This window comes from Aotus nancymaae, unplaced genomic scaffold (genome assembly GCF_030222135.1).
Source record: "Aotus nancymaae isolate 86718 unplaced genomic scaffold, 86718_ANA_hifiasm-v0.15.2.pri h1tg000012l, whole genome shotgun sequence".
Classification (NCBI taxonomy): domain Eukaryota; kingdom Metazoa; phylum Chordata; class Mammalia; order Primates; family Aotidae; genus Aotus; species Aotus nancymaae.
Genome location: NW_026988423.1, coordinates 35,260,288 through 35,332,376, shown reverse-complemented (window position 1 = coordinate 35,332,376; position 72,089 = coordinate 35,260,288). Strand labels below are relative to the sequence as shown.

General features: G+C 41.4%; 1 protein-coding gene across 3 annotated transcripts; it reads left to right on the top strand.

Moving 5' to 3' along the window:
• Positions 1-18,710: 18,710 nt before the first annotated feature.
• On the top strand, positions 18,711-61,279 carry SNX19 (sorting nexin 19). Of its 3 annotated transcripts, XM_012449184.2 has the most exons (11): positions 18,711-20,925; positions 23,462-23,600; positions 24,538-24,638; positions 24,771-24,890; positions 26,815-26,945; positions 28,205-28,301; positions 28,785-28,965; positions 31,458-31,587; positions 53,684-53,868; positions 54,770-54,857; positions 55,915-61,279. In XM_012449184.2, the coding sequence occupies exons 1-11, from the start codon at positions 19,249-19,251 to the stop codon at positions 56,045-56,047; spliced, it is 2,982 nt and encodes a 993-aa protein (XP_012304607.2). In that variant the 5' UTR covers positions 18,711-19,248; the 3' UTR covers positions 56,048-61,279. The 3 variants fall into 3 exon arrangements, with proteins under 3 accessions (XP_012304607.2, XP_021528265.1, XP_021528268.2); XM_021672590.2 differs by lacking the exon at positions 53,684-53,868 and having other exon boundaries at positions 18,845-20,925; XM_021672593.2 differs by lacking the exons at positions 18,711-20,925; positions 23,462-23,600 and adding an exon at positions 23,609-23,767.
• The last annotated feature ends 10,810 nt before the right edge of the window (positions 61,280-72,089 follow it).

Genomic DNA, 72,089 nt, shown 5'->3' with positions numbered 1-72,089 from the left:
ATGGAAAGAAATAAGCATCACCCAAGTGACCTGTGTCTTAAACCAGATGCACTAATTGAATGAGACTTTGAGTCATTAGAGAAGAGTTTTACTCTATGTGTGGGAAGAGGACACATGAACACTTAGATGCCGTAAGGGGGAAACTGGCAGTTTTCTCACTCAGGTCTCTAAGGGAAAGCGTACAAGGATATTAATCCCAACATTATTTGGTGACAGGATATTGAAGAAAAGCTGAGTGTTAGCTTCTAGGAGAGTAATTGCTTAGATATGGTAGATGCACACAATGATTTACTGCATCAGAGAGCAGTAATAGACTGGATGTATACGTGTTAATATGAATGAAACTTAAAGACAGTGCTAAGTAAGAAATCATTTTTAAAGAATGATTACATATTAATGGCATTTATATACATTTAAAATATACCTCAAAATCTGCAATACATATTTCTAAGACTCAATAAAAATATACATATAAACCCACTAAAATGATTGCCTATGGTAAAGGAAAGAAATGAGGATAGGGGTCAAAAGTAAAAATGGAAAATTAAAATGCGAAGATTTTTTACATATGCCAAAGTTGCCTGACATGAACTGCAAAGAAGGATTTATTCAATCCTGTGAGGCCTAAAGTGCAAAAAGGGTGATTTATGCAAGAGTGGGAAGCAAACAGGTCCTCCATGACTGATAAAGGTGGAGCAAGATTATTCTATTCTGACTCCCCTAACAACCAGAAAAAAAATACACAAAATAATGCTTTCTGAGACATTGGACATTAAACAACAAAACAAAATCATCCCTGTGGTATATTAAAAAAAAAATCAAGGTGAATTCTAAAATTACCCTGCTAATGGCCTGAAGAGCGATTCCAGGTCATACTACAAGCAGAAATAGGTAGTCTCCCTGAGTGGAAGGCCAAGATGGCTATAGTTCACAGAGTACTGGAGAAGAAAAAGGTTAACAGAGTCAACGGAGTACCAATTGGTGAACGAAAGAAATTACCACACCCAGAGAGAAAAACACAATTGAAAGGTTTAATAGCTGGAGGAAAACAGGCCATTGCATGGAAAGAGTCAAGCCATCTTGGAGTAAATTCACCTCGATGAGCAATGTTTGACTGCTGCATTCCAAGGACTTCCCAAAAGATAAATAATCCCTCATGAAGAAACACTCCCTGAAGCACAGGTAACCCTTCATAAAGATGATTATCTAATCTTTCCAGTGGACACAAGTTTTGCAAGAAAGTCTGAGGCATGACCAGCTGCAGCATGTTTTACCCTAAAAGATTGCTACAAAAAAGATACTTTCTGCAGAGGTGAGTGTGGGGACTCACCAACTCTCTGCTACCTGATACGTGGCTTTTGTTTGTAAGTCCCTATTGAATGCTTCTTTCTGAGAAGCTGGATTTGTCTGCCTCTTCCTTTGACCTCTCAGCTCCCTCAGTCGTTGGGAATAGGTTTGCGTTTACCTGCCCACCACAGAACAGTGAAAATAGTGCTCAGCACTGACAGAAGGACAGGCATAGACAGAGTATCAGTGAGCTGTGTGGCAATGTCAAGGGGTTCATATATGCATCTTTTGGAGTTTCTGAAGGAGAGAATTTAGGGAACAGAAAATGAGTTAAATAATAATGGTTGAAAAATGCAAATCTGATGAAAACTCTAAAATCTCAGATCCAGGAAGCTTAATAAACCCAAGCACAAGAAACGTGAAGAAAACTACATAAAGCCACATTATAATCAAATTACTTAAAACCAAATGTAAGAAAAAATCCTAAAGCGTATTTTATACAGAGTAATGAAGCTAAGGATGATGGCAGATTTCTAGTCAGAAACAATGAAAGCCAGAAGAAAGTGAAGCAATATTTTAAAGTACTAAGAGAAAAAACTTTCAATCTAGAATTTTATAGCCAGAAAACATATCTTTCACAGGCAAAGACTTTTTCAGGCATATAAAAGATAAAATTTTTGTTTCCAACAGAACTGTGGTATAAAAAAATGTTCAGGAAGTCCTTCAGGCAGAAAGAAAATTATATCAGAAAGAAATGTGGATTCACACAAAGAAATTAAGAGCCTCTAGACATGGTAACCACATGGATAAATAGAAAATCTATTTTTATTAATTGAATCTCTTCAAAGAAAAAAATAAATAAATATATTACAGGGCTCAGAAGATATGCTGACATTAAATGTAGAGCAACAATATTACAATAGCCAAAAATAGAGACATCAATATATACTGTCATAATTCTTTTAAAGTATATATAAAGTGGTATAACATTACATGATAGGAGATGTTATTAAGTTAAAGATATATACCACAAACTCTAAAAATACACTAATAAATTATAGCAAACGAAGCAACAAATGAGACAATCTGGTATAATTGAAATTCTCACAATCCAAGAAAATGAAACAAAAAATAAAGTGTAGATGGAAAAAATGAAAAATAAATAGCAAGATGGCAGGTTTAAACTCATCATATGTGATTATAATAAATGTTAGTGGTCTAAACATCCTAATTAAAAGGCAGAGGTTTACATATTAAATTTAAAAAGCAAGAACTAAATATAGAATACTTATAAAAACCTACTTTAGATACATTTACACAAATATGTTAAAAGTGAATACATGGAACACTGCATAACATTGTAATACTAATCAAGAAAAAGAGCTAGAACACAATTTAAAAGGGATACCATTAAGCAATTTTGGAGAAGGGCACCAAAAAGAATAATGGCAGAAAATTGAAAATGAAGGACTTCTTCTCAACTCATTCTATCAGGACAGCATTGCTCTGATTTCCAAACCAAAGACATTATAAGAAAAAAATAACACACACACACACACACACACACACACATATACAATAGGTCTTCAACTTACGATGATTCAGCTTACCATTTTTTAACTATACAATGGTACCAACTTATGATGGGGTTATATTCAGATAACCCCATCATAAGTTGCAAACGTCACATTGAAAATACACTTTTGACGTAACAATATTTTCAATTTATGATGTGTTTATTGGAACATAACCCGATATCATAAGTCAAGGAGCATTTGTGTGCATGTGTGTGTGTGTGTGCGCGCGCATGCGCGTATGTGTGCACATGCATGTATGTGTATGTAGATGAAGTATACACACACACACACACATGCACATAATGAGGATATAGCTATCTCCCATAAACACAAATGCTAGAAAATTATTTAAATTTTGGGCAATTAAATCTAGTAATATTTTTTTAAAAGGACAATACATTATGACTGAAGGAGCCTTATCCCAATAATCCAAGGTGGGGTTTGTATTACAGCATTAATCAATGTAATTCACTTTATTAACAGACCATATGATTATCTCAATAGATGTAGAAAAAGTATTTAATGATGTTATGGTATTTTTATGCATCAATTCAAACACTAATCTACATGTCATTGTGAAGGTATTTTGTAGATGCTGTTAGCATCTCTAATCAATTAACTTTAAATAAAGGAGACTACCCTTGAAAATGTGGTTGCATCTCAACCATAGTCTTGAAAGACCTTAAGAACTTTGAAAAGTTTTCTGGAGAAGAAGAAATCCTGCTTCGACACTACAGCATTAACTCCTGCCTAAGGTCTGCAGACATTTCAAACTTGGCAGCCCCACAACTCTGGGACATATTTTCTTAAATAAATCTCTAGACAGATAGGCAGATAGTTTATATGTAAAAATATTTATCAACTTCCGTAGTCTAAGCTACTCAAGAGGCTGAGATAGGAGGATCACTTGAGGCCAGGAGGTGGAGGTTGCAGTGAGCTGTGATACCACCACTGCACTTCATCCCAGGCAACAGAGTGAGACTCTATCTCAAACATATATACATACATATACATATAAGTTTGAGACAGAGTATATAGATATACATATATACACATATATGTGTATACGTTTGAGATATACACATATATAGACACATATATGTGTATATCTCAAACGTATACACATATATGTGTATATATGTTTGAGAAATTTATATATATACACACATACACACACATATACATGTGTGTATATATAAATTTCTCAAACATATATACAAATATGTGTATATATATGTGTGTATATATATATGTGTGTGTATATATATGTGTGTGTATATATATGTGTGTGTATATATGTATGTGTGTATATATATACATGTCTGTGTATATACATATATGTGTGTATATATACATATATATGTATATGCGTGTGTATATGTGTATATAAATTTTGTGTATTTAAAGGTATTTTTATATATTTTTATGTATTTGTTATTATAAAATATATTAAAATATATATGTTTTCACATATTTGCTATTATAAAAGTAATATTTTACATATAATATTACTGTCCTGTTTCATATATATAATAAAACATTTATACATGTTTATATATGTTATATATATATTACAGGACAGTGATATATATATATATATAAACAGGACAGTAATATTATATATGCATGTATAAAACAGGACAGTAATATTATATATATAATATTATATATGTACATACATACATCCTCCATCTCCTGGAGGCCTTTGACCTACCCAGTTCTCTTCCCCTTTTTTGCTTGTAGTTTTCAAGAATGACTTTCAAATGTGTTGAGAATGCAACATTCTGAGCAAAAAACAAACTTGCCAGAACAGCCTGGACTGTTCCTTTCCCCCTAGAACAGGATGCCCTATAGTGATTTAGCCCAGTATTTAATGTTGCTTCCAAGGTATGAAACCCATGTGGGCCCCAGGGTATAAAACCCAGAGTAGGCTGCTTTCCAGTGGTGCAAAGTTAAGCACACCAAAAGTATTCCATCTTCTGGGCAGCTTTCCTGAGGCTTGGGAGAGTAGCATGCCATAAATTCTAAGCTTCTGTGGTCTCATGCTGCCTACCTGTGAATGATAAAGCTACTTGTACTGGGCTTGTTTTGTGAATGTTTTGTCTCACCAGATTCGTGCAAGCAGTAGAAACTGCAGGCCAGGATGCAGAGGGGCTGAAGTCGTAACCAGTGCACAGTGTCTCTGCTTTAACATAGATAATTTTGATTCTGTTTCTCTGGAGAACCCTGACTGATATATATCTTAGTGCCAACAGTGAGCAGCTCTATAGGAACGAAATGTTAATGGTGAGTTGTCTGAATTGTTTCTAGGGTTTCTGAAGTTGGTTGTCTTATCTAACGCTATTTAAAGGCACTAGTAACTCTCCCATGGAAGGAAGCACAGATCGTCCACAGCATGATGTGGCCACAGACAGATGCAAAATGCAAATTACCACCATTGGACACCTCGAATCACACACCTATAATAAAAGGCAAGAGTCTGGGTGACCATGTGTTAAAATCGCGATTACTTTTACACCGATCTAATATTTGGTCCTTAGAACATTTTAGCTAAACTAACTAGTATAATGAAGCTAGTTGTTTGCTCCTAACTATAAGGAAAAGGATGAGCTTAATCTCAGGCCTTCAAATTCCCAGCTCAAGCTCAGCATAAAGAAACTTGAAGTGTCGATGTCAGCTGTCCCCAACCTTTATGGCACCAGAAACCGGTTTTGTGGAAGACAGTCTTTTCACGGACCTTTAGGGCAGGATGGTTTGGGGATGATTCAAGCACATTACGTTAATTATTCACTTCATTTCTACTACTATTCCGTTGTAATATATAATGAAATAATTATACAACTTACCATAATGTAGAATCACTGGGAGCCCTGAGCTTATTTTCCTGAAACCATAGAGTCCCATCTGGGGATGATTAGAGACAGTAACAGATCATCAGGCATTAGTTAGATTATTAAAAGAAGTGCTCAACCTGGATTCCTCGCATGCGCAGTTCACAATAGGGTTCACAGTCCTACAAGAATCTAATGCCACCGCTGTTCTGACAGGAGGTGTAGCTCAGGCAGTAATGCAAGCGATGAGGAGTGAGGAGCGGTTATAAATACAGATAAAGCTTTGCTAGTTTGCCTACCACTCACCTTCTTCTGTACAGCCTAGGGGTTCCTAACAGGCCCATGAAGCTGGGGATATCTGACCCTTAAATTCTGCTGAGTCTTCTTTGCCAATAGAAGCAGCTGCCCTCCCACCTTTGTGTGAGGAGGTTAGCCCTGCTTTTCCTGAGGAAGCTTAACGTCCTCCCCAGGTAGTTGTCTTGTAAGACACTGCTGACTCTCCTCAGAACCATCCCGCCACCCTTCTTTGCTTCTAGGCCTTTAGCTAGATTCAAGTTCCAGCAGCCGTCAAAGGGCGCAGTGCAAGGTATGACCCATGAGGTTGTGTGCTACCCTACAAATGAAGTGGCTGTATTTTAAATTAATACAGACAGAAATCTGTGGAATATGTGTGTGAATGAATACTAAGAATGTGGGAAATGGTGAAGGGAACATAAAGTTGTAGTAGGCCAAATTTATTGATGTGGGTCCTCTGAGCAGAATCCAGATTCAAAGCTATAGCTCAAGCGGTTAGAAAAGGCTCTAAATGTTTGGTTGGTTGGCTGAAGCATAGACCAAAAGTGGGCTAACACTAAGTGAAGAACTTCTTCCTTGCTGTACAGTACAGGAAGGTATCCAAAGGCTTGGGGAGACTAGAATGTCAGAGTGCATTTATCAAATAAGACCTGCTTACCCACCCTGGGAAGGTCCAGGGGACATGTGTTTCACCACAGCTCTGAGAAATAAATTGTGAAGGTAGCCCCAGCATCCTTCAAGAGGTCTGTAGTCACTCTTCTCTGGAGGCCAGACATAAGAGTGGGAACTGCTACCTTGGAGGCAGGATACTTACATGCAATGGAGAGAACTGGATCACAGGGTGAAGGAGCCAAGTGGTGGCACTTGATCACCAAAAATTAGGTCATTGTGGCTACCATAACGGGTAGCAGAGTAAAAGCAGCAATCAGAATAGTCTAACACACAGAGACCTATGGCATCACTAGATGATTGTTGTCCTTAAAAATAAATAAAATAGATGAGCAGTCTACTAAATTAAGCAGAAGAATTCTACGTCAAGTGAAGAGAAGTCTAAATTGAATCACCAAAACAGAGTCTGGGCCCCTCAATCAATTCCCAAACTTGACCCAGTTTTACCAAGGTAACTGTGCATTGAGGAAAAGGAAATGATCAGATTTTTGGAGGATTTCTAAACACTGGCTCTAAACTGTCACCAATTCCAGGAGACCCAAAATGCCACTGTGGCCCATCAGTCAGAATAGAGGCTTATGAAGATCAGGTGATCTGTGAAGTTTTAGCTAAGGTACATCTCACTATGGGTCCATGCTATAGTTATTTCTGCAGTTTGGGAATGCATATTTAGAATCGACACAGAAACTGGCAGGATCCCTGGGAAAAAAGTAAAAACAAAAGCAATGCCACATTCTTAGAAGGATTTCAAAGATTGGTGCCACTTCAAGGGCTTGAGTTTGGGGGCTGGAAGGTGATATTCACCACATTTCCCTGCAATGCTTCTATTTGGAAAGTTGAAACAGATCTTGGAGAATGCAGTGGGTTATTATAAACTCAGTCAGGTGGTGATTCCAATTGCACCTGCTATCCCAGATATTATTTCATTTCTTGAACAAATTGACACCTGGTATACAGTTATTAAGCTAGAAAATGTTTCTCCATATCTGTTACTGAAGACCACTAGAAGGCATTTACTTTCAACTGGCAATACACCTTCACCATCTTATTTCAGGAGTATATCAACTCTCCAGCCCTAAGTCACAATTTAGTCCACAGAAATCTTGATCACTTTCCTTCCACTGAGACATTACACAGGTCCATTACATTGATGGTGTGATGAGATTATGTTGATTGGATCTAGCAAGTTAGAAGTGGCAGCTACTGTAGATTAATTGCTAAGAAACATTTGTATGTCAGAGGATGAGAAATAAATCTGACAAAAATTCAGATGCCTTCCCTATCTTGAAATTTCTAGGAATCTAGTTGTGTAACACATGTCAAGATACCCCTAAATATCCTATGTACAATGCCTAGTGACCCTCTAGATTTAGAAGAAAAAGTGTTTCTCATATGGGTGTGTTACTCCAATCCATTTATTGAATCACCCAAACAGCTACCATTTCTTAGTGGCACCTAGAACAAGAGAAGGCTCTTCAACAGGTCCAGGCTGACAGGAGAGCTGTCCTGCAAGTTAGGCCCAGTGATCCATCAGATCTAATGATGGTTGAGGAGTCTACATCAGATAAAGATGTTACTTGAAGACTTTGTATGGAGTATCACAGTGTTGACTCAGGATTTTAGAACAAAGGTGTATCACAGTGTAGACTCAAGATTTTAGAGCAAAGCCCTGTCGTCATATACACACAATTCATCTCCTTTTGAGAAACAGTTTTCGGTTTGAAACTGGTTCTTAGTAGAGACTGAATGCTTAGCCACATTCACCTGCAATCTGAGCTGCCCATCATGAGCTGAGTATTATCCAGATGAGCAACTCATAAAGCTGGTTGTACACAGTGTTACTCCCTTACCAAATGGAAGTGGTATAAAAATAATTGGGCCCAAGTAGACCCTGAAGTTGAAGGTAAAGTAAGTTACATGAAGAAGTGGCCCAAATGCCTATAGCTCCTCTCTGGCCACACTGCCTTCTCTCTCTCAGCCTGTACTTATGGCCTCATGGTAAGTACCCATAATCAGTTGTTGGAGGAAGAGAAAACTCAGACTTGGTTTACAGATGATTCTGCCTGATATATAAGCATCATGCAGAATGGACTACTGCAGTACTGGAGCCCCTTTCTGAGACGCCAGTGAGGGGAAATCTTTCCGTGGAACAGAACTCAAGCAGTGCACCTAGGTGTTCATTTTACTTGGAAGGTATATTAGTCAGAGTTTTCCAGAGAGACAGAACCAACAGGATAGATAGATAGATAGATAGATAGATAGATAGATAGATAGATAGATAGAGATATAGTTAACAGCGAAAATTAACCATCACAGAAGGAAAGTGGCCAGTCATGTGATTATATACCGAATGACGGGCTGTGTGGCCGACGGTTGGGCTAGATGGGCAGGGGCTTGGGTGGACCATGATTGGAAAGTTGGTGACAAATAGGTGTGGGAAGAGACGTGACAAATTGGGTTTCTTCAAAATTAAGAACTTTTGTTCTTCAAAAGATAATGTAAAGCAAGCCACAGGCCGGGAGAAGGTACTGGTAAAGCACTTGCATGTATAATATAAAAAGAACTTCTAAAACTCAATAATAATTTTAAAAAGTCAATAAAAATAGGCAAAAGATTGTAACAAACATTTCATCAAAAAATATATGCACAGGTATCAATAAGCACATTGTAAGATGTTCAGCATTGTTATTCATTAGAATAATTTAAATAAAAACACAATTGCATATTAGAATGTTTGAAATAAAAAAGAACATACAAAAAAATGCCTCATACCAAGTGTGTGAAAGACTGTAGAGTAACTGGAACCCTCATATACTCCTGGAGGGAATATAAAACGGTATAATTACTTTAGAAAACAGGTTATCAGCCTCTTAAAAAGCTCAACACATGCCTATCACACCACCCTATCATATCACTGGTAGGTACATGTTAAGTATCCCTTATTCATAATGCTTGAGACCAAAAGTGTTTCAGATTTTGAATTTTTTTTGGATTTTGTAATAATATTTGCATATACATAATGAGATATCTTTGGAATAGGACCCACATCTAAACACAAAATTCATTTATGTTTCATAGACACCTTATACACATAGCCTAAAATAATTTTATACAATATTTTCAGTAATTATAAACACAAAATAAAATTTTGACTGTGTTCTGACTAAGACCTGTCACGTGAGGTCACGTGGAATTTTCCACTTGTGGCATCATGTCCGTGCTTTAAAAGTTTTGAATTTTGGAGTATTTCAGATTTTGAATTTTTGAGTTAAGAATGCTTAACCTGTACTTTCCCAGCAGTAATGAAAGGACATCTCCAAAGGCTTGCACAGAAATGCTCACACCAACTTTATTTGTAATAAACAAGAACACAAAAGCAAGCCAATATTTATCAACAGTTAAAGAATAAACTCGTTATCCTACACCCATACAATGGAATACTACTCAGCTATAAAAAAATAAACTATTGATTCATACAACAGCGTGGATGCACCTCAAAATAATTATGTGTGCTGAGTGAGAGAAGTCAGCATTATATGTGATTTCATTTATGTAAAAATCTGGAAAAGAGAAGCTAGTCTAAAGTGACAGGAAGAAAATCAGTGGTTGCCTGGGAAAGGGGGCAGGGTGATGCTGGGAGAACAGGAGGAAACTTGAAGTTGATGGATGCATTAGTTATCTTTATTGTGGTGACGGTTTCATTGGCATATATTTATGTCAAAACTTATCAAAGTGTGCACTTTAAGTATTTGCAATTTATCTTATGTCAATTATATCTCAATAGGCCTGTTAAAATATTTAAATATAAGAAAATAACTGAACAGGGGAAATGCTTCTAATGTTTCCCATTCAGAATAGTATTTTGAGGTAAGAAAATGCCTCTCTATAATTGTTTGTTACTTGAAATCATGAACGAATATTGAATATTGTTAAATGTTTCTGCTACATCTAATGAGACAACGTATGGATTTTCTCTTTTAATTGTAGGGGCTGATAATTACAGACTTTTGTTTTGTTTTGTTGTTTTTGAGACAGAGTCTCACTCTGTTACCCAGGCTGGAGCACAGTGGTGTGATCTCGGCTTACTGCAGCCTCTGCCTCCTGGGTTTAAGCCATTCTCCCACCTCAGCCTCCCGAGTAGTTGGGATTATAGGCAAGCACCACCGCATCTGGTTAATTTTTATATTTTTGGTTGAGACAGGATTTCACCGTGTTGTCTGGCCCGGTCTCAAACTGCTGAGCTAAAGTAATCTGCCTGCCTCAGCCTCCCAAAGTGCTGGGATTACAGGTGTGAGCCACTGTGCCTGGCCGATTACAGAGTTTTTAATATTAAACCACCCTTGTATTATCTTGCTGTTCCTAAGTACTCTGCTGGATTTAGTCGGCTAATACTTTGTTTAAAAAATGTTTACATCTAGCTGGATGTGGTGGCTCATACATCTAATTCCAGCACTTTGGGAGGCTGAGGCAGGAGAATTGCTTGAGCCCAGGAGTTTGAGGCCAGCCTGGGCAACATGGCGAGACCCCTGACCCCCCATCTCTACAAAAAATTTCAAAATTAGCCACCGGACATGGTGGTGTGTGCCTGTAGTCCCAGCTACTAGGGAGGTCAGGGTGGGAGGATCACTTAAGCCTAGGAGGTCAGGGAGGCAGCAGTGAGCTGAGATTGCCCCACTGCAATCCAGCCAGGTGACAGAGCAAGATTCTGTCTAAAAAGAAAGAAAGAAATGTTTGCATCTAAAAGTTGATGAAAGAGGTTAACCTATACATTTTCTTTTTTTTTTTCTGTCTTGTCTAGTCTTAATTTCAAGGTTATGTTATGTTTGTTAGTTGCAAAGTATGTACTTGTTAAAATATCTGTATTTTCTTTGAGAGAAACCTTAAAATGTTACTTAATTTCTCAATCAGTGTAGATTTATTCAAACATCCCATTTCTTCTTAGATTATTTTGTAATTTATATTTTTCTAACATTTTTTCCATTTTGTGTTAGAGTTTCAATTTGCTGTCATTAACCTGTGCCTTTAACTCTCCTATATATGTAATTATGCCTCCTTTCTCCAGCTCCATATTATTTACTATTTATCTCTTTGTCATTCTCCATCAATTTTACTTATTTTTTTTCTTTTTTACTGGTCTTTAAAACAATCAACTTTTGGGCTTTTGGTCTACTTTGTATTATTGATTCTTCCTGAATCTATGTTTTCATCTAATTTCAGAAAATTACCTGCCAAAAATCTCTTTAAATTTTTATTCTTCTATATTCTCTTTATTATCTTCCTGGAACTCTTGATTATATAAATTTTAGAATTTTTATTCTAGCATCCATTCCTCTTCATTTTTCTTTTACATATTCAATTCCCTGGTTCTTTATGCTACAGTTTAATTTCTTTCAACAAATACTGCAGGCCATTAATTTTTTTCTTTGGCTATATATAATCAACTATTTAACACATACGTTAAGTATTTTATTTCAGTAGTCCTATTTTTTGTTTATAGAAGTTTCATTTGGCTATGTTTTGAATCTGTGTGGGCATCTTTGACAATCTGTTATTGCTAGGACATACTTGTGTTTCATTCCTTTTAAGCTCATACATGAATCTTCTATTTTAAGCAGAAGACAATATTCATATCCACCATCCTTGTGTTCTCAATCTGTTGTTTATTTCCTCTGATTCTCACTCATGTTAGCCTTCCTTCTCGTAATTGATGGTCTTGGATTTAGAGTTCATATTTCTCCATATTAAATTCGTGCTTATTTCGTGGTCTTACCATTAGAATATTATCTTCCAGAATGGATTTGCTTCTGTGTCTTCCAGAAGCTTGGAAATGCCATTGACCTGGAACAACTTCTTCTCTTTTAAGGATTGTGGTTCAAAGTGGAGTCACAGCCTGAGTATCACCTCCTCCTGCTGGAACAAGGCTCAGAACCTGAATTACAGATCTGCTAAGGATGTCTGTCCCTGGGGCCACACTGCTCCTTTCATCTGCTCGCTACTGACAGATCCACCTTCATCTCAGAGTTGTTTTCTGTTTTGTTTTGCTCTAGTTTTGCTTTTAGAGTGGAATGAGATAGTGTACCTTGGACTTCTCACCTATTTTGTGTCCTCATCTGAGCCCATTAACTCATCAAAAACTGTTTCCTATTCAGTGTCTGGTTGTTCTGCAGGGGGAGGGGCTATTCAAGCGTTTAGTATTGTATACAGCCAGACGAGGAAGTTAAGCCTGGATCTCCTTAACTTGTAGTTCAGTGCTGTTTCCACTTTTGAATGAAATGAAAAAAAAAAATGTATTTAGGAACTATAGAAATTATTATCTTCCTTTTTAGAAGCCTCATAATCAAAATATAACCATTCATATAACCCACAGATAGAAAAGAGGTCATACAGACTGAACCCTGTCCCTTCAAAACCCATATGTTGAAGCCATAACCCCCAGTATACTTCAGAATGTGGCTCTATTTGGAAATAGTCATGTAAAGTGGTAATTAGGATGAAATAAGGTCATGTGGGTGGGCCCTAATCGAATCTGGCTGTGTCCCTATAAGAAGAGGGAGAGTCACCAGGGATGCATGTGCACAGAGGGAAGACAGTGAAAAGGTGGCCTTCTGCTAAGCAAGAAGGGAGGCCTCAGGAGAAACCAAATCTGCCGACACCTAGAACCTAGACTTCCAGCCTCCAGGACTGTGAGAAATAAAGGTCTGTTGTTTAAGTCACCCAGTCTGTAGTAGTTTGTTCTGAGCCCTAGCAAACTAGTATGGGAGCTTACTCAGTATTTCTCGTTTCCTTTATTCCTAGTATAACCTGTTACTCTTGTCTTTGTGGGAAATTCAACCTATCCTTTAAGGCTAGCTCAAACGTCATTTCTTCTGTGCAACTTTTCCTAATTTTCTGCCTTCCGATATTTTGACAATATTTTGATTATAGCACTTTTTACATTGTGTCAATATATGTCTCTTGCACTAGATTGTGAATTCTTCAAGAAGAGAAACTATAGAAAGTCCATTTTTAAATTCCCAGTTTCTGGCTTAATCTTTGTGGGCTGAATGGATAGACAAGAGAATGACGGGTGAATGAAAGATACGATTTCTCCTTAAGATGCCATACTTTCTGCTGCCCTCTGGTGGCTATTTTTCCTCCATCACTGCACCTCAGGCAGGATGTGGAGATGCTCCTGGCAATATCTTAATTCTTCATGGATGCTTTCAGATGATTCTTTTATTTTGGTATCACCATACTTTCTTTACTCCTTGTATTAGTCTGTTCTCACATTGCTATAAAGAACTACCTGAGACTGGGAAAGGAAAAAGCTTTCACTGACTCACAGTTCAGCATGGCTGGGGACGCCTCAGGGAACTTACAATCATGGCAGAAGGCAAAGGGGAAGCAAGCATGTCTTCACAAGGCAGCAGGAGAGAGACAGTGAAGGGGGAGGTGCTACACACTTTTGAACAACCAGATCTCCTGAGAACTTTATCATGAGACAGCACTAGGGGGATGGTGCTAAACCATTAGAAACCACCCCCATGATCCAGTCAGCTCCCACCAGAGCCCACCTCCATCACTCAGGATCACAGTGCAACATGAGATTTGGGTGGAGACCCACAGCCAAACCATATCACTCCTTGTATTATGTCACCTTCCAACTTCCTAATCATTCTTCTCATTTATCAAGAACTTTTGTACCAAGATCCTGGTCCTCTCTACCCTAACATTAGTGACTTCCATGCCCATGTAGATCATCCTTCTCCAAAACATAGACTCAAAATATCTCCTTCAACCCTAGCCCTAGATTATCCATACTGTACTTCAGGAACTCATCTGGCTACACTCAGCCTTTATCATCACAAAATATTTTCATCTTTAGGTACATAGGCGCTGTAGCAGGTCACATAATGCCCCCTTCCACCAAATATGTTCACATCCGGACCCCCAGAACCTGTGGGTATGTTGTTGTACTTGGCAAACGAGACAAAGGATATGACTAAGTTAAGGATCTTGAAAAAGGAAGATTCTCCTAGATAACTGGGGAGGGCTCAAGGTAGTCACAGGGCCCTTCTTTTTTTTTTTTTTTTTTTTTTTTCCTAGCTTGCTCTGTCACCAGGCTGGAGTTCAGTGGCGCAGTCTTGGTTCACTGCAACCTTCTCCTCATGGGTTCAAGCGATTCTCTTGCCTCAGCCTCCTGAGTAGCTGGGACCACAGGTGCCTACCAACATGCCCAGCTAATTTTTGTATTTTTAGTAGAGACAGGGTTTCACCATGTTTACTAGGATGGTCTCAATCTCCTGACCTCGTGATCCTCCCTTCTCAGCCTCCCAAAGTGCTGGGATTACAGACATGAGCCACTGTGCCTGGCTAGTCACAGGGCCTTTCTAAGAAGTAGGCTGGAGGGTCAAGGTGGGAGAAAGAGATGTAACCATAGAAGTAGAGGTTGGAGCATGTGGGGCCATGAGCCAAAGAACAAAGGCAGCCTGTAGAAGCTTGAAAGGATAAAAAAAGAGATTCTATATTAGAGCCCCCAACAGGAACAAGCCCTCTCATCCATTTTAGACTCCTGACTTTCAGAACTGTAAGAGAATAAACATGTGTGCTGCAGGCTGCTAAGTTGATGGTAATTTGGAAGAGCAGCTCTAAGAACAAATACAGGCTCTGATGGACCAATCTTGAACCACAGGCCTTTTTCTTCTGGCTCTTACTCACTTGCTCCCAGTATAGCTCATCATCTCCTAACAGTTGTTTCTCTCTCTCCTGGCTTCGTTTCCCTTCCCAGATTCCTAGACACCATGATTTTCCACTGTAACCACTCTCTTCCCAGGATGTCAAGGTCCTAACCCTTTCTCCTTTCCCTTCTTCTACCCCAATACCTCCTGCTTGCTTCTCTCTCGTACTGAGGATACTTGATATGGTTTGGCTGTGTCCCCACCCACACCCCATCTTGAATTCTCACATGTTGTGGGAGTGACCCACTGGGAGGTAATTGAATCATGGGGGCAAGTCTTTCCCATGCTGTTCTCATGATAGTGAATAACTCTCACAAGATCTGATGGTCTTATAAAGAACAGTTTCCCTATACATGTTCACTTCTTTATCATTTTACCTGCTTTATCATTTTACCTGACCCTCAAGAGCTCCCTTTTTATATCCCACAGCAATAATTCCATAACACTCTCACTCACCTGCCCCATCAATGAGCTTGTTTTTAGGAAGAAGAATAACTTCTCACTCACCTGCCCCATCAATGAGCTTCTTTTTAGGAAGCCACCTGTTCTTCTCTTTTGGGAGAAAATTGAAGTGGAGTGTGGGCTGACTCCAGCAGGCCCTATGTCGTGGGCCCCTTGCTCTTACGGTACCTGCCTATTTCCCACAAGTGGGCCTCTGCCTGAAAAACCTTCCCTCTCTTTCCTTTGCTCTCGCTACCCTACATTTCCTAAAATTCATTCACTTCTTTTTCATTTCCCAACTTAAGGGAAAACTATGAACTGCCCCCTTCCACAGCTGACCACCTCCTTTGTGTTCTGATTCTATTGTATGCACTTCTATTACAACACATCGCATTACACACGTGATCATGTTTCATCACATTTATCTATTTACGTGTCTCTCCTTTAACTAGACTGAGAGTCCCTTGAGAAGAATTATTGTATCTTATTTGTTTTGTTTGCCCCAACACTCTAGCACTATGCCTTTAATGTTTTGAGAAATGAGAAAAAAGAAAGAAGGAAGGATGTCTCCAGATGGTGAGTGGTGTGGCCAAGCCTCCCCACTCCACATACACACACCAGGGCACATCAGTCCTGACTCTCACCTCCTCCCGGTGATTAATCTGTTTAGAGACCGAGGCCTGCCCAGACCCTCAGGCAGGAGCTCACACCCGTCCAAATGACAAGTGCATAGGCATGTCCATCAAACCCGCTTCAGAATCAGGAAGGCACTCTTGGCTACCTTGATGCTCCAGACCATCTGGTCAGGTGGCATAGCGCCCACTTGCAAGGTCACTTCCTTACTGTCCTGAACACTGTGGATTATGCTGCCAAGTAAACTTTCTCTTTTAACTGCCACAGGAAGTCTTCAGGACTAACTATCGTTAGTCCTTTCATCATTCACATTTCTGTTTTAGCTCCCAACTAGGTGGCAGGGACATTTCTCCAGAGCATTGTTGCCATTTTCTAAGTGCTCCTGGGCACATTAGAATTGTCTGGGAAGGTAGGGAGGGGCAGAATCCACTTCTCAGGTTCCTTTTCTGTGGGAAGGCAGGCAGCATGAAAACATGGACTCACGTTCTGCCATCTCAGGGGAGTGCCCAGTCTGCTTAGTGGACACTGAACCTAAATCAAACCATTTGCTTTAGAAGTGATTAATCATAAACTACGGGTCACATCTAAATGATATGTTCTTTTTTTTTTTTTTTTTTTTTGAGACGGAGTTTCGCTCTTGTTACCCAGGCTGGAGTGCAATGGCGCGATCTCGGCTCACCGCAACCTCCGCCTCCTGGGTTCAGGCAATTCTCCTGCCTCAGCCTCCTGAGTAGCTGGGATTACAGGCACGCGCCACCATGCCCAGCTAATTTTTTGTATTTTTAGTAGAGACGGGGTTTCACCGTGTTGACAAGGATGGTTTCGATCTCTTGACCTCGTGATCCACCCGCCTCGACCTCCCAAAGTGCTGGGATTACAGGCGTGAGCCACCGCGCCCGGCCAATGATATCTTCTTTTGTATTCAAAGGAAGTCTCTGTCTTAACAGTAGGAATGCATGGGCGGGAACGCTGCAATGCACTTCTTGTTGGCACAGTTTTGGGTTGGGATTTGTTTGAAGATTCCTTTAAACATCTAGGGAGTAGTCCATGTTGATGAAAGACTGCTTACAGCACAGAGAAGGTGGATGAAGGGCAACCATGAACAGCTCTGTGCAAATGATGCACACCCTCAGCCAAAGTGGAAAGGAGAGCCACACTGCAGGCACAGCTCCTAAGGCCCAAGGTGGATATGGATGCTGGCTTCACACAAAACTGACACCAACACTTTTTACACCTGGTCAGTGCTTCTGATATTTTGTCTTCCTATAGGTTCCTGTGTAGACAACTGAAGTCAAACTTGCTAAAACCAAAAACAATCCAACATAAAGCATATTCCAAAGCAAATATATTACAGGATTATCTGAAAGGACGCCCCTACCTCTGCCTTCCCTTCCTATGTTTTTGGGGAGGATAAGGCGAGAAGAGATGGAGGTGACTAGAAACCCTCATCCTTGAAGACTCAGCATAAAGGCACCATCTCTGTGAGCCTCTCCTTAACCGTTGCAACCCACCGTGATCTTCCCTTCCCCTGAATTCCTATAAGATTTTGTCTTTTACTGTATCACGCGCTGACTGGCATTATTAGAGAGCCAATGGCGTTCAAGGCGCTGGCCTCCCCAGTTAGCATGAGGCCCTGGACGACAAGGTCTGCTTCTATTCGTCCACCCTGCCTCTCACATTGAAGATAGCAGATGCCCAAAATATTTGATTGTTTCCGTAAAGCCACCAGCAAATTTGATTTTGTGGTACAGTATGTAAAATTTAAAACATAAATCTATCTCTGTATTGTTTTATGTCTTATATTTTGCAATTCCTGACAACAAATGAGGTAGGCTGTGTACTGGGGACGCGCCATACGGGCTCCAGGGGAAAAGGGGTGAATGTTAAGACGTATCAGGCCGATGAAACTACTCCTCCATGGGATTGAAATAAACCGGATTATTGACAGCGTGCCTAAGCAGTAAGAAACAGGCTTCATTTAATAACCAGAGCTGGGATGCGTTTTAAGGCGTCTGGAAGTATGGGTCTTTGTGGTGATTGCCGCAGGCGGCTCTGTTTCCCAGCACTTCGGGAAGCTGCGCCCGCCCTTGGCGAGCACGCGCCCTATGCGCGCTCAGGCTCAGGCTCAGGCTCGGAGACTACCGCGCGCAGGTGCCGTCAGGGCCGCTCCTCGCCAGCAGAGGGCGCCAGGCAGCACAGCTCCTCGGGGCGCGCGCGGCCGTTCTCCCAGCATGCCTCGCTCCCGTCGACGTCGACCCGGAAGCTGTCGCCGGCGGCCGGTCGACTGGCAGCCTTAACACGGGCTGGGTTGTGGAGCGCTGTCACCCAGGTTTGCGGCGGCGGCGGGCCGAGGCCAGCGGAGAGGACCCCGATGAGCCCATTTCAGGTCGGGGCTGAGTGTGGGCGCGCGGTTCCCGGTGGCGTGTGACCCAGTCCCGGCCCGCCGCCGCCCTCTGCATGTGTAAGTGTTCGTGGGCCTCAGGGCGCTACACCGCCCGCCCCGAACCCGCGAAGAGGCTTTCCGCGTGGGGCAGTATGAAGGCCGCAAAGTTTTCCTCCAAAGCCACACCTCGGCTGGAAGGGGCGAGTTCGAGGGCTCTGTTAGTGGTAGACGTGGGTAGACGCGGAGCTGCCGCTGTCGCTTTGCAGTGCCTGTAGGACTTGGAGGGCTCGGAGCCCCCCCGTTCCCAGAGCAGCACCCAGATCGCCCCGTATCTGAGACACAGTTCATGCCCCCCTTCCAAACTCTGAAGTAAAATCTTGGCTGTCATCTGGGGAAGCCACCTTGTCCGTTCAACCATGAAAACAGAAACGATGCCAGCGTTCCAGGAGACTCCGGCTGGAACCAGCTGTCACCTCAGTAACCTGTTGAGTGGCCGGAAGCTGATGGCTATAGGGGTCTTGCTTGGCTGGCTCCTGGTCATACACCTTCTGGTCAACGTGTGGCTGCTGTGCCTTCTGTCTGCATTGCTAGTGGTACTGGGAGGATGGCTGGGCTCCAGCGCCACTGGAGCAACTTCAGGTCGACTGCACCTGGAACGCTTCATTCCAGTGGCCGCCTGTCCTCCATGCCCCGAGGCAGAAAGGCAGTTGGAGCAGGAGATCAACCGCACCATCCAGATGATTATTCGAGATTTTGTGTTATCCTGGTACCGTTCCGTGAGCCAGGAGCCAGCCTTTGAGGAGGAAATGGAGGCAGCTATGAAAGGGTTGGTCCAGGAGCTTCGGAGGAGGATGAGCATGATGGACACTCATGCTCTTGCCCAGAGTGTTCTGACTCTCTGCGGTTGTCACCTGCAGAGCTACATTCAGGCAAAGGAGGCCACTGCAGGGAAGAATGGTCCAGTTGAGCCTTCCGACCTCTGGGAGGCTTACTGCCGGGCTACTACCCCACATCCTGCTGTGCACAACCCCAGTGCTGAAGTCACCTATACACGTGGCGTTGTCAATTTGTTGCTTCAAGGGCTGGTGCCCAAGCCCCACTTGGAGACCCGTACCGGACGCCATATAGTGGTTGAACTCATCACGTGCAATGTAATCTTACCACTGATCAGCAGGCTGTCAGATCCTGACTGGATTCACCTTGTACTTGTGGGTATCTTTTCTAAGGCTAGAGATCCAGCACTCTGCCCAGCCAGCACCCCCAAACAGCCTTCAGTACCCACCTCTTTGCCACTGATCACTGAGGTAGAACAGCTTTCAGAAGGGAGAGCCCCTTCTCCAATAGCAGCCCCAGTGTTCGTAAGTTACACTGAACCAGAGGGTCCTGCAGGCACCTCCCCAGAGGTTGAAGAAGGTCATGAAGCTGTAGAGGGAGACTTGGGTGGAATGTCTGAAGAAAGAAAAGTAGGAAACAACTCATCTCATTTCCTACAGCCGAATATTCGAGGCCCCCTGTTCTTATGTGAAGACTCAGAGCTGGAGTCTCCGCTGTCTGAACTGAGCAAAGAAACCATCATGCTCATGACTCCAGGCAACTTTCTCTCTGACAGGATTCAGGATGCCCTGTGTGCCCTAGAGGGTTCACAGGCTCTGGAACCCAAAGATGGTGAGGGGTCTGAAGGAGCAGAGACTGAGGAGGGTCCTGTGACAGAAACAGAGACAGGCCTGCGAGTCTCCACACTGAACTCCTGCCCAGAGATCCAGATTGACACAGCAGACAAAGAGATAGAACAAGGAGATGTTACCACCTCTGTTACAGCTTTGCTGGAGGGGCCAGAAAAAACCTGCTTCTCACGGCCCTCATGCTTAGAGAAGGATCTCACCAGTGACATGGGCTCCCTTGATCCCAGTCTGCCACCAGTTCTGCTTTCCTCCTCTCCACCTGGTCCTCTCAGCTCAGCCACCTTCAGCTTTGAGCCTTTAAGCAGTCCAGATGGCCCAGTTGTCATCCAGAACCTTCGTATCACTGGCACTATTACAGCCAGAGAGCACAGTGGCACCGGATTCCACCCATACACACTCTATACTGTGAAGGTAACAGGATTAAAGCTGTGGGTGCTCATCTGGGCTAGGAGTGGGTTTGAAAAGCAGTCAGTGAAGCAGATATTCTTGGGGAAGGGATGCTCTTAGTTTGAAGTGTTTCTTTCAGTAGGCATCTATCTGTGAATGGTCTGAAGCTAATGTGTAAGGCAGAGTAGCATTTATTCTGTACTCACACAAACAATCCTGGAACCTCAGGGCTGCTAGAATGCTGAGGGTTATATTTTCAGTGGTTCCCAAACTTGGCTGTACCTCAAATCACCTGAACTGCTCTTTATATGTACAGATTCTGACAGACTGATGGATTCCATCTGAGAATTTCTAAGGAGGATTCCCTGGATTCTCTGTCTCTCTTTTTTTTTTTTTCCAAATAGAACTCTCCAGATAATATGGAGACAGCCTGTCCTAAGGCCATTTTGGGGGAATTGCCTCTCTAGCCAACCCTCTTCATATTGTCTCTGTCAAGTTGTGCTTAAACACCTCCAAGAGTCAAAAACTTGCTGTCTTCTGAGACAGATACGCAAATAACCTACCTTCCTAAAACAAATTACAAAATATACTAGTATTTTGAAAAAGAAAGAAATTATCAGGGAAGAAGTTTAGAAAGAATAATCTTGGGCAAGATCCTGCCCATCTGGATTTTACTTGCCTTCTTGAATTTCTCTCATTTGAGTCCAAAAGCTACCACCAGACACAGCCTGCTTGCTGCACTCCTCCCCATGAACTCTCAGTCCAGGTAAGAAGGAAAAGGCCTTCCTTGATCTGCTCAGCACGGCTACATCATGACATAGCATTTTAGAAAGTAACATGACATTTTCAAGTAAGACAGAATGGAAGTAATTAGAAATGTATATATGTGAACACACACACACACAGACACACACACACGTTCCTTATGGGCAAGTTGTAGAAGTGCAGATGTCTGGTCATAAAATAACTGAGAGTAGCCTCAAAGGACAGGTATCACTTTGTTAACATTTTGCCTGCCTTTTTGTTCGAATTCTGGATGTCACTAGGCCATGCACCTTTCTCACATTTAAGTGTGGGTTTTGGTTATTTCATCTTTTTTTAATGACTGTTCCAACACTGATATTAAACAGCAGGGTTTTTTTCTCCTCATTAGCAGAAAAAGTAAGTTGATGGATGGAATTTTTAAGTTCACAGTCTTTCTCCCATTATTTATCCTTTTTTTTGCTGCTAGATTTTGACATCTGCTGCTACTTGAATATCGATAGTTCAATATTCAATAGAAAAGAGTAAAGTAAAAAATGAGAACAAAATAATATAGCCAATTATGAGTAGTTTGAAATTGGGTTTGGATTTTTATATGGACATATAACTGATTTTAAGTTGTATATTATTATTATACTTTCTGATGGTAAATAATTTTCAGTTTATATGATAGAAGGAACCATAACAGTATTGAAAATTGGCCCTCAAGGAGCAGCATATTCCACAGAAACTCTCATCGTTCCCAAATGCTCCCTCCCTTTGTTCTTAATTTCTTACATTTACTATGTGACCATTGAGAGCCCCACCCTGAATTCCACCTGTTTCTCTTACCTGGTCTTTCCTTCTCAGTGCTGTTCTGAGGGACTACTTTGCTCACATCAGCTCATAATGAACACCCTATCTGTCTCCAAAAAATTGTAAAGCACCGGCCACAAGTCCCACCAACAAGGAGGTAGTATTTTCCATCCCTTTCCCACAGCATACCTCAACGAAAAAATAATAACCTATTCCTAATGCGAAGGCGCACATATATACTTCTCCCACAGCATTTCATTGTCTCTTAACTACTCTGTCAAAAAGTGTGCCTCCTTGCTGAGTTACAGTTTCCATGCTATCCGTGGTGTTCACTCTTTGGGGAACATGAGGTATAAGTCATCTTTTCCACATACCAGCCCTCTGAGCTTATGAAGACAGTGGACTTTGACTCCTTATAGCATCCATTTTTCATGTGACTTCTAATGATACAGATGATAGGTACTTAGGGAAAAAATTCAGTTTCGCTCTAAGAATAACAATTAGGAAAATTAATCTGCCTGAAACAAAACAAATACCCTTTAGTTTATTCCAGATAAATGATGTTTATCTGCTTTTTGGATTATTTGGTCTTCCTTTAACTAATATAAATAATCATGGGAGCATAATGGCAAAATGGTTTTCCCCTTATAATGTTTAGCCCCGTAATTTAGAGGTGATATAGGAAGTATCATTTTTATGGATATTATGCCTTCTATTCAAATATGCATCTGAAAAATAGTTACGCGGCCATTTTTGTAAGTAAAGAAAGTATCTGGGAGAGGGAGCTTTCAGATGAAAGTGGTAGTATGGAGCAGTGGAACTCGTTTCTGACTTTTTGAACAATTAGATATAGGAGGTTCTGGAACAGAATAGGAACATCTCCCTCCCTTTGTTCTAAGTTTCTTACTCTTTCTATGTGGCCATTGAACAATTAGTTAATAAAGCCAGAATAGAAGATTGCTGAAACCCGGCTGATTCAGTCAGTCAATTTGTTCATTGACAGTACGAGACAGCCCTTGACGGTGAAAACAGCAGCAGCCTGCAGCAGCTGGCCTACCACACTGTGAATCGCCGCTATCGGGAGTTCTTGAATCTGCAGACCCGTCTGGAGGAGAAACCAGATCTACGCAAGTTCATCAAAAGTCATGAGTTTTCCCTGCTTGCTTCCCACATCTAGCCACCTTGTGGCCTGTTGGTTTATGGGAGGGTTCAGGGAGGAGAATGCAGTTTCAAGGTTCTCTGCTCCATGGGTTTGCTTCAGGAGTTTTGAGGTTTAGTGTTGGACAGCAGCAATCACATTCTTTCAGAGGTAGTCCTTTACTGCCAAATGCTTTGTTCTGCAGCCCCAGCTAGTTTAAGATTAAAAAAGGTGTTCACATTTCCACCTGTACCTGTTAGTGTGAGGAGTTAAATTAACTTTTCCAGATTCATAGATTGGTGGTTCTTAATATAAAATATTACCCAGAAGTTATTGCCACCTTCTTTCATTTAACAACCAGATCTTTTGTGTGCTGTTTGACAACTCTCAGGCATGGGGAATTTTTTTTTTAATGTAATAAAGTTTCACTCTAAGAATGAGCTAGTAAGTGGTTACTTTGTTTTTTTAAAAATGGTGATGATTGCCAAAATAAACAATTTAATAAGTTTGGGCATAAATTATACATTTTCTTTCTTAATAGCTAACACTGAGCCAACCTTGAAAATCCATGCCAGGTTCTCTTCTAAGCACTTTACACATGTTAGCTCTTTTAATGCCCCCCTCAGCCTATGAGATAGGTACTCCCATTATCCTCATCTTATAGAAGAGAAACAAAGTCAGAAAGATAACACAAATTGCCGAAGATTACTGTTAAACTAGGGAGTTGAGTCCAGATTTAAACTTGAGTCATTGGACTTTAGAGCCCTCACTTGTAACCACTGGAGTGTTGTATGGGTCATATGGATTATATGTATATTTGGAACTCCTGAAATTTTTTTTAATCCAAGGAAATATATTCAATAGTGCTGTTTTCTTTACATGTGTTATATGTGATCGCTCTCTGAATGTTAAATGAGTTAATATTTTGGGCTTTTTTGCAGATGTGAAGGGTCCTAAAAAGCTCTTTCCAGATCTTCCATTTGGAAACATGGACAGTGACAGAGTAGAAGCCCGTAAGAGCCTCCTAGAATCATTCCTAAAGGTTAGCATTCTTCTCTTGGCCTTGTTCTCGTTTTAACCTGGGTGTCTAACCCCAGAACACCGAAGCCAAGGTGGAGAGATCTGGGGACTGGAATTTCTCTTTAAAATTTTTTTGTGTGTTTTACCTTTGCAGCAACTCTGTGCCATTCCGGAGATCGCTAACAGTGAGGAGGTGCAGGAGTTCCTTGCTCTGAACACAGATGCTCGCATTGCCTTTGTCAAGAAACCATTTATGGTGTCTAGAATAGACAAGGTACCAGCAGGGCCACTGTGCTCAGCTTTAGTTTTGATCTATAAATGTGAAGCATTCATCAGAATGGAGGCAGTGCTTGAAAAATAGGAGCGATAGGGTGTGGGAAGGGGCAGCACAGAGACGTGAATAGAACATGGTCTCGAACTGTCAAGACCTGTTGCCAAATATTGGTCGAATCATCAGCTTGCTGAATCACAGGGAACAGCTGCTGGGAAACAGTACCCCAGCACTCTTAAGTGTACGTGTATCTCCTGGGGGTATTACATTATTATGCTGTTGGAAGCATGTAAAGATAGATCTGTCTTCACAGATAGCTGGCAGGAGGGTGGTCTTTTGGAGGATAAAGATCATTTTCAGTGTTGGGTCACCCAGGAAGAGAGCCCTAAGACAAGACTCTAAGCTGGATTTAGAGTGGTATCATGGTTCTCCTTTATAGTATGGAGAGACTTGTACCTTCTTCGAGAGGTTGTCTCAGCACCTATGGAGATGGTGGAAGAAAGACATTTGTGTAATATGTAGGAGCTTGTACGCAGTGATTACCAACTGATATGAGCGTCTCTGGGGCAGAAGTCTGAGACTTATGTTTATCAAAAGTGGCATGTGTTTTATAGGGCTGGGAAACACTGACTCATTGGTGGAAGAGGAGCCTCCCTCTTCTCCTCTAGGCTCGGAGCAACAAATAAAATGGAATTTCATGTAGTAGGTGTTAGGGGATATCCACTGCTATGGAAAAAACTACAAACTAAAAAGGGATCAACTGGGTAAATGCCCAGAGTTCCATGCAGATCATTCATCCATTTCCACATCTACTTACTGGATGCCTGTTTTGAGCCAGGCACTCTACTAGTTGCTGTCCCTACAACAGTGAATGAGACAGATGAGGACCTCCCCACCCTCACAGGCCACAGTTCTGTGATCCTGGAGAACAAGTTGTATTTTCTAAGCTGCATTCTCTAAGTTCATGCATCCTCAGTGTTCTTCCCCTGGTTTGTTCTCCCCCAGCCTTCACTGTAGTCTGTTGACCACTCACTTCAGTCTTGACTTGGCTATGCTAGCTTACTCCTTGTGGAGGAATACCACAAGAATGAGTTAAAGAAGGCATGGTGCTGCTCTGAGCCAGCAGTGGTAATTAGCAAGAAGCACCAGAGGAAAAGTAAATGTTTCATTCTGTTACTTTGATAGTTTAAGGTTTTGTTTGCACATTGTCCTTTTTAGCAAATACTTGTATGTCATTTTCCCATTCTTATTCTTAATCTTCAGTGAGGATTGTTTTATTTGGTCTTGATGAGTAGAGAAGTTTATATCAACTCCGGATACCTTGGTTTTGACCTGAGTGATTTTTATTAATCTTTCTGTACCTAAAGAAGAGAAATTGTTGGAATTGATTAGAAAAAGTGATTGTTTGCTCTGTGTAAGTTACTCTAAGCATGTTAATATTACCTGTGCCCCTAAACTGTATTTTTTATTTTTGATCATCTTCTTCACTTTTCCTTTCTCTTTATAGTCCTACCTAACCTATGTACTTCCACTAATGCACATCTTGATGAAGGTATTATCAATTTGGAAACCTTTTTATATAAAATCACTTTTTTATATAAAAAGAAAATTGAAAAATATATCACCAGCCAACAGAACTCTTAGGTTTTTATATATCTCACTATTCATTTTGGCTTCTTTTCCCACGGCATCGTTTGTTTTACTCCTCAAGGAAAAAGATATTTATGGTCGTGGGAAAAAAAAAGATAGTTGTCACTCAGTCATTAGCTGGTATTCAACCTTCCTACTGGATAAGGCTTTGCTAGACAGCCTGGCCACTCTCCTCATCCTGTTGCGTAAAGCGCTAGGCGGGGGCCACTGCTCGTTTGGCGATTTCCGTCTGTGGATGTGGATGGCCTTACTGACCCTGCACCTCTGACTCCTGCAGATGGTGGTGAGTGCCATTGTGGACACCTTGAAGACAGCGTTTCCTCGCTCTGAACCACAGAGTCCCACAGAGGAGCTGAGTGAGGCCGAGACGGAAAGCAAGTCCCAGACAGAAGGCAAGAAGGCTAGCAAGTGAGAAGCCCTCAGTCACCCAGGGACCTTTCCACAGTGCTCAGATTGATCCCAATCCTTAGCCAAAGCTCACCCTATTCTCAAGCCCTAGAAGAGAGGAGGTGGGTCAGACATACCAGTTTTTAGGCAAGGCTAGACCCCAGGCTCCTCAGTGTCCCACCCGGAGGAGCCTACAGTGCTGCAGAGACAGCACTGCTGAATGTTTGCTTTTGCCATGGGAACCCCGGGCCCAACTGACCAGGGATGTTTGACTTTAGCATATTGGTACTCTCTTTTCTCTTTTCCTGGAAAATAGAGATGTTTCTTTCCTAGTAAGAATTAAGTCTTATAACTGATCTCTGTTTGCCATCATTTCTGGAAATCTTGGCTCAGAAGTTGCATATATTAGCAATAAACAGGAAAGGGCTAGAATGGAAACCTGCAGGGCCTATTTTAGTAACTGGTTGACTACCATTACTCTCTCTTGCACTAGGGCCCAGCTGTTCCCTGGCAGCATTCAAAGCCAACATGTGGCCAGCAAAGGCACCACATGTACCCTTAATGGAAATTTCATATATCTGGGTCCTTATAAAGAAAGAGCATCTGTGTGTGTGTGTGTGTGTGTGTGTGTGTGTGTGTGTGTGTGTTTTGTGTGTCTGAGTGTCTGACTCTCTGTCTCTGTGCTTACATTTCATGGGCCAGCAATAACAGACTCACAGCACCTAACCTTTTCTTAACGGGGCCCTTATTTTGAAGGATGACCATGATACCTGTGCTTATGAGCCTCTGTCCCTTGAAACGTTGATGTTATCACTTGCATCTCCTTCTCTGGTTTAATTTGGAACGCAAGGGGAATTAATGGATGTCCAAAAAGAATACACCATGAATAGCAATAATAAAAACTTGGTCTATGCCACCCGTCTGTTTAATCTTCAGCACATTTTTAATGAGTGCCTAGTATGTGCTAACTAATCTTCTATTCTATGGGAATATAACCATGATATAGACTGATGTCAGTTTTACTTGGCAGAAGCCATTTCACAAGTGCACTGTAGACATAGCTTAGTATATGAGTTGCCCTATCTATTAAGAATCGCCAGAATATACATTGTTTGGGGGATTATAGGGCCAAGTCTTTCCTGGCAGCTCTGACCACAGTAAGCTCCCCAGAATAAGTATGGATATTCTTGTTGTGATGTGTTATCAGTACTTACCAGACCTTTTTGTGGGGCTCAAGACCATGAGTTACATTCTGTTTCTGCTGTTTGTTTCTGTACCAGGTCCAGGCTGAGGTTCTCATCCAGTAAAATTTCTCCAGCACTAACTGTGACCGAAGCACAAGACAAGATTCTCTATTGTCTCCAGGAAGGCAATGTGGTAAGAACCAAAACCCAGAGAATGTGAGGCAGAAAGATCTGAGATGTTGGTCCTGCAGTTATAGGCAGTTGAATTATTCTCTAAAGCCAGAAATGTCCTGCTAAATGACTTAATTAACATTTGAATCTCCAACTTTAATACTGAAAGTATTTTCTCTGAGTGGTTTGGAATTCCTACCAGTTTGGGTTGGCAAGTTGGCTTATCAACCACAGTGGGTTTGGGATAATGGATGACAAGATCAGAGAGAAGACTAGTTCCTGGAAAAAAATGGTTGAACCAAAAATGTATTCAGAAGTAATAGGCCTAGGGCAGGCCTGTTTCAGTTGCAACTTAGGTTAAAATCTTTCCTAAAGTAGTTATAGCATCAGTTGGGTTCTGTACCTAAGGTACTTACTCAGGGGAGAGGCAGGGAAACCTAGAGGGCCACATTTGCTCCCCTACTGTCAATATTCCATATGTGATATGCCACTGGCTATTTCTTAGGAGTCTGAGACCCTATCCATGTCTGGGATGGAATCTTTTATTGAAAAACAGACAAAGTTACTGGAAATGCAGCCAACAGAAGCCCCAGAAAAAGATCCTGAACAACTTCCCAAAGGACATGTGGACAGTTGCTTGTCAGATGCAGCTGTGCCAGCCCAAGACCCCAGCAACAGCGATCCAGGTGAGTGGCAAGGTCTCTGCTCCCATGGAGAAGGGAGCCAGGCAGCATCCACTTGGGGCTTGGGATAGTTGGAGTTGGTAACTTTAATTTCTGTTCTGTCCAGCTGAGCATGCCTTGTGTTGAACTCCAGTGCTGGAGGTGGTATGTTTGGGCACAGAGATGAGTAGGACACAGTTGCCAGAGCAGAGCCAAGCTGCGGAGCAGGGCACAAACGGAGTTCTAATCCAGCAGGACGAGATCATGCTGATAATATCGACAGCTTATTGAATTTATTTTTGACATGCTGTGGCGTATCAGACTCTTGCATTTCTTTAGAAACTTTCTTTCCTTAGTGTCCAGGTTTCCTGGTTTTCTTCATGCCTTTCTTGCAGCTTCTTAGTCCACTCTGTTGGCTCCGTGAACCGCCCGTCAGAGCTTGATTTTCGGCTCTCTGTTCTTATTCTACACACTCTTCCAAGGTGACCCCAGCTGTGCTGTTGGCTTCAGCTCTAATTCATGTGTGGTGATGCCTTAAATATTGAATATTGTATATCTTCACTTGGATATACCATAGTGCAACTGAAATGTAACATGTTCAAAATGGAAATTGTCTTTTTTTCCCCAATCTAGTCTTTCTTCTTTATTTACTGCCATGGCAGATGATACCAACTAGTTAACCAACGTAAAGTAGGGAGGGAGAAGAGGTGAAAGCTCTACTTCTTCCTTATAAGCATTGGCGGTAGAACAGTTTTACCTTCCAGGAGAGGAAGAGCAGATGTGTACTCTGCAGAAGAAAAATTCAAAGCCTTAGATATTAATTAGTATGTTTACTGAACTAGAACTTAAAATATGTGTATCAGTTCCATCAAGATAAGCATCTCCATTGAGAATAAAAGAACACAGAATCTTGGATTCAAAAATGGAGATAAAGCTGGTATCACTATTCTTTCGCAGGTGCCCATGAACAAATCACCTGACACCTCTTCTGTGGGCCTCAATTTAAGTCTGTGAAAAATGGGGTTGACAGCCCCATCCCTTCACACATATCTCACTGGTTAAGTAAATGAAGTGATGACGGTGAAAGCATCAGAGAACTCTAAGAGACTATAAAGATGGTTATGGAGGGGAGCGGGAACGCTGCGATGACAGTATCATTCTAGGCAAAGTCCACCCAGTAAATGTTGAACAGCGTATCTCTAGAGGCAGGGTTTGGGCCTGAAACCCTTCTTCTATCTCTGAGAGACTCAAAATGCTCATATAATTAAAAATATATATATACCATTTTTTTAAGAGGACAAGAGGACTAACTTGGTGGTACCTTGTTTGCTTTCTTATTTTTTACTGCTATAACTAATTGTGACCACATGGTGGCAGCTCCAGGCAAATGCTAAACCTGACAGACTCATACAGTTGAGGACTAAGGCTCAGGATGATGCTGTCTCCCAAAGACTGCAATATCCCATCTTTGAGGAGATGGTTAGAAAGCAAACAACATATCAGTTCCCAATGCCTCCTTGCAATAAAAACAGAAAATAAAATATATATTAGATGAGGTTAAAAGGGAAGTTTGACTCCCTTCTAGTAGACCTGTCCAAATCAGAAGTCATTCATGTTCAAGGAGAGCTTGGGCAAGCTGACCCAGAGAATACCCATTGGTCCTATACTAACAAAGTCATTGTTGATATTACTTATAATATCAATCACAGCAGTAGCACCAGTTATCTCAGATCCATTCTGTAACATTACATACTTGGAGGCAAATCAGAAGTGACGTCAGAAGCCCAGCACAGTTTAAACAGCACATGCTTCCTTCCTTAAAATACATTTGTTCAGGAAACCTTAGTTTAGCCTAGGTATAAGCTCATTTGTGGCCCTTCTACTCTTTGAAACAGGGAAGAATTTAATAATTGTTATGGCATTTTACCAGAGATGTGTTCTTCCTAGAACCACATGTTATCTCAAAATCAGACTGAAGCCTCCTGAATCCTAACCCCACGGTTCTGTGTAACGGAGGTTTTTCAGGAAAGTGAAGGCCAAATTTTTTCCCACTTCTATGCATGGTATTTCCATAATGCTTTGTGGGGGCGAGTGGAATGCAAGGTTGGAAAGAGAGGAGGCCTTGCCAGTTACACTTAGTCACTGGTTGTGAGCTCTTATTTGGAACAGAAAGTATTCAGCATCGTGCGGAAATACAGAAGAAATAGAAACTAAGTAGTCAAAATAATTTTATTTATATATATATATATATATATATAAAATATTCTAAATCATAGAAACATTTATTAGGTGACAGTATCAGGAACATAAATAAAAATTGTAAAGAAATGCTGAGCCTATCACTGAACCTGCTAGATATGAGTTAAACATCTCTGCATTTGATTATGGAGGGATTGCAGAAATACCAGATGATTGGCGTGAAGGTAGAAAGACACAGGTGTCACCCAATACATTGAAAGATGTTTCTCAAGTATGGGTCTCTTCTGAGTTACTCTTGATGCCATTTTTTTCCTCAGGAACAGAGACAGAGTTAGCTGACACAGCCCTGGATCTGCTCCTCTTGCTACTAACAGAACAGTGGAAATGGCTGTGTAGCGAAAACATGCAAAAGTTTCTTCATCTGATCTTTGGGACCCTAGTTCAAAGGTAAGATTGCAAATTCTCCCTCACATCAGAATCTCAAATTGCAGAGGAAGTGGATGCGGTGCTGAATTCTGCACTAGAAAGAGTAAACATTGTGTCCAGGGAATCTGCAGCTGTAACTGAATATAAATTCTTTGTTACAGGGGTTATAGAGATGAAAAATGCCTTGAGAGTATCAGAAAGCTTTTATATTAACTACCTTCTTGTCGACAATTTGAAAGTATCTGGTTCTGTAAGACTTCTGGCATAATGCACTGAGATGCAGACACTGCCTGTGATCATAAAATACCTAGCTGAGCTCTTCCTCCTCTCCATTCTCCACCCAGTTATATCCTCCAGCTGTACTGCCCCTTTCACTTGGTATGGTGGACATTTGTCTCAGCTGACCTTATGTCATCACTGTGATGATAAACAATGTGAAGGAAAAGGAGAAAACAGATCAGTACTCTTAAAATAAAGATTGTTTTCTCTGACAGGGACATAAATATTCATAGCTGAAGTACTTACTGGCACAGGATGGTAAAGAATAGAGGGAAATTTGGATTTGCAAGTTGGCTTTTCTAATCCAGGCTTTGTAATCCTCACACCATTTGATCTCCTGAAAGATTTGTATACAGGTGGAGTTTTTAGCTGCTGACTTTCTAACTATGGAACTGATGTAAGCTTTGCTAACCTGAAGCAGACCAGAAACACTCTCTCTGTGCCAGGCAGACACATGTAGTGCTTGGGGTTTGGCTGCTCTTGTTTTGAACTCCCTCTTATGAGACATCCTGGCACATCCCAAAGTAAGAAGCAGCCAGATGCTGACCTTCTCTTAGCATGTGGCCTGTGCTAACTGGTTGCTCAAAAAATACAGTCTTTTGAAAAATAATTATGTATCTATTCATTACCAAGTAGAAAAGTTATTAACAACAAGCAATTAAATCTCCCTTTTCTAAGTTACATAGGATCAAGGAGGTATAATAAACTTGAATCACAAAGAGACCAAGTGAAGGAAGATGATACACATCTATATTTGCTAAGTGCTGTCTATGCCAGCGCCCAATCTCCATTTACATGTATTTTTTTATTGTGATCAAGTGAGGTAGGTAGCCCCATTTTACAGAATAAGAAAATAGAGCTTGGCAAAGTCAACTAACATGCCCAAGGTCATCATTAGTAGCACACTTAGAATTTTAAGCCAACTTTGTACAACTTCAAAGCCAACGTGCTTCTTCATGTATCTTGTAGCCTTAAGACTGAATTCACTTGGAGAAGTGAATCCTACATATAAACTGCTGAATGGTCTTTGTAGCTTTAGGCTTTTCTCCTTGTTCCTACTCAATATTCAGTTGTGCCACTAGAGTGCTTTTTTCTGAAAAGCAAATCTGAACATATATTCTCCACTTAAAATCTTTCAGTGGCCTCCTATTGCCTATAAAAGTGGTTTTTCCAGTATGTGTCCTAGAGTTCTAGGGTTCTGCAGAAGTGCTTCTGAAGCCAACTTAGAAGCTAAGGAAAAACTGAGTGGACCATGACCCAACCGAAGAGGTTCCACTTAGATCAGTTTAATGTACTGGGGATCTAGGTAAGGCTTTGTTTGAAAAAGGGCTCTATTCTGTTTAAAATATACATTTATTTCTTTATATTAAAATTCCACCTCCTTTCTTACCTGGCATGATCTAGTCTCAGTCTTATTTTCCATTTTCCTCCATGTAAAGTAGCCATCATTGCGTGAATATTCTGTGGTCTTTTACCCCAAGGCCTTTGCTCATCTTCCTGTGTCTGCTTTCAAATGGTCCTTCTCTACTTACTCTTCTGTGCTACTTCCCTGTGTCTTTGTTTCCCTCTTCTTGTCTGCTTGGCCTACTGCAAAACAGTTTTTATATACTGGGCATAAAATGTCATTTATTCTGTGAAACCTATAGCATCTACTCTCTTTCCCCCAGAATTAAAGAGTCCTCTAACCCTCAAAATTTTGATAATAACACTTACCACAGTGTGTTATATAAATGATCTGCTTTTCCTTAACTAGTTGTTGTCAACCGGGGCACACTTTGTCCCCCAGGGGACATTTGGCATTATCTGGAGATATTTTTGGTTATCACAACTGGGAAGGGGATGTGGGATGCCTACTGGCATCTAGTGGGTGTAGGCCAGGGATGCTGTTAAACATCCTGCAGCTACACAGGACAGTCCCCCGTGCCAAACAACATGAATTATCCTCCCAAAATATCAGTATTACCGAGCTTGAGAAACCCTGTGTAGACTACTAGTTCTTTAAGGACCAGAACTAGCTTTGTGTCTCCAGCAGCTTATACAGGGCCTGGACATAGTAGCTACTCATTAAATATTTACTAAAGAAATAAACATTTCCCTTCCCAGTACCTTTACACTTGAAAGTATAGTCTCTTCAGTTTTATTCTGTCACTTCTGGATGTCACTAATTAGGCCTTCATTTTTCTTCTTCTTTTGGGCTTCCCTTTGCTGATCTTCTAATTGGTTTTTAAAAAAATATGAGAAGATCCAAAAACTAGCTGGTATGTGATCATTAATGACCTCTTCCCCTTGAAGTCATTTACATGACAAATTGGCTTCAGAACACAAGAAATTACTCAGTATGAGCATAAAAGTATAGACGAGTTAGGATAAATTCAAAAAAGATTGAGATCCGTATATAAAAGGGGTAGGAAAAAGTTTACCTGAAGTTTGAATAACTGAATATTCAAGGGCTTGGGCTAGACCAGATAAAGGAGAGATACCTATATTCTGAGAGTTAGAGAATGATCACAGAAGGAGTATTTCATGCATTCAGGGTCCTGGGAGAGCTAAGACAGAAAAGTTAAATACAAAGGAAGCAAGCTCCAGGTGCATGGTAGACATGGAGAAGACAGGGGTCATTTTAGAGGTCAAAGCAGAGGCTGTGAGATTTCTTTATTTTTTATTTTTCACATATTGAGCATAAAATGTCAATATATGAAATATCAATGAGATAGGATCTTGTTCTGTCGCCCAGGCTGGAGTGTAGTGGTGCTGCAATCATAGCTCACTGTAACCTCCTGGGCTCAAGCCATCCTCCCACCTCAGCCTCCCGGGTAGCTAGGACTACAGGCTTGGCTAATTTTTTAAATTTTTTGGTTAAGTTGGGGTCTCACTGTGTTGCCCAGGCATTTTCCTCACCTTTCCATTCCTATCCCTGACATTCCCTGACTACATCCAACTCCAGTTGGCTGGGTAAAGTCTGGTGAATGAAGACTAGCAAACCCAAATGTAGCTCATGCCATGAGGGGGCTTACAGTTGAATTTCTCTTGACGTTCTCTTCTTTTCACATTCTGAGTTTTTGTTGTTTTTTGTTTTGTTTTGTTCTATTTTGTGAAAAGGCATCACTATTATGATGGGAAAGTGGGAAAATTGTGAAAATATTTGGTGAATTTGAATGAAGCCACTGTGAATATTGTGTAAGAATAGAATTTTGTGGCTAGTTACTTTTGAAAAACTTGTAACTGTGTCTGTTATCTTTGTTCATCCTACATATTTCCAGGTGAGTATATTTTATACATGTTCGGTTATCTCATATCCCTTCCTGTCAGCAAGTTCTTACTTATATCTAATCCAACTTTATCCGTAGCCCATTTTGTTTTGTATTAAAACTACATCTGGTTTAGCAGTCTCCTCAGCGCAAGCTTCCACAGACTAGAATTAAATGAAGAATCTCATACTTCTCTGTTTAAGGCCGTTCATGTATCCCTACAAATCATTTTTCCCATCTTTTTAATGACATTTTTGGCCTTTTTCTCAAGTACCTTATAGCTGGTTTCAGTGTTCCTGAAGCCTCCTTAAGGTAGGAAGCTAGAAGTCGTGGTATCTAAATAAAGAACCAGTTCTTCCCCCAGGGGTTCCAGAGATCTGGCACCTGTGGCCCATGGTCTCATACCTGCAAGCCCCCTGTGCATGAGAGACATGGAACTCATTTTAGCTTTCAGAGTGTAAACACTGATAATCTCCTCAGCATGAGCATATTTACTGTCCAGCAAATGTTCATTGAGCGTTTACTTAGTGCAAATACTGTACTGAACACTACCATGCACATGCTGTTAAAAAGCCTGAATTGTTTTTACACCAAGCTAATATCATTTAATTCCTCCAAAGGTCCTGTGAAAGCGGTATTACGACCCTCATTTTAAAGATGAGGAAACTAAGGCTTATAAAGAATGTGGGTTATCTAATCAAAATCATAGGGTTAATAAATATCACAAGCCGAAGTTGAACCCAGGTTTTTCTGATTTATAGCTGTGATGATTGTCTAAATTTCAGGATCAGATCTTTGCCCTGAAATTCAGCTGGATAAAAACCAACCCAAAAATCTTTGTCTCCAAGTACTGGAGATTATCAAGCAATTTGTAGAATCCAAACTTCATCTTCATATCTACACACTTGTGTCTAACTAAGGGCACTGCTGCAGTCTAGAGGCGGCCCATGTTACTGTCCCCGCGACAGTTGCAGTTTTTAATGTTAAAAAGTGGTTTGTGCATTGTTACACTTCAGCTTTGTTTGCTTTGGTAAGCCAATATGCTGGAAACTTGACATCTCCAGAGCTGAAGCACCTCTCCACCGTCCCCGCTGCGTCACCCGCAAGAGGCGTGATGTGAGGTCCCGCTGTCTCCCATCCCCATGACTGCTGCCTAGGAGGCTACGTGTTTGCCCTCCCTGAAACCACAGGTAGCTGAGCCATATGCATTTGCAGGGTCCTTGGGTTCTCTTCCTTTAAGTTCTGTGCTTAAAAGAGCAGGGTAGTTAGTGTTGGTGCCGCAACTGGTACTGCCACTTCTCTAGTTGTCTGGAACACACTGCAGTTTGAGCATCAGGGATGCTGTAGTCACCAGATTTGAGTGCTTCTCTTCCTTAAAATGTCCTCATTTTCCAACCTCCAGTATTATTATCTCCAAGCAGGCAAGTTTATTTCTTCTGCTTCCAAATTTGTGTGTCCTCCTTGCACCTTTAAAAGACCTATATACATTACCGCCTTGGACGCCATAGACTTCTGTCAAATTATAAACACACTCTATCCTGCAAAGGGGAAAAAAAAAAAAACGGAGTAAGTTTGACCTCATAACCCCTCCTTCTGAGCCAAAGTTGGAAGAGCTCTGATCTGAGCCAGGCTTATAAATCTCCCTTGATTGTTGATGATGTGGAAAGAAGTGGGGAGGGGAGCTGAAGAGAAGTTAGATGCCCAAAAAAGGCATTGTTAAGTCAAAGGGAAGTCTTGCATGCATGTGCACTTAACCTCATGTGTCAGCTTCTGTGCTGGGAACATCCAATTATGTAACAAGAAGCACTCCTTATTTGGAATGAGAGACCAAGGGAGGGGAAGGGGAGAGCGGATAGTAGTCTGAGCCAAGGAGCAAATCTGGCTTGTGCAAACTCTGCTCATGTCCGAAAACAGAAGAAACTTGAAAATATCTCTGCATACATCAGAATCAGATTTAGCAAATTGGGCAAGTACTCAGAGCTAGACCGGGTTGGAGGGAAAGAGGAGACATACACTGCACTCCATTGATGGTAGGAGGTTTGGGGCAGGAAGATCCAGCCAAGGTAAGGGGTAGGATTGGTATGGAGCTCTGATGGAGAGTGAAGGAATGAGAAGAAGCTGGACCAGCGCCCAGCCTGGACACCCAGAGCAATGCCACGACAAAAATAGGAGCCAGGCCAGCAACAGAATGCGTGAATGCCACGTCTACAGCACTGCCCTCCCCGTGCCCCTGATGATGGCATCAGACCTGTGTGAAAAGGGCAGCAGACACATTCCTGGCATCTGCGTCAGGATTTCTCAGTTAAAGAGGGGGTGTGTGGAGGGGAGAGAGAGAGAGAGAGAGAGTGTATCAGAGAGAGAGAGTGTGTGTGTATGTATGTATGAGTGCTGGGTGTATGTAGGAATGGAATGGCTTGGCGGAAAGCAGGGGGAAAAAGGTTCTGGCAGAGGAGAGTATAAAGCATGTAAAGTTAGGAAGTATACAGAGAGGAAGAAGAAAAGAAAGGATGTACAGTTTAAGGAGTCCAACAAGCAGGGGACCTAGGAGAAAATTGAAGGCAAGTTCTGGACCTTACACCAGACCTTGGAATCATTTTCTTAGAAAAGATGTCTCCCTGTAAACCATCTCCTAGGAAAGGTGAGGAGAGTTGTGGCAGAGTCTAAGGGCTCTGGAGAGTGCTGTGCTGCAAGGCATGATGTTCATCTCCCCTCAGGACAGTTGGAAAAGGTTGACCATGAACCCTCTTGCTTCCGCTATTCTGTTAGAACACCCGGGAATCAAAAGTGCTGAGTAGAACTCTACTTCAAGGGCCTGCTTCTTGGTGGACATGTCTAAGTAGCAGGTAGATAAGAAGTCTTTGTGACATTGGTTATTTCTTAAGAGAACCTCCAGGTCTGCCACCAGAAGGACACAAATAATTGCAGTGGGAAAGGAACCGATATTTATTGTTAATGATAACCAAGGAAGCAGCTATGTACTCTGTAATAATGATCAATTCCATGAGATAGACATATATTTCTACGTTTTATAAGTGACAAAAGTTATTTTCAGGTAAAATAGCATTCCCCAATCATGAAAGTACTAACAACCACACCTTAAGATTCCACTTGAGTCATCCTGGCCTCGAGGTCATACATTTCCCACTGCCCTGCACTGCCTCCCCTCCATGAAAGCTTTCCTGCAAAGCAATGGCCACTAGAATTGGGTTCACCTGAAAGTTCCCTTGCCTTATTCCCATCTAGCCTCTCTTGTTTTCCATCTGGCTGGTCTTAGGGACACATGCGTCTGATGGTAGCATATAAATTATTTTTGTCTGTTTATTCTAATTTTATTTTTAAAGCACTTCTGAGCCGAGGATTGTCTCTTAGTTATCTCTGTTTACATCCTATTCACAATCAGGAAAACATTATCAAAGTTAAGACTCAAGAGTTTCTCAGGAAGCATAGATTACGGTTTTTTCCTTTGCTGTGTAACTTTTTCTTCCAGTTCAGCTCTGGTGCCTGGCTGTGTCTTATACCCGATCTCTTCCTATGCACAGCTTCTCTAGAAATATGCTTTGCAAGACCCCCAGATGCAAAAGTAACCCAAGTCTATGTCTTCAGAATTCTCCGTGATTTTCTGGCTCTCTAATCATTGACTTGGGCTGTTTTTAAGAGTTGCTGAGATTAATTTTTCTCATCGATGGCTTTACTCAGATTGTATTGTGGCTCCTTGGGAAGGAGTGCTGCTTGTCCCGTGCCTCTTCCATTAGGCCATGCCAAAGGGAAGCTCTTGACTGCTAAAGACTGGGCCAGGATGGGCTCTAGCAGTTTCCCCTGTCATGTGAGTGGTCTACCTGTCTTATTTCTTGGGTATCACTTATTTTACACTCATCTTAGGATGGGTGTAGACATCATGCTTTTCCTGTCACGTGGTGACAGTCTCTCCTGGAATATATCTTTGATTATAGCAGGTGAGTGGTAGCTGACAGCCATGTGCCTTTGCATTCTGTTTGCATTTCTGTGTGTGTGCGCTCTTGAAGTCTGATATACTCAAATAGAAGTGCAGAATTGCTCATTGTAAAAGTTAACAAAAAACAGAATATCATGAGGTATTTAAACCTCAGAGCCTTTTTTTTCAAGTCAGGTTGTTGGTGTCTCTTGCCCATCTATGACTGCAAACAGGAACCTAAGAGCTTGACATTTTGATAACAGCTTCAGATTGTATGTCAGCCTCCTGAGGGCAGGGACTATGTCTTATTAACCATTATACCTTCGGCACCCAGCCGCATAATACATAGAAAGCACTTAATAAATTTGTGTCAAATAAATGAACGTAGAAGATCACACATCATTCTGCTGGAGTCAGTCCCTCTGCTTAACACTAGTAAGAATCTTAGGGTTTCCTCAGTAGTACAGGGGGACCAGCAGCAGAATGAAAACTGAATCTTTCATTGCCTCCACACAAGGCGTACCCAGGTCTTCAATTAATTGGGGAATTCTGATTCCCAGAACCATGGTAGGGCCTAAGCAAAGAGGTCTTTAGGGGGCCCTTCAGGGCATCTCCCATTCTAATGGCTCTCTCCAAAGAGTGCAGTGCCCCGCCCCAACCTGGGCCTCCCAGTGTGAAGCCCCACAGAGCCTACCCTCTCTGGAAGCATCTCCTGGTATCGTGCTTTCTCCACCTCTTTCCTTCTACGTGGAAAGCCAGAACATGGGCTTTGAAGTCAGGTCTGAATTCAAATCTTGCTTTGAGGCTATGTGACTTAGAACAAACCACTGAACTTCCTTGCCTGTTACTCTTCAAATGGAAGTCATAGCCTAGCATATGAAGTTTTGGGGGCATAAGAGATAATTTAGAGGTAAATGTTAGGGAGGCTTTATAGAGGAAAATATAACAAAGCTAGATCTTGTAAGATAGTTGTCATTTAGGCTAAATATTCTAGGCACTAAAACATTTTTAAAACAGGAGAAGGGACATTATTTATACTTTCAAATAAAAAGTAATTTGGAATACTTTTAGCCAGCTTCTTTCTGATTGTGTATTGCTTTTGTTTCAAATAGGTGACAAAAAGCCTACCGAACTCCTGGTACATGGCATGAGTACAGTAATTCTCCATATGGGCACCAGGTGGCGCTGCAGGTTAAACAATACCATCACATTCCTTTGAAGAAGACCTGTTGATTTTGCAGTTATAGGTTCCCCTGCCCTAGTGTTGATACAGTAATATTGAAGCCATTTGCTGACTTGCTCCAAGATTTAGAGGCCACTTATCTGTCTACTCCTTAGTGCCAGTGACTTTTAGATAAGCCCTGTTTCTTTCATCTTTCACCCTTCTTCCTTCTGCTCTAATGCATCTTCAGCATAAGCTTGCTTCTCGGCGCAGTGTGGATGACGCGAAGTTGCCCCTTTGAATGGATCCCACCTGTTAAAAATTCAGCACTGGAACTGATTCATTCAGAATAGAGTGAGCAGAACAGAGTCTGTGGTGATGAGGCCAGCTGGACTTCTGAATTGAAAGAATGTTGTCAATATTCTCTATAAATTAGTTGGACCTAAATTCAGGGTCTTTTGTGATCCCCAAATCCTACACATTCTATAGTCACTAAGGTGGAGATTGTCAGTGCTGAATAACCCTGATGTTAGGAATCTTATCAACCTGTTACATAATCAAGAACGTTTCCTATTACTTTCAGCCGTGGATGGAGACTGTTTGGCTCTCTCCTAACTTGGTTTTGGAGAAGCAACCACATGTTAATGCTCACTTTTGATCTTTACCTCTGTCCTGGCTGGCTTCTCCAAGTGCCCTTTGGAGAAGTAGAGCTATTTGTTACTGGAGCAGGGAGAGAGTTGGGTGAATTGGTGGGAAATCTACTTTAGCTGTAATATAATGCTGGCCTTGAAAGATTTCTCAGGGGGAATTCAGCCTTCCTGGGAGGGAGGCTGGTGTGCAAATGTAGCATCAAGATAAGTTCCTCAACACCCACCTCCTGTCTTCCCCAGGGTTCCTTTGTGTTGTTGTTTTTCTGCTTTTATTTATTATTCCTCTGTGTTTTCTACCCACAGTCAGTGCTCCCAAAGTTCCTATTCTGTGGAGATTCTGGAGTTTCCACTGCAGTGTCCCTACATCCTTCATATCAGGATAGATAGAACCTTCTACTTGGAAAGGTTTTACAATTCAGCCTGTAGAGAGGAAATTGGAAATACTTTTGGGTAGCTCTTCTACACCAAGGTGATGGTGCTAATGATCGGCGTTTTTCCTTCTCTACACCCCTTTCAGTATGTTTTCTCTTTGTTTATCTTGGGCATCTGCTTCTCATATGCATTCTTGATTCTCCTCAAGGCTGGTCTTTTCCAGCTTCCTCTAGCCATTTTCACAGCATAATTTGAAGTCCTACCATGTCTGCTGATTTAAATAAATCCCTGATAATTTTCTTCCAAATCATGGCTGAGTACACTCTAAATCTGTTATCTGTAATATTTGTAGAAATTTGGAGGTCAACCCCTCCTGCGAGCACATAATTACATATCACTTCTGCCTCCTCCAACTCTTCCCATCCTCCTTTCCTGTGGTGGGGGTTCTATGTGCAGAGCAGAGCAAGGAGATCGCCCTGTGAGGTAAAGTCCCCATGAACAATAGGGGCTCTGGTTGTCAAGACGACCACTAAATTACTGCCTTCTCCCCTCTTTTGTGTCTTGCCTTTCTTCCTGGTGCTTCAGCACTAAGGGTTTTGCTCCCTGTTTCTGCCCTTTCCCCTCCACGGACTCAATTTTCTTCTGAATGGGTGGCCATTTTAATTACCTTCCCCTCCTCACCCCCTCTCTCTGCCCTTGCCCTTGCTGCTGAGAAAGGCAGGGTCAGGATAACTACCTGGGGACTGAGAATGAGCCAGCCATGCTGTTCACACGGGGACAAGGAAAGAAGAGACAGAGACATTTTAGATCCTGTAGTCTCTGCAGTGAAAGTTTTATTGTTTAGTATATAGAGGTCTGGTTTTAGGGAGGATTCAGAAATAGAGTTTTCCTATTACCTCAAACCCCTGGGGCCTCTCCCCAATTTTCTTAACCCCTCAGTACCAAATGCTTTACTGGTTCAGTATTTACTTCTCTGAGCCTTCCAGGAGAGTAAGCTTTACAGTGAGAAAACTGAGGCATGAAATGCAAAGCTTCCTCCCAATCGTGCCATCATTAGTTCTCTGGACCGGTTGAATTTTTAAAGAGGGTCTGAAGGAGTCTTTTTCTCTTTTACATGTGTAAACACACTAGCACTTTTAGAAATACTTTTTATTTTTCATATTTCATCTTGATAACTTTGTGAAGAAGGCAAAGCAAGAATTAGCCCATTTTATAATGAAGGAAGCCAGAGCTCAGAGAGTTTGTTCAACTTTTATATGGGTAAGCCAGGCTCAAACCTGTCTGTAGCTTTTTAGTGTTATTTTTAAAGTCTATCAGTACTGATTTTTTCAGAACTGGATTGTAGTATATCAGTAGAAACATAGTATGGGACCAAAACAAGTTGACTTCAAAGTCTGCAGAGGCACATTAGATTTGTGTGTAAAAGACTTCCAGATTGGTTGGGCACAGTGGTTCCTGCCTGTAATCCCAGCACTTTGAGAGTCCAAGACGGGTGGATCATTTGAGGTCAGGAGTTCGAGACCAGCCTGGTCAACATGGTGAAACCCTGTCTCTACTAAAAATACAAAAAAATTAGCCAGACATGATGGCACATGCCCTTAGTCTCAGCAACTTGGGAGGTTGAGGCAGGAGAATCACTTGAACCCGGGAGGCGGAGGTTTCAGTGAGCTGAGATCCCACTATTGCACTCCAGCCTGAGTGACAGAGCAACACTCTGTCCAAAAAAAAAAGAAAAAAGAAAACTTTCAGATTGAAATCCTAAACATGTCACAATACTCAAATATAGAAGAAATTTTTAGAGATTTCCCTTTGCAATCAGTCTTATTTATCCTAAGAATACAGAGTCCCCAAGTGTCTTTTTCTCGTTCTGCATTCGTTAGAAAGGTATCCTGACCTTTGCTTTTGGTCTTTCCTCCCCCATTCTGCTTCCTTCCTTCTTCTTTTCTTCTTACTAGTTTCAAATAATGGATGGGAATCAATTCAATGCTGCTCCATCCATCAGAGGCACTTCCCAAAATACAAGTATGACTCATGGTCCTCATAACCCCCCTTTGTTTTTGTTTGACTTTCAATCTCTTCTATCCTCTGGGCCTATTTACCAGGAAAACTGACCAAAGGTAGGCTGCTGGCAGCTGTCTCTCTCCTCCAGGATTTATAGTGTGAGATAAGAAGCATGGCTGACCCATTCCCTTGCCTTCCAGCTCTCTTCCCTTCTAGAGGAATGTGTAGCCAGATGTGAATGCCCATTTCATGGATTATTCTTAGTTGTAGATCCACTGACTTATTACCTAGCATACCCCTTACAACATCAGCTCTGTTGCTGGTGTATTGGCCCACAGTTTTATTATTAGCCTAAACAAAAGATTATTAGGAAAGCAAATCTGCCAGATGTATATATAAATACATATGGAATGTCAAATACAAAGGATATTTATATTGTTCATGTTTTTTTTAAATCTGTCAGTGCCTTCCTCCATAAGCATGAATAATTAAGAGCTCAGTGTTTTTACTGTTTTAAATACTGGGATGTATGCTTTCTGCAGAGCCTATTTTGAACTGTGTGCCATGCTTTAAGACCAATGTTGGTCCCATATACAGCATGAATTCCCTTATTAACCAATATTTATTGATTGCCTTCTCTGTGGTAGGCACTATGTTAGGTGATCAAAATACTTAAAAAAGACCCAAAACCCCTACCATAGAGAGTTTAATATCCAGTTGGAGGAGCAAACTTATAAATAGGAGTTGTAGTATAAAATCAGTGCTTTGAAAAGAACTCTATATGTGATTCAGAGAAGGGATGTATCAATTATGAGAGGTCCAGGGAAGGCTTATAGGAGATGACATCAGAGATGAGATTTAAAGAATGAAGGGAGTTGCCAGGAGACAGTGAGAGAGAGAGAGAGAGCATTCAAGGCAGAGCAGTAAAATAATATCGTGTATTTGTGGTACTCAAAGAAGTTGAGTATAATTGATTAGGAATATATGATATGCAAGAATAAGGCTGATGATAACACTGAAGAGTTTAATGAGAGTCTGTTCATTCAGAGTCCTGTGAGTCATTCCAAGAACAAAACATTTGTCACTCATTTGATAGGAAACAATTTACAAAACATAAACAGATGATGACATAAGCAAATTTGCAATTGAGAAAAATAATTTAAATAGTGCTGTGGAGGATTAATTAATTGAAGGGGCCAAAGTTAGAACTAGGAAGACAAATTAGAAAGGGATGTCATTGATAGAGATAAAAGGTGATGAGGCATTCAACTAAGATCATTGCAATAGAGATGGTAAAGGGGTAATAGATTCATGAGATACTGAGGAGGTAGGATCACCTATATTTAGTGACTGTTTACATGATTACGTGGTATTGGATTAGGGTTGAGAAAAAGAGAAATCAAGAATGATTCACACATAATTTTCAACTTGCAGATTGAGAAGCATAACTAAAAGGATGGGGTAATATCTTTCTGAACAGCATATTGGGTTGTGGTTAAAATTCTGTTGCTTACTAAATTAATAGATTATATTATCTGCTCTGATTTTTATAAAAATAAATGATGACACTTGAAGAAGCCTATACTGTATCTCTAATAATTTTGAGATATTTTTAAATAGAAAACTTAAGGCCTAGATCGTATTTTCAACTTTTTTTCTATCTGTAAGTTTCTTAGAAGAAAAAGAAAAACATTAAATCATAGCTAACTGTGTAGCTGGTACCAAGGCAAGGTTTTTGAATTTTCTGTGCCATAACATATGATTATTCACATGGTGAACTTCTGACTACAGACAGAGTACACCTCAAAAATTGTAGAAAGAATGGCAATAGACCATCAACCCAGTAAAGAGTAAGATGCTGACCAAAAAATCAGATAAAGTTAAAACTGGATATCGTGAAAAACAGCTGCCACAGAAAGGAAAGCAGAAATGGAAGGTACTGGAATTCACAGGAGCATGACAGAATGAGATAAAAACTGTTTTACATGCTGTAATAACAAATTAACTTAAATGTTTAATACCAGAAGGTATCACTGAAAGTTGCAACAGGATTGATTCATTTAGTAAAACCTGGATTGTTTATTTGTGAATAACACTATTAAATGCTAAGGGAAATGTCAAAATAAATTACATAAGATTTCTGCCTTCAAAACCTTACAGTCTTTTTTTTTTTTTTTTGGCATTTACAAGAAGCTCAATCAATGCTTTAAGTAAATGAATGAACAAATTATACACTTATTTCCAATGAGGAAGAAAAAGAATCAGCATCAAATGTAAATGAAACCAGGGTAGTTAACTGAGATCAGATTCCAGGAGAACATTTTTAAAAAATAGAAAGAGGGGACACATACTGAATAATACAAAAATAGCAGTAATAGAACTAATAAGAACAGGGTCCAGTAGGCTTCTGAGGTTGTAGGTAAATATTAAGGGAAAAGACTTATGTGAAAAACACATACATCACATGTTACTAACGAGAAAAAATATATAAAGGTCATCGTTTGGGACAGATGCTATGTTATTAACTGATTACATGGTAAAAGCATTTATTCATTCACTTAGCAATGAATGAATGGGTCTATTATTTGCTAGGCTGTTTTCTATTTTCTTTGTCAAGGAAAATGGCCTAGCAAGAAGAATTGAACAGAAATGATTAAAGTAGAATTGACAACCAAAATAGAAATGAAAATAATAATAATAATAATAATAATAATAATAGAGCAATTTAACCTATTTTAAAGGTTTGTACATTTAAACCTGTACATAGCCTAGATGAATTATATCCCGTGAAACTTAACAAATTTATGTTTAACATTAAGGTCATTAAGAAACATTGCCATTTATACATATAGGTTAGAGATGCACAAATATCTTGCCATTTTAAAAAACGGTTAAAGGTTCTTGACTCCAACATTTACTTCTGGAAATTTCTGAAGCAGATGATGAAATAGATGTTCGTGAACATTTGGGAAAGGAAATGGGGAACCCTATAAACCATTATGGGTTCAGTAGGACTGTGCCCTACCTGGTTAGTGTGCAGTTGTAGTTACATTGTATATGGATTTCAACAAGCTTTGCCGTAATATCCGTATGGACAGGATGGAATATGCTTCCTGCACTATAGTACTTTTAAGTAACTTATGGCTAGTCGAGTGTCTTTAGCCCAAGAGTAAATAACATCATAAACTGATGCCATCCTGGAGGGAAATTTCTAGTGACAGAGCATTGCTCTTGATCTTATCCTGATCAGTTTTTTCATCAGAAAATTTGCAAGAAATTCTAATCTTAGACGAGTAACTAATACTCTAGATGATGAAAATTAAGATTCAAAAACATTTAGAAAACTTAGAATGGTAATCTAAAGCCAACAAGACGGAATTTGATAGCAATAAATATTATAAACTATAATTTAGATTTTTTTTAATTGCATAAATACAGAAGGGCAAAACTATACTTAACAGAGGGGCACACAATTTTTGTTTTAATATACACTTGTGGACTTAGGGTTTTAGCTGACTGAAAACTCAATATGAGTCAGTGCTTTTGATGTGTGTGCCAAAAAGCTAACACAATCTTAGGCTATGTAAGAAGTATAGAGTCTAAATCAAGGAAAGCATCAATCCCCTGTATTCTTTGCTGGTCAGATCACATCTCAGAGCTGTTTGGTTCTGGGCACTTCATTTTAAAAGAAAAACAAAGCAGCACACCCAGAGGATGGAGCTAGGATGAGAAGTGGTTCATTTCTCTCCTTCGTTCATCAGATATTTATTGCATGTCTTTGAGGTTGGCAAAATCAAATATGTATAGAGCTTGTAGAAAAGACATAAGGGAGAAATAATAGCTGAATTTAAAAATGCAAACTCTTGTCTTTTGGAAGAGATTTACCTAATATCTGGTAACTCCAGAGAGTAGAACTAGAACCAATGACTAGAATTTATCAACACAAGGAGGCAGATTTGGGTTGCCAAGGTTTAAGAAACATCTTCAACAAAATTAAATTATGCTTTTAAGGAATTAAGCCACTTCTCTGAGGTCACATTGCTAATTCTGTAGCGGAACTAAGATAAAAGCTCAAGTTTCTGGATTCACAGGGCACAACCCTTGTCTATGCCATTATATTACAGAGGAGAGTTCTGCTTTGGGAGGAGACTAGATAAGATCACCTCCAAGTTTCCTTCTAACTCTCAAGTTGTATGTTCTTATAAGCCACTTACTGTAAAGTATTTTTTTTTTTTTTTGGTGCTCAGTGTTTTCATATATAGAGTTAACAAGATTGGAAAAGATAACCACTAAGGTTGAACAGATGATTTTTTGAAGTTCCTTCCTTAAGAATCCTTCCATTTTTTAATACATACTAATTTTATATCTGTGATGTGTACATTAGTAATCAAAAACAAAAACTATTTGTGGCTAGATATAAACATGGAACTCAGATTCTTACATTGTGGTATTTAGGACAGTGTCAGGTCTTCCCTTGAAGTACGTGATTCAAAGATGTGGATCCATGATTTAAAACGTAAAAGCAAAAATCAGAGAAGAAAAAATTGTGCAAACTCCGAGCCATTTTAGATTTCACAGTAGTCATTGGGAGAAAGAAGCAGTAGTTCCTTGCCCTCAGAGTTCATTTCCTCCTCATTCTTCTCCAGCACCGGGCAGGAAAGGATGGTGACCTAGATACACAGTCAGAGGGCAGCAATGTTGAACTTTCTCAGACACAGCTGAGTAACTTGGGTCTGGATAGTTATAGGACAGAAACCTAGAGCTGAGAGCTGACAGGGGGAGCTGTCTATAAACACAAGAAGGGGCCATGGCAGGAAGACAGAGGCCTGGGAGCGGCATCAGAGAGAAAAGAAGTGTAACTTTTATCAGGTGTGAAATTGGCCAGAACAGTTTGTTTAATGGAGAATGTCCTGAATCTACACCATCACCTCCAAGACCTCCTTTCTCTCCCACCCGATAGATTGCTGCTACTGATTGGATGAGCCAATACTCATGTGCTAGGACTGGCGGTACAGAACACAGTGTTCATGGTGTAGGCCCCTGCAAACATTTTACAGGGTGCTTGGGTGGATGGAGATGGGAAGCATTTCCAGGAAGCTAAAAATGTGGCTTGGGCTACTACTCCTGATTCTTGACATTATATAAGTGTTTTTCAAACTTTTTCTTAAACTTCAACCTACAGTAAAAAAATGCACTGTACATTGCAGCCCACTATGAACACACTCATAGGCATGGGCACATACATACATATGCATGCACACATATCTGATATACACATATGTATGTACATACATATGAAACAAGTGTCTCCAAACAGATGCACTTTCACGTTATCACAAACAACAAAGCAGATTATATGATCTCTAATATAATGATGGCCAGCCCACAGTTTGAAAAGCATTGTGCTACAACCACCAGGTTTAAAATGACTATGAAAGTGGCCTGATACAATTGTATCCAAAAGTCCCTAAGTCTAAAGCAGTGATTCTCAACTGGAGCAATTTTGTCCTCAGGGGACATGTGGCAATGTCTGGAGACATGTTTGGTTGGCACAACTAGCATCTAATTTGAGGGGAGAAGGGCAGGGATGTTGTGATATTTTATAATGCACAGGAAAGCCCCATGACAAAGATTTCACAGTCCAAAATATCAGTAGTACCAAGGTTGAAAACCCTGCTCTAAGGGTAATAAAAGAAATCAATACTTCTAACTTATTGAAGGTGTATTTAGAATGATAGAAGCTTTAACTCGATCTTCTTTTACTGTCTCTTTGCCTTTGAACTGTATTTGTTATCTTAAGATGAAGTTGAAGCATAATTGCCCTTGGATTGTCTGTAGAGATAAATAGATAGCCAATAGACAAATAGGCTGGAAGGAATGGCCCTGTTATTTTCTTTTGTTTAGACTGCACCAGGCATTTTTGTTTAGAATATTGTTATGGCTCTTTTGAATATTTTTTGTTTTATGATTTTAGTATCTTACTCCCTTTCTCCTCTTCATTAAGCCATACTGATTTAAGACCCTTTCTCACTCAGCCATAGCTGCTGCCTTAGAAAAAAAGTGAAGGGGATTTGGCTAATTGGATTAGACATGGTCTCTAAAGCCTTCTCCTCTTACTCATGAGATTTGATTCTGCTGTTTTCATGGGAAATGACCTTCTGCTAACCTTGAAGTGCCATCTTAAGCCCTAGTATTAAACTGTCTCCTTTTTAGTCATTGCTTTATTCCTCTATCTGCAGCTATTTCAGACCAGGTTCCCTTGAACATGGAGTAGATGTGCAGTCCCCGCGTAGTGACAAGCCCTGATCTCGACATCCTCTCTTCTCCCCTGTCTGGCATAAGTGAAGTTATTGAGTGTCTTGGAGTCAAAATGTTGTGGGGTGGGTTTTTTGGTATTTTATTGGCTATTTCTAGCCCCCCTAGTAAGGCTCTGAATCATTCAGAGATGGCTTGACAGAAGAGACCTTGTTTGGGTTTTTTTTTTTCCTTCTCTTCTTTGGGATGAAGGCAATAGAAAGAGATATCTCTAAATCAAATATCAGACCTGGAATAGTAGTGGAAAATAAAACCAGTGCTATCTAAGACTATTCTCTACCATATTTATTTTAGCATATTTACCTCATCCATCTTGTATTACATAAACAATAGCATTTGTATTTAGTACATGATTCATTATAAGTAATTTCTAATGAATAGTGAGAGGAACATGTGTGTGTTTTGACCGTGAAGCTTTAGATTTCTGTCAGCCTAATAGTAAATGGTACCAGCAAATTCCAGAAACTGATGCTGGAAAAGCTCCTGTGATGTATTGGATTTCAGACACATAAATTCCATTCCTTCCACTTAAAGAGAGCTCTGTAGAGATACACATCTCTTTTTAACCTTCCCACTCTTATGTTAAGAATAGAAAGATGCAGTGTAGAATAGTGAGATGAAGAGAGTTAGTGGAGAGAGGTTGAGCGGTCTGTTCCTTTTAACAATCCTACACCTAATCTCTTTGTCTTCCATGCTCTAGCCAGATCCCAAATAAACCAAGCATGATTAAGAGAGTTAATAAAGTTAGATAAAGAAATGATGGTGTGTATGGAACTTCACCTTAGAGAAGGATGATAGAACCCAAGGAAGGGAAGGTAGGGATGGAAGGGAGAGGAGAGATTTTTGAATGAAGAGATCTCCACCTTCTTCATTGCTGTCAAGAACCTGCGGTGGTTGGTTCCATCCAGGTGTTAGGCAAGGCAGAGTATACCAAATTTCTGAATATAGCCATTTACAACTTAAGAAAGGCATTGTAGGTGATAACAAAGTATGTCTTAGGAATTGAATGACAGCTTAAACATTTTAGAGATTGTATCGTGTGAGGGGCAGTGGCAGTAGTGGTGATGATTTTCTTGGTTTGGGCTTTGTCGTGTTTTTCTACCTGATTAGCATACTCATCATTTTTAATGAGACACCATCGCTCAGAAGTTCTGTGAACAGGAAGGATTTGTCTTCTATACAGGCTGCCTGGGGCTAGGAAGTAAGACCATGCTGAGCCCAAACGACTAGGATAAAGCCTGTGTTTGCTGACAGGGGGAAGGGTAGGCAGAACGTGGGCAAGAGGAGAATCCAGGAAACAGAGCAAATGTTTAAATAATGTGTGGTGCAAGTGTGTGGTTTGTGTCTTCAGAGTGTGGAGAAGAATAAGGAAAGCTGAAACTCTGCAGCTCCCAGGTACTAGAAGCCACTTTCCAAACTCTGTCCCTCCCTTCTAGGTATGAAGGGAATTTATTTCTGCCAGTTTGTAGAAGTTCTGTTTCTTACATCCCTGGGCCTGACTTCTTCCAGGGCCTTTTCTTGGCCAGTTCTGTGCCTCATGTGTACAGACCTTGACAGTGTCTTTGTCTCATCAGCAGTTGATACTTACTTGAAGGTGTCAGTCCTTTTCGTCAGTGAGTTATGCTTTTTAGCTCCCACAAATTTGACTCATAGACTCATCCTCATCATCAGGTGCTTGTTTTTACTTTTTCATACTTTTATTTCTGTCCCCAGCCTTTCTGTTTAGAGTTAGAGTTTGAAAAGTTGCCTTATAGATTCATGTAGGTTTACAAATTTATATTTTGTCATATGCTAAATTCATTTTGCACCCAACACGCGTGCATGACACACTAAATCACCATGCAAGAGAATAAGGAGGGAATTCTTGTCATAATGCAATGTGAAGTCCTGTCCCCATCAGGTAAATTAATGTTCATTCAAAAGATTCAAACTCTTGCTTTGTAAGACATGCCCAGAAGATGGCTGAGGTACCCAGGTTTGCTGGCGTGTAACATGTTCAGTCTAAGAAGGATTGTATGGCTGAATATTTTAGTTTGCAAGACTTTGCTCCTCTCCGAGACACTTAGATGAGACCCTAAGACACGTCATTCTCCTCAGCAAAAATTGCAGAAGTATACATGGTTTGAGGTGAACAAAGGAGATCTTGGCTCACTTAATCCCCTGCAGAGAAGCCGATCAGGTCATTGCAGCCACCTCCCTCTGGTGACCTTCTTATATAAACAGGAACAGGAATTCTTGCTGCTGGATCCCTTTCATCAGGCGTCTTAGGCTCGCTGAATGAAAAGCCCTATAAAAAGGAGATGCGGTCCTAATAATAACAAATACGATCGTGATGGCTATTTTGGACAAGAACAGCTTTGTGCCACTCTTGATCTCCATCGATAGCTATCATTCTTGCCCTGCTATTACCTTACACACTTCCTATTCTTAGAATCATTTGTGAGCCCTGGGCTTGGGGGATTGCAGCCCCCATGGCTGGAATGCCCAGCTTGAGTGGAATGCAGACTGTCTGGCAGAGTGGAGGTTAAATAAAGTTTGCCTTGGCAGCCCCCTCTGCTCTTGGATGGGTGACAAGTGACTCGAGTATAGGAGCGATGGCATGAGCTGCCATGTGGTGTAGCACCAAACAGAGTCTTCCATGCATGAATAGAAGTGATTGATTGTCCATCCCTGACCAACAAAGCTATGACAATCTGAAATGAGGTGGGTGAAGGGGAGACCTCAACAGCCTTGAACCTCAGCTTCTACCATATCAGTTTGAAAAAAATGCAGGAACAAAAAAAGAATAATGTTGAACCACCTTCTAGGTTTCCAGCTGAATTCCAGATTTGCCACATGCCAAAATTCATTTTGCACCCAACACATGTGCGTGAGACACTAAATCACCATGCAAGAGAACAAGGAGGACATTTTTGTCATAATGCAATGTGAGGTCCTTTGGAAGATATACCAAAGTATATCTTCCCCCTCAGAGTAATTGACTCATTTTTGAAAGTAAGACAAAGGGAAATTTTTTCATTGAAATAAGAACAGTTATCAGTTAGTCAACCATTTCTTGAGCACCAAGTACTGTGGGAAATTTTTTTAAAATACAAGACATAGAACTCTTACAGGTTATAATTTAGTTGAAGAGGTAAAGCTGTAAACACCTCAAAAAAGATTCATATTCCAAAGTAAAATATTGGCTCCAGAACTACCTGCCAAAGGAGGTCTATGGAGAAGGAGAGCACTTCCAGCTGTGATGGTCAAGGATTTCATGGAGGAGATGGAATTGAAACAGGTCTTGCCAGAAGGGCAAACTCGAGACTTGCTCTACAGGCAAGGTGAGAAGAGGGCCTTGTTAGTGAGAGAACTATTACGAACAAAGGGCAGATGTAGGAAATCTCCAAGACAATCATGAGGACTTGAAGACCAGAGGATATGGCTGGGAAGGTAGAGAGGGGAAATCGTGTAAAGATCGCCAAAGCCTTAGCTGTGAAGGCTGTGTGTGCATGTTACCAAGAAGGTTATAATGCTTCCCGCCCGAGGAGAGCTAGAAAGGTGTAGGTGCGGCCTTGCTCAGAGACCGAGGCCCTTTTAGTGTTCTCTTCTGTAAAACTGCTTGTACAGTATGTGGCACATAGTGAACACGCAGTCAATAACACGATTCTTATTGTTACTCATCTTCAAATTCTGTTACCTCAAGTTGTTGAATTGGCTTGGTTTCCATTGTAAGAGTCAGTGGTTACGTTGTCCTTTTCTGATTGCTCATGTAATTTATGGTATCTTAGTCTGTTTGGGCTGCTGTAACAAAATACCATAAACCGAATGGCTTATAAACAACAGAAATGCATTTCTCACAGTTCTAAAGGCCGGGAGGTTCAAGATCAAGGTACCAGCAGAATTGGTCTCTGGTCAGGGCCCTTTTCCTGGTTCATAGAAAGCTGTCTTCTTTCTGTGTCCTCATGTGGCAAAAGGGGCAAGAAGTCTCTCTCAGGTTTGTTTTATAAGGGCATTTACCTTTTGCCCCCATGACCTAATCACCTCCCCAAACTCCCCACCTCCTAATACCATCACTTTGAGGGTTAGGATTTTGACATACGAATCTACAATCAGTCCCCTGCCTTGCTATGTCCTTTCCTTCAGCTTTTTCTAAGCTTCTGTCTCTCTTCTACCACAGGTGGCTAGAGGTGCAGGTGGCTGATTTAACAAGTCCACAGCGCTGGGTGCAGTACCTTCGGCTTCTTCAGGAGTCCATCTGGCCCGGTGGAGTTTTGCCTAAGTTTCCACAGCCTGTAAGGACCCAGGAGCAGAAACTGGCTGCTGAGAAACAGGCTTTGCAGAGCCTGATGGGAGTCCTCCCAGGTAATTGGACCAATGAGATCAGTTATACCAGTCACAGTTCCCTTCCATTCTGCTTCACCACCATTACCCCTGTACCTTTTTCTTGTTTGTAAAAGGGCCCCGAATGTGGCTAGATTCAAATATCTGTTGACCCATCATTTCTTAGGCTAATAGGAAAACAAACAGGGCTGCAATTCTTTTATCCCTCACTCAGCTGATGCCAAGGGAATGGATAGGAACTCTATGGCTACACCCTAAATACCAGGTGACAATCCTGCAGATATTTAGGTTAAAAACTTTTGGGCAGGTTTGGGGAAGCTCCGCCTGCAGGGACAGGTCTCAGAGCCATATCCAGGAAATGAAGACTTCAGATTCTCTGCCAATTCATAGCATTTTGGGACCAAGGAAGAAAATCACATGTCCCACAGAAGCTCGAACTAAATAAATTGCAGCCATTGAGTATGGCACATGGCCTTTAGCAATAAGTAAAAACAAAACCTGAAAAGGTTGTTTTTCCTTGCATTGTGTTTTTAGAGGACCAGGAAGGCAGTTTGTTGCCTATGGCTGTGATAACCAGGAAACAGTTATGCACTTAGCTCTGGACAATCAGTTTTATTTACCCTTATCATTATAACTCTGTGATCGCCAACCTAAACTGTTACATTGGAAGGAGTACCTGCATTTTAGTGGCAGGTTATAATGGGTGTTGAAGCCCATTCTTATTTAGATACCTAACTTAAGAAACATATTTTTCTCTGGTTTTTCCTATTTTGTGAGGATTTTAGTTTGGCTGTGTGGTTTAGATGTATGCCCTAAATACCTAACTTATGTAAAAATGGCAGAGATCCTGGGGAGAGACTGTCCTTAGAATCTAAACCTTCAATGGTAACACACAAATTCCGTCTGGTCTTTTCCTCCTCAGATCTTGTAGTAGAAATTCTTGGGGCAAACAAATGCCAGCTGAGCTGGGGTCTAGTCTTGGAGTCACTACAACAACCCCTCATCAACAGGTAGGTGGAAAAACATAATTCCAACATCAGCATAGCTAAAGCTGTCTCTGGTCTCAGAGGTATCCAAGGTTTCTGAGTGAAAAGCCCATATTCCGAAGAATAGGACTGTAGTCTTTACTTGCTCTCAGCCCCAACTACAGAGTTTGATGTCCAGATCCACACACTAAGTAAAATCCACACCATCAGGCTTATGAGCAGGTCGTCACGTGCTAGGAAGTCACTCTTGGACCAACCACCATTGGTGTTTGGAAGAACTGTATGCAGGCCCCACATGAGCTGCTGAAAATGCGCTCTTATTGTGCAGACTTGTTCAGTGTACTTGCTCAGTACTCTTTCCAACATCTGCCAGCCCCTGTGAACGCTCTGAGAGTGCACCCTGGCCTGTGTATCACAGACCATGTAAGATGTTCAACGTAAGCCCATGGCCTCCATGTCACACCAGGAGTTGTGATTCATGTCACACCAGGAGTTGTCTCTGCTTCATATGAAGCAGACAAGATAGTAAGATTGGAATCTCATAAAGGGACCAGAAATGCTGGGTGAAGAGTCCTAGAATAATCCAGAAGAGGTAGGTTCCACCCCTTGGGCGGAACTCTGTTACTCTTCTGGAAGTATTGAATCATCTTGCATTCAAACCCTATCCCAAAGTAGACTGTTTGTTAACTTCCTCAAGGATCCTGGCTTTACCTCACTGCCTGCAAGGCAGCCTATAAATTTAAGGTAATTAATTATGAAAAGCAACAGTAGTCAGGAATTCTGAAAGTATCTAGTAACGTGACGTCTCAAGGATTTGTTATCACAGTTCTTCAGAGCAGTGCTAATGTAACTGTATAAAGAGAAATGGAATTTCATAAAACCTAGTCTCAAGTACTGTTCTTGTCTTTATTAGGATCAGAGGCTTTATTAGTTCAAAAAACATTAATTTCATGGCAGAGGCTTCATCAGACTATTGAAGTTTGGGGCATTGGTGACGGGGGAGGAGAAAATAAATGTCATAAACAGGATCTTGTGTTTCCTGACTGAGCCAGACCCTAAGTTTTTTGTCTGTTTGTTTCAGGCATTTGATTTACTGCCTTGGGGACATCATCCTGGAATTCTTGGATCTCAGTGCCTCTGTTGAGGAGTCTGCTACTACCACCTCTGCTTCAGATACCCCAGGCAACCCTAAAAGGATGGGTGTCTTCTCTTAGCTGGTTATTCATGTATTATTCCCAGGTCAGGGAAGTAGAGTTACTCAGACACCCAGAGACCAGTCAGGAAACCCATGCCCTCTGGAAGTAGGCTACAGCTGAGGAGGCCTAGGCTGTCAGTGGCTTAATTCTCTCCCACTTCTGTTCCATTTGTAGCAGGTGACATGTGTCCCAGTTGCATGCCTATTTATTTCCATGTCCCTTTTGTGGTGTTGGGATTGTTGCTGGTGAGTAGATCCTGTTTCCTTTGGGGAAAGAGCCGTGAGGTAGAGGAATGAGCCCATTTTGCTTCTGCTTTTGCCATCCTCCCCGAGATTGTTTGCCAAAACCCTGGCCTTGTGCACACATGTACCTAATCCACCAGCACACAAGCTCTGGATAGAACAGGAAAAAAACTGTGGCCAGATTTCCTTGGAGGAGAAAACAACCTTCTGAGCTCCTTTCCTACCCGGAAACTAAAAATTCACTCAGGACCATTTTCAAAAAACAAACTCTTGAGTCTAATCTAGTTTCCCAACAGTTCCAGAAGAAGAATGAGGGAAGAAAATTTTTCAAGGGACTTCTTGCTCATGTGTTGCTATTTCTCAACAATCAGCCTTATGGAAGATGTCATGAGGCTGCTTCCCTGGGAGGCTACTTTTCCTTTCCAGAAGACTTCAAAGCTGACTGCCAAAGCTTCTGGTAAATCCACCCCACCCTTCACACCCCTTCCTGAAAGGCATTTGTACCACACATTTTATTTATTGGCTTTCCTTCCAACCCCCTGCCCTAGAGCAATTGAGTTTTTGAATTTGTGACCCTTTCTCTATCAGCAAAATTGCATGACAAGTTGCATATTCAGCCTCAGTTTTTGCAAAGAAAAGGTAAAGCACTTGTCTCCCGTCAAGAATACACGAAGAGTAGGAATAGCAAGCCTGGTTGGTAAATTCTCCCTTGATAATTCTTTGACAGGGAACTTTTATTACTCTGAACAGATAAGATTAGAACTTACAAGGAATAGCTTATTTCCTATTCCTTATGGTTATAATTAGTCTTTTAAGAACACCAGCAATGAAGGCAGAGGTGTTCTGTCAGGCTGCAACATCTATTAGAAAGGCAAAGCAATTAGAAATTGCTGGAGGAGAAGGATAAATCAGGAGGAATTGCTGGTAGAAAAGGATGCAGACAGTCACAGGGAAGTGCTACATATTAAACACATGTGAATAGCTGGCAGAAAGGTGTCAAGGAAGTCACTAAGAGCCCTTTGGCTTCACACCTGCCTGTTAGCACCTTCCCTTTGCTGAATTACCAGAGCCACCACTTGGAGAAAGGTCTTGGAGTTAGACTGATGAGAAGGCAATGAGGTGTCAATAACAAGTGTTAAAGTTCTCTTAGATTCTAAAGTAGGTGATGAACACACAATTAAAGTGGTTTGCAGAAGAAAGTTGTGAAATCTTTTTACTTTTTTGCCCCTCTGGAGGTTTTTAACCCTAAATTGTATCTGATATATTTGGGAGGCTTAGGTGTGCAATTCTTGCCAAAAGGCAAGGAGATGAATGAGATGTCTCATGGCCCCTTCTAGCCTTAAAGGTTGACCATTACAGTGACTTTATGGCTCCAAAGTTCTTGAAGCATTTCCAGCCCTAGACTTTGACAGGCAGAGGTAGCTCAGGATCTCTACCTTATGTGAGTTCAGCCGATGTATCAGAGCTGATCATTCAGCTCCTTCAGTGAGGGCCAAGATTCTATTCTGGATGGGCATAGGGGGCAGCCCTGTTTTATGCCACTTTTCTCTCCCCATACCTTCCCTTCATATGTATTTAGCCACCTGTGTTGCTTTGAATCTGCTGCCTGTCCTGGCTCAAATGTGGCACAAAATCAGTACATCAGACACATCATGAAATCCCTGTGGCTATAAATTCTAAGGAATCTTTTGACACTTCCAGCCCAAAGAACTTACTTGTTTTTCATGTTATGTAAAAGTCCCTACCTCCACTCCATGTGCCTCAAAAAGATAAGCTGTCCTCAGTCCCTCCTTCTACCCAGCCTGGAGGGAAGTAATGGATATTGGCAAGGAAATAATCAAAACTCATCTGGCTTTGAAAATGACCTGCTAAGTTTGGGTAACAGGTTCAGACAATGAGAGAGTAGCAATTGGTAGAAAGCCACAGGTATCTGGAAAAGATCCTCCCAGCTGGCAGGGTGATAAAAGACAGTGAAGAATTGGGCCTGCACTAATCCAGGAAGGGTTTTTTGTTTGCTTGTTTGTTTTTTGCATTTACTCAGGACTAAATTTTATTCATTTAACTCAGAATTTTGATACTTGAAGTAAGACTAAAGTACTTTCCCTTTTCTTAATATCTATAAAAAAGAGGAGGCAGAGATGCTGTGTTCTTTCTATCAAATTCTAAAGGTGATCTCTGCCATTGCTTATTTGAATTCAAGAAAGCTATACTTTTTCACTACATATAACTTAGTTTTTTTCACATGTTTCAATTAGACTTAATAAAACCTAAATGAAAAGTAAGTTTCTAAATCTGAGCCTAGGGGCGTGTATAAATTTTAAAATCAGTACAAGCTACTCCAATTTCCATTTTAGAAATTTGCAGTTTATAAGGTGATATTCTTATTGTTGTAAAGAAACACATAATGTGAGATCTACCCTCAAGTATACAGTACATTATTTTTTATTTATTTATTTATTTATTTTTGAGACGGAGTTTTGCTCTTGTTAACCCAGGCTGGAGTGCAATGGCGCGATCTCGGCTCACCGCAACCTCCACCTCCTGGGTTCAGGCAATTCTCCTGCCTCAGCCTCCTGAGTAGCTGGGATTACAGACATGCTCCACCGTGCCCAGCTAATTTTTTGTATTTTTAGTAGAGACGGGGTTTCACCATGTTGACCAGGATGGTCTCGATCTCTTGACCTCGTGATCCACCCGCCTCGGCCTCCCAAAGTGCTGGGATTACGGGCGTGAGCCACCGCGCCCGGCCCAGTACATTATTTTTTTTGAGACAGTACATTATTAACTAGAAGCAGCACAGTGTTTTGTAGCAGACTGCTATAAGTTTTTCATCTTGCATAACTAAAACTGAACAGCGACTCCTCATTTCCCCTCCCGCCAGCCTCTGGCAATCACTAGTCTACTTTCTGCTTCTGTAAGTTTGACTACTTTGACTGCCTCATGTAAGTGGAATCATGCAGTGTTTGTCCTTCTTTGACTGGCTTGTTTCACTTAGCATAATGTCCTCCAGGTTCATCCATGTTGTAGCAGATGACAGTTTTCTTCTTTTTAAGGCTGAAGACATTCCATTGTTTGGCTATGCTACATTTTCTTCGTTCATTCATTGATGGACATTTAGGTTGCCTCCACACCTTGATTACTGAGAATAATGCTGCAGTGAACATGGGAGTATGAATATTTCTTCGAGGCCCAGCTTTTAATTATTTTAGATAAATACCCAGAAGTAGAGTTGCTGGATCATATATAGTTCTATTTTTAATCTTTTGAGGACTTCATACTGTTTTCCATAATGGCTAGACCATTTTACATTCCCACCAACAGTGTACAAGGGTTCCAGTTTCTCCACATCCTCTCCAACACTTCTTATGTTTTGTTTTTTTCATAATGGAATCTTAAAAGGTATTAGGTGATACTAATATCTTGTGGTTTTGATTTGTATAATCCAGAACATTTTTTAGTCTTCCTGTGTCCTACCCAGGTTATTCATTTCCAGCTACTGTTCTTCCCTTGCTCACAGCACCCAACAGCAGTTGTTAGGTCCTGGTTAAAGTAAAAATATGTGTAACTGTGGTCCCTGGCTGCATGAATCAGGATGCTTTGGACCGGAATTAAATTACGAGGAAAACTTACTTTATTTTATAACTTTAGTACATGAGTAGGTAAGCCCAGGAGTTGGTGATTCAGCAACTCTGGGACCTCTTTAGGGGCCTGGATTCTTTCCATCTTTCGGCTTTGCCATTCTAATTATGTCACCTCTGTTCTCAGACTGCCTGCCTTCCTGGTGCTGCAGTTTCAGGCATCATACCCAGACATAACATTCATGAAAGAACAGGACCATCTCTTCTATGTTTTCTTCTAAGGAATGAAAGAAGCATTTCCCAAAAGCCCTTCAAGAATCCTCTTTTAGGCTGGCACAGTGGCTCACATGTATAGTCTCAACACTTTGGGAGTCCTAGGTCGGGGAATCATTTGAGACCAGGAGTTTTAAGACCAGCCTGGAACATAGCAAGACCCTGTTCCTACAAAAAATATATAAATTATGAGCTAGGAATGGTGGCTGTTGCCTGTAGTTCCAGCTACTAGGGAGGCTGAGGCAGGAGGATCACTTGAGCTCAGGAATTTGAGGCTGCAATGAGCTATGATCACACTACTGCACTCTAGAATGAGACCCCCAAATCAAAAAAAAAAAAAAAAAAACCCTTATGACTCACTGACTAGAGCTGCCCACCTCACACCAGTCCACTGACATTGAGAATGGCATTGTGATTGGTTTTCAATAGTATTTGCCCCCAAAGATAAGGTCACCTTCCATGAAGCTCAGATATCTACAGAAATAATTGATGTTAGCAAGTAAGAAGCAGAGCATGGCTGTTGATAGACAATGTCTGCTCTAGGGAGGGCCATTCTGCCAACATTCAGCAAATCCCCATCCACTCTCAAAATGCCTGGTACCAGCTAATAGTTAACATTTTCTGAGAGCATTACTTAAAGCCCTTTACATATCTTCACTTATTTAACCTACAAATACACCCTTAAAGATAGGTTCTGATGTAGTGGGTTGGTACAAAAGTAATTGTGGTTTTGCCATTTTAATGCAATTACTTTTGCACCAACCTGATATATCCCCATTTTATAGATGGGGAACGTGAGACAGAGTGGTTATGCCTTACCCACAGTCATTTGCAAGGGAGTGGCAGAGCCTAGATACAAATCATTTCAGTCTGCCTCTGACCTACATGTATATCCACTATACTAAATTGCCCTTCTACCTTACGAAGCAGAACAAGATTGCATTCTCACTTTTAAGGAGTCTACAGTCTACTGTAGGAGCCAGTAAACTTTCTCAGTAAAGGGCTGGAGAATAAATATTAGGTTTTGCAGCAGTGTGGTCTGTGTTGTAACGACTCAGTTTTTCCATTGTAGTGTAAAAACAGTTGTAGACGATTCATAAACAAGTGTGGCTGTGTTCCAATAAAACTTGATTTACAAAAATAGGCAGCTGACCGGATTTGGCCCATGAGTCATAGTTCGTGGACCTGTGGTCTAGTGAGTTAGAATACTCCTTACTAAATTTTAATGTGTGTGTGATTCACCTGGCATCAGGTTAAAATGCAAATTTTGATACAATCTGCCCGGACTGAGGCCTAGTAAAAGTTTAAGTGCTATGCTCTAAAAATGTCAACAGCATGATTATCTCACTCCTCTGCTGTTTGAGGGGCAGGGAGCAGTTGGAGATGCCTTGTTTCAGGAACTCAATTCAGTCAAGCTATCCTTGCAAGCCTTAGCTCCCACAGCCCCCTCCACACCTGCTGTTTGTCCAATCTAACTTTGCACCAGAGCAAGATGCATCTTCCCGGGATGAGGAGAGGAAGGTTAGCCCACCCTGCTGGATGTGGAAGGGGGTGGGAACCAGAGAAAGAATGGTAATTGGGGATGAAGGGAAACCATGATGCTCTTGTAGTTGAAGACCTGACTGGGCACGCTCTGCCGTAACTTGGCACCTCTGTTTCCTTTCCACTAGGAGTGCCAGAAATCACAGGGCAGTAGTCGCTCACCCTGCCTTTGTAGACAAGAAAATGAAACCATTGAAGGGTGAATTTCAGCGAGCATATCGCCATCGCTCTTTTATGGTATAAAGGATGAGAGAGGCAGTGAGGAAGACATTGCCCCAAACATTATGTCCACCTCTTAAGACTTACCCGATACTTCTTATTTCACAAAGACAACATTGACTGGTTTAAGAAAAAAAAAATTGAAATCCAGAAGAATGTTTCAGTGTCAAGCATGAAACAAATGAAAGTCATCATTTTTTTTCCTTCTGTGACTCGATAGCAACAGTGTATAGAGAGCCAAGACCACTGTGAAGTGGTGGAGGAAATTCGGGCACCCGCAGTCACCTCGGCAGACACACTATGCTATTTTCAGACTGTGCTGCCTCCCTGTCATCCTCACCTGTCTCTTGTCTGAAAGTCCATTTTAACTCTGCTTTCTTGGAAACAGAAACAAGCATGTGACAGGATGCAGAGAATTACTCCCGGCTTTGATGTCTCCACCAGCTGATGAAACCTAGTTTCTCCACCCATCTTCAGTCTCCAAGCCTTACCTGCAAGCTCTTCCATGAAAGTCACCGGCACACTCTCTCTGGGATGTGAAAGGTTGTGAGGGAAGAATTAAAAAAACAAAACGGAAGTAACAGTATCAAGATCCAAACTCAGAAAACATTTATTGAAGTGACATTATCTGCTCTTTTAACCCAATCTCTTTGTCACCAGTCACTGTTTATTTAGGAAGTGTAAGCTAATTTTAATATTAAAGTGTTACAGTGATTAAGAAGGTAAGTTTGTGAATAATGTATGGATGATCCACACTTTGTCTTTTTTCCCATCTTATGTTCCATGTTACTGCTGCACCCTGTTATAAGCGAGGGAGGGAGTTGGCTGTGATTACTTCCAGAAACTTGGATTAACCCATGAGAGTAAAGACCTAGCTAGATAAACACAGAAGTCTCTGATTGCAGACAAAAAGACTAAAATGTCAACAGAAGCGATGTCTTGTTTATACTGTGCTGAATTGGATTTGGTAACTCGTGATCATAGGTAATCAGCCCTTTTGCCCGCATCCCTTGGTGAAGAATCATCCTGCTCCTATAACTATCAAAAAGATTAACCATGAATGTTGATGTGAAATACCTGCTTTTCATACCTTGACACTAAGGAAAATAGACCTTATTAAGGGAGGAAAGCCCTTTTGGGGTTTATGTCCTTTACATATGGTGCTCACGTGGAATCCAAATTCAGTGAGGTAATGGTGGCCCAGTTCCTTGCCACTTTATGCAGTTGTGTTTAAAGTTTGCCTTCTGTGATCTATAAATGCAAGTGGCTTTTTTAAGAATAGTGAGGGCAGCTTTCCTTAAGGACTCATGCATCTCTAGGAGAATCACGTGGGCTTGGTCGGCAGTAGAGCATTTTCTTGGGGACAGAATATATTATAGAAATAGTTTAGAGGCTGGGCGCAGTGGCTCATGCCTGCAATCCCAGCATTTTGGGAGGCTGAGGTGGGTGGACCACCTGAGGTTGGGAGTTCAAGACTAGCCTGACCAACATGAAGAAACCTGTCTCTACTAAAAACACAAAAATTAGCTGGACGTGGTGGTGCATATCTGTAATCCCAGCTGCTTGGGAGGCTGAGGCAGGAGAGTGGCTTGAACCCGGGAGGCAGAGGTTGCCATGAGCCGAGATCGCACCACTGCACTCCAGCCTGGGCAACAAGAGAGCAACTCCGTCTCAAAAAAGAAAAAAAAAGAAATAGTTTAGGCAGGAGGTTAGATGAGAAAGTTTCACAGAAATCTAGGGATTCTTTTTTTCTGTCCAAACCACCATGTTCCTTTCTGCTTTCATTTATCTGCTCATGTCCTTCTTCTTTCCACGTGGTAGATTACCTTCCATCCTCCAGCACAGCAGGTAGGCTCCGTCCGCCTGTAAGGACCAATTCACTGTCTGAGTGCACCAGCCAAAACTTTTCCCATTTTCTTTTGAGTTATTTACACTGCCTCTCTAGTCAATGTGCATGTATATGAAGTCCTCAGTAAGAAATTAGAGTTCTTCAAGGGCAACAAATGTATCTTTCATCTCTTTGAGTCCTATTAGATCCTTATGCCTCCCTAACTATATGTATGTACCTAGTGTATAATAGGTACAAAATAAATATTAAAACAATTAAGTATTATTTAAGAGGAAGAATTTGAGAATAAGTTTGGATTTTGATACTGTTACTTTCATTTGGTTTTTTACTTCTTCCCTCCCAACCTTCCACATCCCAGAGATAGTGTGCTGGTGCCTTTTATGGAAGTGCTTGCGGGTAAGGCTTGAAGAGTAAAGATCGGTGGAGAAACCACTGAAAACCTCTGAGATTAATCACTTATTCCAGTGAAGAGCACTGTCTCATTTAAACCAGATCTGCCCCAGACAGCTTTATACCTCTTGCATGTGACTGGGGACTTGAAAAGTTTCCTTTTCAGTGGATCCGTTTGGATGAGGTAAAGAAATCTGTTGCTCAAACGTTTTCATCAGAGGCTACCCCCTGCTCAGGTGTGTACCCTGCATCCATGCGGGTTTGCGGATGACATGACATTTGCAGTGCCAGAGCTTGTTGCCACAGATCAAAGGGAAGTAAGTGTGCATATGTGGATGCAGCAGGAATACCTGCGGTCTTTCTGCTGAAGAGCCAGGTTATATGCCTCCTTTTAGCAATCTGGAGAGGACTGAGGCAAGAGCTTGTATTGAAACACAAGCTCCACGTACGGTTTTGGACACAGAAGAATGAGTGCTGTTGGGATGGAATGACCTAAGTTTTTAATAGGATTAGGAGTTCTGTGGATTTTTCCCAAGTGATAGAAATTTTCCTCATCTAGCAGGCAGCCTCACCCAATTGCTTCTCTATTTTCATTTCTGAAACTCCTTTATTAAAAACAAAACTAAATAGCAACAGAGAAGAAACTTTCTTCAAAAAACTCCTTGTATATCATTTCTCCTGTTCTCATGGAACTTCAAAATTGCTTTTTCTTTATTCCTTTCTTTTCCTGTATCAGTTCATCAGTCTTTGTGGATGACTTGACTACCCCACTAGTCTAATTGTTTTTTGATAGTTAAATCAATACGGACATCAACTTAAGGCTATATGTCAACCTTAAATGTATGATATTTCCTGTACTTGATTCAACAGTTGATATTCTGTGAGGAAAGTTGGCCAGATATTCCCTTCTGTGAAGTCAGAATAACCACCAACCCTAAGATTAAACATTTTGAAAAATTATTTATTTGTTCCAAACTATTCACACAACTAGAAAGTTTAGCCATTCACATCTCTTCCGCTGATTTTAAGTCCCAGATTCTGAGACTCAGAAAGTATAGTGACTTGAGCTTTCTGTAGAAAATCTGTTGTAAAAACATTTCAGACATTGGAAAATAGAAAATAGCCCCTAGAAATCCCGATAAAGCTTCCTCTCCCCAAATCACCTCTACAAGTTTATCCTCAAGAAACTTTCTGAGAACTGATGAGAAAATACTGAGTAATTAATGCTCAAATGGGAAAGATAATATGTAAACCAAAAACCTGTTACTGACATCTGTTCATATAGTTCCATGTGCCTTTTTACTTACCTGCACAATGTAATGAAGACGTTCCCTTTTACAACATAAAATGCAATTAAACAAAGTTTATCTTAAATTGGCTGGACGCACACAACTTGACTGAAACATACACAGTTATCTTTGTTTAGAAGCACCTAGACTAGTCAGGCTTCTTTCTAACCTGCGCTTAGGGATTGCCTGTTGGTCTGTCTTCCTACTGGGCTGTAACTCCCTTGGAGGCAGATTGTCTTGTTTCCTGAAGTTTTCCAGCATATACCATGGTAGACTATCTGTTCTAGCTCATAAGCCTTAGCTAGTTCCTCCATCCTCGGTGCATAGCCTAGCCACAGGCATGTAACAGACTTTGCCTACAAGCAGTTGCTGATCCATAAATGAAGTTGGCAGCCTTCTTGTGGCAGTGAATAATATATTTCCTTCCTCCTGATAGGCCTGGAATCCTCATCCCCATCTGGCAATTTTCTTTCCATCTTTCCTACACTCACAATGAAGCCCACACCCCTCAGAGTCCCCTTGACTAAACCAGATGACAGCAAGAACGCCTAGTTCCAAGTGAGCAAGGGTGAAGCCTTAGGCTCATCTCCTCCAGAGTCCTCTCTGCTGTGAAAATGTACTGGGGCGTGGAGTGTGTGTGCAGTGGGGAGATACTTAACCTCAAACTGAGAAATAGGGTGTGCTGAGCAAGTTTCATAGCATAGCAGCTTCCATCCAAAATGTGAAGCTCTGAGGGCCTGTTGCCACAGTAACCAGCTAGCTCCTGACGCCAATGCCTGTCTAATCTGAGGTGGAAATGTCCCAGAAACAGACCCCAGGCTGGCAGCTCTTAACTATGACCATCTCATAAGCACATATCCAGCTGTACCCTCTTGGTTGCTGGGGTGAAGGGGCCTCTGTCTCACCACAGGAAAAAATCTGATGAAATCTGGGCTCAGAAAGGGTGGTGGTATTTCCCCCCCCCCACTAACAGACTCTGCAACTCAGTCCCCGGTGAAAAAGCTCTGCACCTACCCGTTTTGTGCTTATAATGCTGAGCTAAAGTGGGAAGGAGCAGTAACACCAAAGAAGGCTTATTCTCTTCCTGTCTATAGGAGAGAGTCTCTGCCCCCACTATGTGAAAAGGGAAGGCATGAGGAGAGTGAAAAGTCAGCCTTTTGGAAGCACCTTCTTACCACAGGAAAACAGGTGATTCATAGTATCTTTGAGACTTATGCAGACTATGTCTGTTTAACTCTTGAAGCAATATGAAGGCAGAGATGGAGCCATTTCAGAAAAGATATTTTTTAAAAACATCATTTCGTTCTTTGGAATTGTCACAGGATTTTGATGTAGGTCTTCAAAATAATTTCACTCACCTCCAAACCCACCCAAAAGGAAGGCAATGAAATAAGGAAGAACACACATTTGCCTGGCATCAGAACTAGTCACAGGTCCTAGTGATCCTGGACCAATCTCTTCACTTCCCTGGACTTCAGTTTCTTCCATACAAAAAAGTTGGACTGGATTGTAGAAAAGACGCTGTCCAGCTTTGGTAACGTCAGGTAGGGAGCAGAAACTGTCTCTCGGGGCCTGGCCAGATTCCAGAACAGCCATGAGGCGCTCAGTGTTGGTCCTAAAAATAAATCTCATCTCAGTAAAGATTTCTTCCACCTCATTTGGGTCTCAAGGAAGGAAGAAAGGAAAGAAACCTTGGGACTCTCTTCTTGAGAGGAATATACTTGACTTTCTCTAGGCTTCTAGGATAAAAACTTCCTCTCCTTCATTTTTCCTCTTTAAACCTGCCAAAATCAAGTTGATTAAAGATACCATACAGATATGAAAAATAAGCCACATCCTTAAATTTTCATGGAATCCAAGAGCCTGCTTATCCTTTCCCAGGATGGTGGTGGCACTGATCATCCAGGTCATATACATGTTCATGTCCCAGAGAGTTTCCCATCAGCCATCTCATTTCATCTTTTCATCATTCCTCCAAGGAACAGACTTCACACATGTATAGGACTTTCTATATCACAAAGTGTTTCATATCCAATATCTTACTTAGCTCTTGACAATCACTGTTTAAGGTAATTTGGCAAGTCATTAATATTCATGTCCTCATTTTATTGAAGAGGAAACTGAAATGCAGAGAGCTTGTCTTTTGCCCAAGATCACTCACCCAGTTTATTGGGAGGCAACAGCACAGGGATTAAGAACATGGGCTGTGCCAACAACCAACCAGTGGAATCCCAGCTCTGCCAGTAGTTAGCCCTGTGGCCTTAGGGAAGTGATTTCACAGCTCTATGCCTTAGTTTCCTTGTGCATTAAATACTCCTAAGAATAATGCTTTCCTCACAGAGACCGGGTGGGCAGGGGAGCTAAATTAGCTAATATATTTAAGAACAACCTTGAGCACACAGTGCGTAATAAATGCCATTGTTATTAGGAAAGCGGGACTTGGGTCTTCCAGCTTGTAGCTCATGGCATTTCTCTGCCCTACAGCAGAGAAATTATCCCTCGCATACAGATGTGAACTTAGAGCCTTCAGTGTTTCAATGAAAAGTTCACCCAAGGTCTTTCTGTTTAGTAGGTTTAGAGCTAAGGGCTCCTGGCACTCTGTCCAGTCCTTTCACTGTTAAACCATGCTGCCCTCCATTGCTCTGGGCAGAATGTCAAACCTTCTTACATTTTAAAAATGCGTAAATCAAGCACTCACTCTTACCTAACATTACTGACAGCCTGAAGGCAGAGTCTCCCACTCTTCTGAGGAAGAGAGTCTTCTAATCTGCCATCTTAAGGAGATAAAAGGGCTTGATTGGATAACTCATTGCAATGGGCCAGGGACTGTCTCCTGGCCTTTTCCCATGCTATTTGTCTGCTGGAATTAACAGCAGTGCCAGGCCATTTGAACATTTGACCATTTATCTTACAGTTCTCTGAGTACAAGTCTTATTTTTCGTACCTCTATTATGTACTTTTTTAATAATGAAGACTGTGTTGTGTGTTGATTTGTACTGTCCCTGCATATAACAAAATGCTTAGGAAATAGATATACACATGTTTCTTGATTCATAAATTGATTGACTGATGAACTAATGGTCACCTCTGAGTGGTTAACAGTTGTCTCTTCCCACCTCTTAGCTGTAAGTTTCAGATCAAAGAATGCCTCGGTGCCGTTCAACAGTATAGTGCCTCAGTAAGGGTAGCAGTTTTAGGAGTTGTACGTGCAAGAGTGGAAGACGTTCTCCCTGCACCCACACCAGGTTATTTGCTACAAAGCCTCAGAACCTGGCCTCTGCGCTGTCGGCCTGCATGCTGTGTGCATAGAAAAACAGGCCTGAGCCAGGCTTACCCTGTCACCCAAAGTCTACTCCATGCAGTGTGTCCGAAACAAACATGACCTTGTTCTACAGTTAAAAACAAGTGAAAGTCATTTGCCGGGGTCACTTGGTAATCAAGTCCTGCGACAGAAGGGGCTCTCCTTAAAGGGCAGCTCAAATCCAGGCATTAAAATAACCTAAATGGTGTTGTTTTCTGATCAAATTCCTTTCCCTGTCGGGTTTGTGATTTTTGAGCCTGAGAATGTCCCTCGTGGCTCAGGTTTCTCTGCTGTCACACTGATCTCAGGCCTGGAATGCAGGCACTGGCCATTGAGGTCTGATGTAACTATGTCACAATCCCAAAATGGAGAGACATTATCTCATAGATGGTGCAGCAGGCGGGCACCAGTGTGTGGCTGGCAGGCATGGCTCAGAATGCAGCCCTGGGCATAGTCCCCATCCACAGCGCTCAGTGGACACAGGGTCTGATGTCCCAGGCTCCCAGCCATGCTCCAGTAAGTTAGAGTCTTGCACATCTACATACTCAGGAGTAGGGATGGGAAGACACAGGCTGGGATGGAGACCAGCTCACTTCTGGGCCAGTCAGGTTGGTTTTCAGAAAGGTGATTCCTGGTCACAAGGCCCTTGAGCACTTGGAGGGCTTGGGCGGAATGCAGAGAGCAGCCATTCACAGGAGAGGACTCCACCCTGAAGGCAGTGCTAAGCAACCATCCTTCCTTAACTGGGCCTCCTGGGCAGGTGGGGCCTAGTGGCCTGTGAGGTAAACAGCCCTTTCAGCACTTAGAGAATGAGGCCTCAAGAGAAAACCATTAACCCTTTCCTAGATTGATAGCATCAAAGTCCTAACCATTTTGATCATAAAATCTCATTTGAATTCAGAGAAGCGCCTTCTTATCCAGCCTTAGTGTGAGGAATCAGGCCTCTTCCTTTCTCCTTGGCTAGCCTCTTGACACCCCTTATTTCCCATGGCTCTGTTGTGAGATGCTTTTGTTGCAACCAAGCCATTGCCAATTAAGCCATGTCCACTCCTGCCGAGCGCGCCCCCCCCGCCCACTCCTTTCTTGCCTGAACAGTCTGCCTCTCTGAGTTTGCCTGGCCCTTTCCTACAGGTCCGCATTAAACTCCCTCTGCTCGCCGAGGCATCTCTGAGTGCTCAAACGCCCATCTCTGGGAGCTCCTTCAGAACTAGTATCTTGTGCCATGCATTGGATGCTTGGCACATGCCTCCTTCCACCATCAGTACCTTCTCTTGCGTAGATGAGTGCATGTCCCTTAGAAGTGTCCTCTAACACAGACTGTATTTTATCTCTGGATACTCCCAGGCCTAGCAACGAGCCTTCCACACAACACTGACTCTTGAGAATGCTCTTAAATTCTAAAGGCATGTTAGAATCAAAACCTAAATCCAGGGATGCAGCCTGGTTCCCCCGGTCTCCCAGTGTCCTTACACACCAAGCACGTGCCTGAATATCAGGCCTTCCATTTGCTCTTTCCTCTGCCCAGCATGGTTGATGCCCCTATTCCACTGTCTGTACAAATGCCACCTTCTTGGCTTTCCTGACAACCCCGTCTAAAAAAAAGCATTCCTTGTCCCCTAATTCCTATCCTGCTTGATTTTTCTTCATAGCACTTACTATTGATTTATAGTCCATTGTATTATTATATTATACTATATTACATCACACTACATTTAATTGTTTTAATTGACAAGTAAAATTGCGTAGATTTATCGGGTAGAACGTGACATTTTGATATATGTACGCATTGTGGAATGGCTACATCAGGCTATTTAACATATGTATTAGCTCACATATCATTTTTGCGGTGAGAACACTTAAAATCTACTCTCTGAGCAATTTTCAAACATATAATATGTTATTAACTGTAACCGCCATGTTGTACAATAGATCTCATGAATAGATCTCATGAATTATTCCTGCTGTCTAACTGAAATTTTGTGTCCTTCCCAACATCTCCCCAGTTCGCCAACCCCTCAGCCTCTTAGCCACTATTTTACTCAGTGTTTCTATGAATTCAGCTCTTTAGAGGTCACATGTAAGTGACAACATGCAGTATTTGTCTTTCTGTGCCTGATTTATGTCACTTCATGTTACACTATCTATGTTTAAATCTTTCATTGTGTGTAGTTCCCATAAGAATGCAAGCCCCATGAGGGCCAAGACCTTGCTTCATTCACAGCTCGCCCTACAGCTCTGCCTACAGCAGTGTCAGGAATATTGTAGGTGCTCACTGTTTGTTGAATGAGTGGATAGGTGAATGAATGAGCAAATGAATATTTTTCTGTAAAGCAAGGACCACTCTGTGTGATAATGTGACATGCAGCCCATCAGGGGATGATACAAAGCTTCCTTTCACAGAACCAAAGAGCATTTGAACTATAAAGGTCCTTGAAAGTAGGTCAACTTCCTAATTGTACAGAGTAGGAAAGTGAGTCCCAGAGAGGGAAAACAGAAGGAAGTGAACACTTGGAAAGTTAGTATCTTTGACTTCTAATAGTTCTTCCTAGAGCATAGTCTGATGTAACAGTTCATCTGGTGAGATTCTGAGTTACCAATTTTCTATAGGTTTTGCATTAGAATAATTTTATAATAAAAGGGAACAAGAGAACAAGGCCAGTAGCATAAAATTTCACTCTTTCACACTCTCAAGTGTTTCTCGAGGCATCATGGAAAAGGAAGCATCTATGCGGTTGGTCTAGCATCCTTTCAGTAGCTTCGATCTGCAGAAATATTGTTGGAACGTTGTTTTTTTTGTTCTTCCCATGCTTGCTTTGTTGGGCCGAACCCTGAGGACTATCTGCCTTGGAATGAGAGGAAATGCAAACGTGCAAAGCTAAGCGGCACTTTCAGCCCCAGATCCTCAGCGGGCCTTCTCCCGGGCACCTGAGAAATGCCAACAGGCTCATTGCAGGTGGAGGGATCCCACTCGGTGCACCGCCGGGAATGGCTCGGTGCACTGTGGGTGGAAGCATAATCAGACAACAGCCATTCTACATATTCCTTTTTTATTCTCCAGAGGGTTTCAGGAAAGTCCTGCCCAGTCAAAAGTCTTCTCTTGCAGCTGGGTGTCGAGGGTGATTGCCCCCTCTCTCCTTGTAAGATTGTGTTTGACAGCAATGAAAACCAACAGTTTTAACAGCAGTAATCTCTTGGCAGGACAGATTGATGTGAGACTTGTCCCAAAACAAAATAATCCTTTCAAGGAAGTGTATTTCAAGTTGAGCTCATGTTCCCAAGATGCCGAGATTCTTATGTGGCTGACACAGGAGCTGAAGCCGAGCCCCAGCCAGGAACATCCTTGTAGTGCCAGGCACTACGGAGCTGAGTGAAGATTC

What these genes read in the sequence shown, in the direction of transcription:
- SNX19 (XM_012449184.2), top strand. Translation starts at nt 19,249, where the DNA reads ATGAAAACAGAAACGATGCCAGCGTTCCAGGAGACTCCGGCTGGAACC. An exon ending in ACACACTCTATACTGTGAAG is followed by an intron (nt 20,926 to 23,461) that starts GTAACAGGATTA and finishes GTTCATTGACAG; the next exon opens with TACGAGACAGCCCTTGACGG. An exon ending in TTTGGGACCCTAGTTCAAAG is followed by an intron (nt 31,588 to 53,683) that starts GTAAGATTGCAA and finishes CTTCTACCACAG; the next exon opens with GTGGCTAGAGGTGCAGGTGG.